Here is a 72,089-nt window from a genome sequence, read left to right as displayed (position 1 = left end):
TGAAGTATTAATACCACTCTTCAATGCCTTGGTAAGGCCACACTTGGAATACTGCATCCAGTTTTGGTCACCACGATGTAAAAAAGATGTTGAGACTCTAGAAAGAGTACAGAGAAGAGCACAAAGATGCTTAGGGGACTGGAGGCTAAAACATATAAGGACCGGTTGCTAGAATTGGGTATGTCTAGTTTAACGAAGAGAAGGACAAGGGGGGACATGATAGCAGTGTTCCAATATCTCAGGGGCTGCCACAAAGAAGAGGGAGTCAAGCTATTTTCCAAAGCGCCTGAGGGCAGGACAAGAAGCAACGTGTGGAAACTAACCAAAGAGAGAAGCAACCTAGAGCTAAGGAGAAACTTCCTGACTGTTAGAACAATTAACCAGTGGAACAACCTGCCTCCAGAAGCGGTGAAGGCTCCAACACTGGAAGTTTTTAAGAAGAGACTGGGCAGCCATTTGTCCGAAATGATATAGGGTTTCCTGCCTGAGCAGGGGGTTGGATTAGATGACCTCCAAGGTCCCTTCCAACTTTACTACTACTACTACTACTGCTGCTGCTGCTGCTGGTCCTGCTACTACTACTACTACTACTACTACTACTACTACAACTATTATTATTATTATTATTATTATTATTATTATTATGTCTTGACTTCCGAAAAATGTGCAAAGCTATGCTACTGGGATGTTGCTCAATCCTGTGGCTAAAAATTCAAATTATGAAGCCGTTGTATGGTAACATCTTTCCCTGTGCTGGTGCCCTCCAGATGCACTGAACATTCACTTCCCTAATTCCTTCTGCTAACATCACCACTGGGTATGCAGGATGGAGAACTACAGGAGATAAAGTCCAGCATCTCCGGAAGACACTAGGCTAGGGAAGGTTACAGTATGGAATACCACATACAGGCAGTCTTCACTAAATGACCATCCATTCAGTGATGATTTGAAATTACAACAGCGCGGAACAAAGGGACTTATGACCTGTATTCAAAGTTACGGCTATTGCAACACCCCTGCCATCACATGATTGTAATCTATGCACTTCACACTTACGATGGATTGTCAAGCACCCTGCAGTCATTGCCATTTTCAATCTTCCTTACCAGCTTCCCCCAGAAAGTCAACCAGGGAAGGTCACAAGGTGCTGTTGCCTGGCTGGTTCCTGGGGAATGGTTGAAAAAGGTCCGTCCTGAAGGCCTTTTTTCAGCCAGCCTGAAAGACTGAAAAAGCTGCTTGGCAGAGGGACTCCACCCTGCATGGGGCCAGAATCTATCTATCAAGCAACTTTTTTGCTTTCAAAGAGGCTGGCTGAAAGAATCCTTCTGCACAGGGAGTGGGAAAAACACCTGTGCTGGGCTGGCTGGCTGAACACAACTTGAATCCCCAAGATCCAAGCCCCATTCAATCTACCCAGAGAAGGAATTTCCTTCACACAGTGCAAGAGCTCTCTCTGCCTCTCTCTGGCAGGCAGCTCTTTCAGTCTCTCTGTCGAGCAGACCTCTTTCCCTGTCTATGGAGAGTCTCAATCATCCAGGTTGTGATTATCCCAAAGATGCTTTTCCAAAAGGCAACTGGGCTTACTTGTTTTCTTCCTTTGAAAATGTTTTGCTTCTCATCCAAGAAGCTTCTTTAGTTACAACTGAAGAAGCTTTTTCGATGATAAGCAAAATACTTTCAAAAGGGAAGAAAAAACAAGCCCAGTTGCCTTTTTTGAAAAAGCACCTTTGGATAACTCCTTCCCTCGGATCTTTCCAAGCCCTGTTCAGCCTGCCTGCAGAAATAGTTTTCTTCTGCACACAGAATGAAAGGGCTGCTTGGAGACGTCGTCTCTCGGACCCTTTGGCGTTTTTTCCTCCGGAATCCACCTCTTTCATTAGCATCCTTCTCCTCTCCAAAGGAGAAAACACCACATACTCTGACCCTCAGTGTTCTGAAGGGCTGAGTCTCAGAGCCTTTCAGAATACTAGCTTCGCTAGCATCTTCCTCTCCAAAGGAGAAAATGCTAACAATTGACATCATTCTCATGATGGTTCAGAAGCTCCTCCAAATTGCACAATTTGGAGGAGTTGTCCAAACCATTGCAATAATGGGGCCCATGTGCTTGGATGGAGCAGGGCAACAGAAACATAAGTAGACCCTGGTGTAGTGGGGCAGGAGAGGTGTCCCTGCAATGGTGGACCTAGCCAGCTGACACTGCCCAGCCATGGCAGGTTTCCATATACTGATGGTTATTGGATCTTCGTGGGCCTCCCCATCCCGAGATACCCCTGTGTAGTTGCCACCGACCTATGGGGTCACTTAGCAACTGCTACAGGGAGAGCTTAGGTTGCAGTCGTTGAGCAAAGCCATCATGTGGGCACCTCGCTTAATAATCCTAAAAACTTACAACTGAAAGTCCAGGCTTGGTTGTGATTTCAAGTCAAGGACTATTTTGAGCTTCCCAGAGAAACCATAACACAGATCTCATAAATGTAAGTAAAGATATGGTTTTTTTGTAGGTGCGCTTTGTGGCATGATGGCAATAGCAGACACAGTCAAGCCAGAGGCAGCCTTAGCAATGCACATATTGCAGAATATGGGCGTGGATGTGGTGCTTATTACAGGAGACAATAGGAAAACAGCCAAAGCAATTGCAACTCAGGTATGGTTTCTTGTCGAAAAGGTATGCAAGAGAATTATTAACCTTTGTTTGGCTCATTGAATGGGTGCTGAATTTGAAGGTAACCATGCCTTTCATATTTCTTGGAGGTGCTTACAGCATATAAAACTGATTTGCATTCTACAAAATTGATACAATGTGACATCAAAATTGGATTCTACCAATTAATAGGCTGAAACAAGTAGCGCTGGCTTCAGTAGAATAAAATTGGGAGGGTGTACAATGCAATCATTAAAATACACGATAATTCTTTATCCTACTGTTCCTCAAGACAAGTCAGGAATATAACATGACATGTTCCCTCCAATCTTTTGCCAAAAGGTTCTGTGAGACAGGGTAGAAACTGACGTGGAGTCTCATTAAGGTTTGTTACTACATGAGGATTTAAATCCAACTATCCTTATACTAGCGCATGGGTAGGCAACCTTGGCTCTTCTATCACTCGTAGACTTCAACTCCCAAAATTCCTGAGCCAGCATGGCTGGCTCAGGAATTCTGGGAGTTGAAGTCCACGAGTCATAAAAGAGTCAAGGTTGCCTACCCCTGCGCTAGCCTATCAATCTAAGCTAGGGAAATGCAACCCGATATTCTCAAGATTTTTTAGAGTTCACTTCCTATCAAGTCTAGACAGCATTGCAATACCATGTTTGTCAGGATTATATTTCAAAAAAGCTGGGAGGGCCCAGATTAATAATTCCTAGTCCAAATAATATGTTCTACTGGTTATCTTCCAAGCAACCAGACAGAGAAGCCTAAGAGCTAAGTATAAGCCAGTGGTTGCGACCCTATGGCACGCGTGCCAGAGGCGGCACTCGGAACCCTCTCTATGGGCACACGCGCCGTCGCCCCAGCCCCGCCTCCCCCCATGGCCCCCTCCTCACTAGTAGCCCCCCTGGAGGAGAGTCGCCCCCGGGCACAGCCCACACAGAGCAGCACAGCCGAGTACATAGCTGGGCAACAGGGACAAGACTCTGCCCTCACATCCTATAGTGTGCAGATGATGCTGAGGGGTGTGGGCAGAGGGCATGGTGCTGCAGGGCTGCCTGGGCGATCTGCTGCGGTGGGCCATGGATACGGTGCGTGGCCCCATGGGTGAGTGGGGCAGGGGGCGGGCAGGGGCGGAGCAGGCAGGGCAGCAGGCAGAGCAGGGGCGGGGGAGTGGGTTTTGGGCACTCGGTCTCTAAAAGGTTCACCATCACTGGTATAAGTTTTGTGTGGATGGCAGCCCTGGTATGGGTCATTTCCTCCATACTTAAGAGTTACCAGATTTCTAGGGAGAACAGAACAATACTGTACGGTATCTAAATCTGAGTACTGAATTAAAACCCTCGTTTTAAGATGCGTATGGTTCTTTGTGAAACTTTCTGTGCATGTGATAATATTTTTTTAGCAAAGTTTAAAAATCGCCTCTTACAGATTTGTACCTTTTATAATGCCTATTACTTCTGCCTTTCCTCATCCACCCAAAACCTTTAAGAAACCAATATTAAAGCCTTTCCTCTCTGGAAAAGAGGTTGAATATTTGAAAATAGTCATGCCGGCTTTATGCCAGCAGTGAGTTTAGGGATGGTATGTCAGCTCTTCCCTTCACATTTCTCTGGCTATTTTTGAAAACCGATGCCAGACCAGATGATTTAGAAGAGCTCTAAACCCGTATTCATGTATTTTTCTCCCAGGAGATTCTCTTTTTTTATTCATGGATTCAAACAAGAGGGTGTTTTTCTGTATCTAGGTTGGGATCAGAAAAGTATTTGCTGAGGTTCTCCCTTCTCACAAAGTAGCCAAAGTTCAGGAGCTCCAAACTTCTGGAAGAAAAGTTGCCATGGTTGGAGATGGGGTCAATGACTCACCAGCGCTGGCCCAGGCTGATGTTGGCATTGCTATCGGAACAGGCACAGATGTCGCCATTGAAGCAGCAGATGTTGTGCTGATTCATGTGAGCTTACAAAATGAAAAAGGGTGATGGGGAGGTAGGGGAGATTCCTAGGACTTTCTGAGAAATTGGAACAACCCCTCCCCTTTTTTTTGGTACAGAATAATTTGCTTGATGTGGTTGCAAGTATCCATCTATCCAGGAAGACAATGAAGAGAATCCGAATAAACCTAATCCTGGCCTTAATATACAACCTCATTGGCATACCCATAGCAGCAGGTAAATTATTTGTACTATGATTCTCAAGCAGATGGGCTGGTGGAAGGTAAGTAAGAGATTCGTTACTTGTTTAAGCAGTATTGCTTTTCCTGTTATTAAGAGTTGCCTTATAATGTTATGTCCATAATTAATTATTTGAAAGAAAAAAAAGGAGACGGAAAAATGTAAGAGAAGGAAACTCACATCTCAAGACCCTCCTGATTTTGTTGAGTGCTTAAGAAGGAAAATGCACTGTGGTGAAAAAGCTTTTGGCTTAATTAATAATATACTCTTCAGCAGCCTTCTAGTGTTTGATTCTGACCGGCTCAAGGTTGACTCAGCCTTCCATCCTTCTGAGGTTGGTAAAATGAAAACCCAGATTCTTGGAGGGCAATATGCTGACTCTGTAAACCGCTTAGAGAGGGTTGTAAAGCACTGTGAAGCGGTATATAAGTTTAAGTGCTATTGCTAATGCTAAGCAATTGGATTTTAATGTCAAAAATATTCTAGTTTACATAACTTTGACTCATCTTGTTTGACGATGCCAACTAGGACTTTATGAAAGTGGAAGTCCAATGCCTCTGGAAGACAATCAATTGGCTGATGTAAAGTCCCTCTGATAATTGCATGTCAGTTGTGAGCTCCAGTTGTACTGAACTGATGTTATTCTGAGCATGAAAAATAGAAAGCAAACAACAAATTTGTAGAAGAAATACACAAAACATAATTCCATTTTGCAGTAAAACTCCTCAGCTTTGAGCAGACAGGTGATAAGAAAATGATTTAAGACTAAATTCTGCATTCTTAGAGATGCCTACATATAACTTTATTTAAGCAACATTCTAAATTGTGTCTATTTTTTGTGTCAGGAGTATTTATGCCTTTAGGACTTGTGCTACAGCCATGGATGGGGTCAGCTGCAATGGCTGCATCTTCAGTATCCGTATTACTCTCTTCCCTGCAGCTAAAATGGTAAGTTGAGATGTGTTTGAATATTAGTAGCTCGGGTTGGTAGTTGGGCTGTTGGTTTGATCTTCGAGCTTGGCGATTTGGCTGCACTTCGTCTCCATTTGGGGGGGCATCTTCAGTGTGCTTTGAATTGTGCTCGTCTGTCAGAGCACTGGCCTTTAAATACCTTTTTGTGTGAGGTGGTAAGTCATCTCCCAGTCCTGAATGAATGAGTTCTGCCCAATCACCAAATAAGATTGGGGTATCCTTTTCTAAAAACTGTTAAGTTTAGGCTATTAGTAATAATCAAGGCGGATAATGCCTTTCTTCTACCTCTGTCCAGCATCATGCTGGAACTTTCTAAATAAGTTTGCTTGAAGAGGACTGACAGTTTCTAAACATGAGCCATAGTTGCAGTGGCTAGTCTGGTTCTAAGAATCAAAATACTGAGCAAATGCCTTCAACTGCAGGTACTTTTCAGCTTATAATTACAAATGGAACCAGAGTTTTGATCATGTCGAGGAATCCACTTGACTGGACTAAATTTTGCAACTGTTTTTATAGCAGTTGTTAAGTGAATCCTGCAGGCGTATGTCTATATCAGTTCTCTTGGATGGGTACTTTTTGCTACAAACTAGCAAAAAAATCCCAGGAAATGATTAAAAAAAAACCTTGTGGTCACAGGATTAAGGGACACTGCAATCAGTTTTAAATTTGAGCCAGTTGCCAAGTGCCCGAAATGTGCTCATGTGACCATGGGGTGGGAGTGGGGGGGCAACATTTTATGATAAAGAAGTGTTTTGTGAACTGCAATGCACCCTTCCAAGGCCATCTTAACTCCAAATGGTCATTAAACGACTGGCCATTAAGTTGAGAACTAACTTCACCACTGTTGACATGTTGGTGCAAGACATGATGATATTGGTGATAAGGCAGATTGTGTCTACTCCACCCGCTTGGCTTGATGTTTTTCACAAATTAGGCGCTCAGCAATCCAAAATCAAGACATGGATTAATTAACAAATCAAGAGCTCTTCTGGCTAGCCCAGGGGTAGGCAACTTTGGCTCTTTTATGACTCGTGGACTTTAACTCCCAGAATTCCTGAGCCAGCATGGCTCAGCTTGGAAACCTCTCCCTTTCCCCTCAGTATGGCTGGCTCAGGAATTCTGGGAGTTGAAGTCCATGAGTCATAAAAGAGCCAAGGTTGCCTACCCCTGGGCTAGAGAAACCTAGTCCTTATATCTTCTTCAATTCAACAGTCCCATTTCTAAATAGACTCGTGATTTGCAGATTATAGGTAGTCCTTGATATACAACTACAATTGAGCCCCAAATTTCTGTTGCTAAGTGAGACATTTGTTAAGTGAGTTTTGCCCCATTTTACAACCTTTCTTGCCACACCTTGTTAAGCGAATCACTGCAGTTGTTAGTAACATGGCGGTTAAGTGACTCTGCCTTCCCCATTGACCATGCTTGTCAGAAGGTCGCAAAAAGTGATCAAGTGACCCCTGGGACACTCCAACCGTCCTAAATATGAACCAGTTGTCAGGCATCTGATATTTTGATCACATGACCATGGGGACACTGCAACAGCTGTAAATGTGAAAAACAGTCAGAAGTCACTTTTGTCAGTGCCATTGTAACTTTCCACGGTCACGAAATGAACTGTTGTAACTGAGGACTACCTGTACTAGTATTTGCTAGGCAGCTGCCACATCCAACTCTGTGCTTCTATTGGAAATATATTTGTTTGTATTTATTCTATTTCTATAGTTACAAGAAAACTGTCCTGGAAAAATATGAAGCTGAGGCTCAAGGCTGCATGAAGCCACTGACTCCTTCCCAAATTAGTGTCCATATTGGGATGGATGACCGGAGACAAAAACCTCCCAAATTAGCCACCTGGGACAATATCAGTCAAGTGTCTCTCTGTTCCCTGACTTCAGACATGGCATCAGTTGACTTGGAGGCTGAAGCAGACAAATGGTCATTGCTCACCAACAATCAGGATGAAGACCAATATATTTAAAGGCTATAATCTGATACTGAGCAGCAGGTTTCAAGGATGGGACTAAGAGCAGCTTAAGATTCTGTTTCTGGAGCATCTACAGAGAAGTGCGTTTGGTGTGCACTGGCTGCCTGTTCTCATTTGAATGGAGGAGTGTACTTTCAACTGATCCTGGTGGCTCCTGGATTAGGTTAGGGGCTAATTATAATGTGTGATTCAAACTATAGAGCAGTGCTTGCATTTCAGTACCAAATACTGAATACCACATGTTTAGATCAATATCAGAAAAGCCATATACTCATAAAGGTCAGAATAAGATTGTTGAAATGAATGATCAGGCTGGTTATACTTGAGGGAGGGACATGGAGGAGAAGTAATCATACTCTTTAGGACAGAGGTCCCTAACCCCTGGTCCGTGGACCAACACTGGGCCGCAGCATACCGCGCAAAGAAGTGAAGCCCCATCTGCTGAATGCAGGCAGCACACGAAACCACACCCCCTCTGGTCTGTGGAAAAATCTTTCTCCACAGAACCGGTCCCTGGTGCCCAAAACGTTGGGGGCCTCTGCTTTAGGATATGCAGTATATTCATATTTGCAGTCTGTTTTTACTGCTTTCTCTTAAAGAAGACAAAATAAAAGAGAAGCACAAAACCTTCAGGCTTATTCATATCATGTGCATTTTATAATAGTGGATCAAGCAACGTATGGAAAGTTGTTCCATATATTTTGTTTCCTCTTAATGATGCTGAATCCCATGTTCTGTATCTCCCTCAAGTTCCATAAAAAGGCAAATGTTTCATGTTTCAGAAGGCAACAAAAGTAGAGTATTGTTAGGTGTGGCAGTTCCCTAAACATTCTAATAAGAATTTATATTTATCTTTTTTTAATATTGGAATTAGAGCAGTGCTCCAAATATTGGAAAATAGGCATGGAAGTTTTTTTTTAAAAAAATTATAATTAAACAAATTCTAGTAAATAAATCCATTCTTTTTCCTAAGTGAAATAAATAAACCCATCTTTATATACCTGGTTCAAAAAATAATTATTTACAATCTCTAATTTCTTCTCTAATTTCTTTTATAATTTCATCCAATTTTTCATTGCACTTCATGCGGTTCAGTTATTGTAGATATATAACTGCAGCATCTTACCTTAAAAAATAAATCCACATTTGCCATTTGTTTATGAAATCTGCACACTTTAATTCAAATTACCATCAGAAGTCAGAGAGGGAGGGGCTAAATAAATATTTGTAATGAACCTGGCACTATGGATCAGAAATTTTCATAAAAAAAAATAACTTTATTGTCATTGTATGTGTATACACAGTATACACATACAACGAAATTTACGTGACACCCAAAGACCAGGTCCCACACACATAATCCCCAAACACACTCCCACCCACCACAATTCCCCACCCCTAAAACCACCCAACATCCACCCAACAGACCAAGTAATACTATCCAACAGTTCATTGATGGTGGCCCTTTAATTCACTATTAAATGCAATTATAGCTCTGGGATAAAAACTATTCAGAAAACGTGTGGTCCGAGTTTTAAATGTTCTATATCTTCTGCCAGAAGGCAACAGTCCAAAGAGATTGTAAGCAGGATGGGAAGAGTCTCTGAGAATGTTATGCAACTTCCTCAAACAGCGAGATTCGAAGATGTTGTCCAGGGCTGGTAGCTGGAGTCCGATAATATTCTGGGGGGTGGTGGTGGTTTAATAATTCTCTGTAGAGCTTTTTTATCTGCTACAGAGCTACTCCCATACCATGCAAAAATGCCATATGTCAGGACACTCTCAATGGCGCTGTGATAGTAGGACAGAAGTAGATGCTGAGATAGATTTATCTTCCTGAGCATTCTCAGGAAATACAGCCTCTTCTGTGCCTTCTTCACAAGCATGTTAACATTCATAGTCCATGAGAGGTCCTCCGAGATATAAGTGCCCAGAAATTTAAAACTACCCACCCTCTCCACCTCCTCACCATTTATGTACAATGGTAGATGTGCATCTCTCTTCCTTCTGAAGTCAATTATAAGTTCTTTAGTTTTTGTGGTGTTAAGTGTGAGATTATTTTCATTACACCACAATGTCAGCCCTTGTAGCTTTTATATAATAGTAAATGCTGGGAGTGTTGAAACTTGGAATGTGGAAAGGGACAAGCAGCTGAAATCATTGCTTCACCATGAAAGTCTGTGCTGTATTTAGTCAGCTGGAATTTATCTCAAAATTGCAAAACAAAGTTGCCCAGTGTGTAAGAGCTGGGGATAGTGAATTGTGGAGTTTTATATTCCTGAAATGGAATATTTAAATCCAGTAATTCCATCACCAGTGGTGGTGCTCTTATAGTCTTGGGTACTCTTCTCTCCCGTGATGATTGTCTGTCAAATGGCATTAAAATAGTAATAAAAATACTTTCCTTATTCCAAACATACTCAATCTTACCATCACTATAACGCAATATTAAATGCATATTAATGTATATTAAAACACATTTATTTTAGCTAGAGTGCAAGCAATGAATGCAAACCCCAAAGGTGCTTTTTCAAAAAGCAACTGGACTTTCCTGGGTTTTTTTTTTTTCTTCAGAACTGAAGAAGCTTCTTGGATGAGAAGCAAAACATTTAAAACCAAGAAAGTCCACTTGCCTTTTGAAAAAGTCCACTTGCCTTTGGAACAACCATGACCTGGAAGACTGAGAATCTTCATAAACAAGGAATATGGAGATCGATACATCCATGGATGATTCTCTCCCAGCAGCATTGCAAAAAATAACGAGAGCCCCTTGAAATTGTGACTCTTCTTTGTACTACTGTAGTTCGCCAATTGCTTCACTTCCTCCACTGCATTGTACCTTACTGAAGAAACTTCAAAATTAGCCTGAAAATAACATTTGCATTCCTCTGTGAAATTCTCATTTAAGCTCTGTTCTGGGAATAGCTACTCAAGACAAAGGTACTTGTAGCTACTATACGGCACTTGTGCGCTGCCCAAATTCATTGCCCATGAAGATGTAATGAATCACAAGATCATTCTCAGCCCCCCTGTGTAATGACCTGGACAATCTGCAGGCGAATACTAGGGAAAGAAATGTGTTATATTTGCATCCTCCCTAAGGAGTTTCTCTTGCTTTGAAAACTGAATAAAAATTGAAGGAAGACTCTGAGAAGCATCTGATTTTCTTAGTACGAACGAGGAAACTAACAAAAATAATTGTTGGGATAATAGTTGGTTGCTAAAGCCTTGTTCAAATATGTCTCAGGATTGTAGTCTTCAAATCAAAGCAAATAGGTAATAATAAAGGAAGTGTGCTTCCCCCTGCTGTTTTTTTCTTTAAAAATGTTATAATTTAATGTTGGCTGGGACTTGTTTCCTGGAGGCAGGGATAATAACATTCATTGGTTTCTGTATTGAACAAGAAGTGAGCCAGCAGTGTGCTGCAGCTGCTAAAAAAGCCAACACAGTGCTGGGCTGCATTAACAGAGGGATAGAATCAAGATCACGTGAAGTATTAATACCACTATACAATGCCTTGGTAAGGCCACGCTTGGAATACTGCACCCAGTTTTGGCCACCGCGATGTAAAAAAGATGTTGAGACTCTAGAAAGAGTACAGAGAAGAGCAACAAAGATGATTAGGGGACTGGAGGCTAAAACATACGATGAACAATTGCAGGAATTGGGTATGTGTAGTTTAATGAAAAGAGGGACGAGGGGGGACATGATAGCAGTGTTCCAATATTTCAGGGGCTGACAGAAAGAAGAGGGAGTCAAGCTATTCTCCAAAGCGCCTGAAGGCAGGACAAGAAGCAACGGATGGAAACTGATCAAGGAGAGATACAACCTAGAACTAAGAAGAAACTTCCTGACAGAACACTCAGTGGAACAACCTGCGTCCAGAAGCAGTGAATGCTCTAATAGTGGAAGTTTTTAAGAAGAGACTGGACAGCTATTTGTCCGAAATGATATAGGGTTTCCTGCCTGAGCAAGGGGTTGGACTAGATAACCTCCAATGTCTCTTCCAACTATTATTATTATCGATCATCGCACAGTCAGCCAGATGTTCAGACTGGATTTGGCATTTTGTCTACCTATCGAGTCCTTACCCAGGACCTGGGATAGGCAGATGTGGATGTTTGATGGTATTACAGATATCGTCGTAGGATGGAAGCAGTTCCTAATAAGGCCGCCTTTTACAATTGACTAATAGTGAATTTGTCAATGCCAATTGTGTTCAAGTGGTGCTCCAGTTGTTTTGGGATTGCACCCAAGGAGCCTATGACTATTGGTACTACCCTTGCTTGCTTTTGCCACAGTCTTTCTATTTCTATTTGTAGGTCTTTGTATTTTGTTATCTTCTCCAGTTCTTTCTCTTCTATTCTGCTATCTCCAGGCACTGCCACGTCCACTATCCAGACTTTTTTGTCTTTCTTATCGACAATTGTTAAGTCTGGGGTGTTATGTTGCAGGTGCTTGTCTGTTTGAATTCTGAAGTCCCAGAGCAGTTTAATTTTATCATTTTCTATGACTTTCTCTATTTTATGATCCCACCAGTTTTTGCTTACAGGCAAATGATATTTTTTGCAGATCTTCCAATGCACCATTGTTGCTACTTTGTCATGCCGCTGCTTGTAATCAGTCTGTGCAATCTTCTTGCAACAGCTTACAAGTGGTCCACTGTTTCTTCAGCTTCTTTGCATAGGCGGCACTTACTGTCTGTTGCTGTCTTCTCAATTTTGACTTTGTATGCATTTGTCCTTAAGGCTTGGTCTTGTGCAGCCAGAATTAGTCCCTCGGTCTCTTTCTTCAATTTTCCTGCTCTTAGCCATTGCCAGGTTTTATTATTATCTGCTTTCCCAGCTATTTTTTTCATGTATTGGCCATGTAGTGCTTTGTCTTCCCATGCCTCTATTCTGTTCTTCATTTGGTCTTTCTTGTAGGCCAGTTTGGTCTCTCCAGTAGTTAGTAAGCCTTCCTGATATACTAATTTCAGTGCATCTTCATCATTGTTCTTCAGATATTCTTCCAAAGCCATTTTTTCTTCTTCAACCATCTGATGTACTTGTAGCATTCCACGCCCACCTATTTGCCTTGGTAGATAAAGTCTATCAATGTCACTGCGTGGATGAAGGGCATGATTCATTGTCATTATTTTTCTGGTCTGCCTATCCATTGCTTTTAGTTCTGCTTGAGTCCAGTCCACTATTCCAGCTGTGTACCTAATGACTGGGATTGCCCAGGTGTTGATTGCCTTTATGATATTTCCTCCATTGAGTTTGGATTTTAAGATCTTCTTCACTCTCTTGATGTATTCACCTCTAATCTTTTTCTTGACTTCAGTGTGCTTGATGTTGTCAGCTTGAAGGATACCCAAGTATTTGTAGTACTCTTCCTCATCCAGACTCTTAATGTTATTTTCGTGGGGCATCTTGATTCCTTCAGTTTTCATTATTTTTCCTTGTTTGATAGTAAGTGTGGCACATTTGTCCAAGCCAAACTCCATTACAATATCTTGGCTATATATATATATATAGATAGATAGATAGATAGATAGATAGATAGATAGATAGATAGATATAGATATAGATATATAGTCTCTTCCAACTATTATTATTATTATTATTATGGATCATCGCACAGTCAGCCAGATGTTCAGACTGGATTTGGCATTTTGTCTACCTATCGAGTCCTTACCCAGGACCTGGGATAGGCAGATGTGGATGTTTGATGGTATTACAGATATCGTCGCAGGATGGAAGCAGTTCCTAGTAAGGCCGCCTTTTGCAATTGACTAATAGCAAATTTGTCAATGCCAATGGTGTTCAAGTGGTGCTCCAGTTGTTTTGGGATTGCACCCAAGGAGCCTATGACTATTGGTACTACCCTTGCTTGCTTTTGCCACAGTCTTTGTATTTCTATTTGTAGGTCTTTGTATTTTGTTATCTTCTCCAGTTCTTTCTCTTCTATTCTGCTGTCTCCAGGCACTGCCACGTCCACTATCCAGACTTTTTTGTCTTTCTTATCGACAATTGTTAAGTCTGGGGTGTTATGTTGCAGGTGCTTGTCTGTTTGAATTCTGAAGTCCCAGAGCAGTTTAATTTTATCATTTTCTATGACTTTCTCTATTTTATGATCCCACCAGTTTTTGCTTACAGGCAAATGATATTTTTTGCAGATCTTCCAATGCACCATTGTTGCTACTTTGTCATGCCGCTGCTTGTAATCAGTCTGTGCAATCTTCTTGCAACAGCTTACCAAGTAGTCCACTGTTTCTTCAGCTTCTGTTATTATTATTATTATTATTATTATTATTATTATTATTATTATTATTATTATTATTATTATTATCGATCATCGCACAGTCAGCCAGATGCTCAGACTGGATTTGGTATTTTCTCTACCTATCGAGTCCTTACCCAGGACCTGGGATAGCTTATTATTATTATTATTTTGGATCTCGCACAGTCAGCCAGATGTTCAGACTGGATTTGGCATTTTGTCTACCTATCGAGTCCTTACCCAGGACCTGGGATAGGCAGATGTGGATGTTTGATGGTATTACAGATATCGTCGCAGGATGGAAGCAGTTCCTAGTAAGGCCGCCTTTTGCAATTGACTAATAGCGAATTTGTCAATGCCAATGGTGTTCAAGTGGTGCTCCAGTTGTTTTGGGATTGCACCCAAGGAGCCTATTACTATTGGTACTACCCTTGCTTGCTTTTGCCACAGTCTTTCTATTTCTATTTGTAGGTCTTTGTATTTTGTTATCTTCTCCAGTTCATTATTATTATTATTATTATTATTATATTATTATTATTATTATTATTATTATTCTTATTATCGATCATCAGCCAGATGTTCAGACTGGATTTGGCATTTTGTCTACCTATCGAGTCCTTACCCAGGACCTGGGATAGGCAGATGTGGATGTTTGATGGTATTACAGATATCGTCGCAGGATGGAAGCAGTTCCTAGTAAGGCCGCCTTTTGCAATTGACTAATAGCGAATTTGTCAATGCCAATGGTGTTCAAGTGGTGCTCCAGTTGTTTTGGGATTGCACCCAAGGAGCCTATTACTATTGGTACTACCCTTGCTTGCTTTTGCCACAGTCTTTCTATTTCTATTTGTAGGTCTTTGTATTTTGTTATCTTCTCCAGTTCTTTCTCTTCTATTCTGCTATCTCCAGGCACTGCCACGTCCACTATCCAGACTTTTTTGTCTTTCTTATCGACAATTGTTAAGTCTGGGGTGTTATGTTGCAGGTGCTTGTCTGTTTGAATTCTGAAGTCCCAGAGCAGTTTAATTTTATCATTTTCTATGACTTTCTCTATTTTATGATCCCACCAGTTTTTGCTTACAGGCAAATGATATTTTTTGCAGATCTTCCAATGCACCATTGTTGCTACTTTGTCATGCCGCTGCTTGTAATCAGTTTGTGCAATCTTCTTGCAACAGCTTACCAAGTGGTCCACTGTTTCTTCAGCTTCTTTGCATAGGCGGCACTTACTGTCTGTTGCTGTCTTCTCAATTTTGACTTTGTATGCATTTGTCCTTAAGGCTTGGTCTTGTGCAGCCAGAATTAGTCCCTCGGTCTCTTTCTTCAATTTTCCTGCTCTTAGCCATTGCCAGGTTTTATTATTATCTGCTTTCCCAGCTATTTTTTTCATGTATTGGCCATGTAGTGCTTTGTCTTCCCATGCCTCTATTCTGTTCTTCATTTGGTCTTTCTTGTAGGCCAGTTTGGTCTCTCCAGTAGTTAGTAAGCCTTCCTGATATACTAATTTCAGTGCATCTTCATCATTGTTCTTCAGATATTCTTCCAAAGCCATTTTTTCTTCTTCAACCATCTGATGTACTTGTAGCATTCCACGCCCACCTATTTGCCTTGGTAGATAAAGTCTATCAATGTCACTGCGTGGATGAAGGGCATGATTCATTGTCATTATTTTTCTGGTCTGCCTATCCATTGCTTTTAGTTCTGCTTGAGTCCAGTCCACTATTCCAGCTGTGTACCTAATGACTGGGATTGCCCAGGTGTTGATTGCCTTTATGGTATTTGCTCCATTGAGTTTGGACTTTAAGATCTTCTTCACTCTCTTGATGTATTCACCTCTAATCTTTTTCTTGACTTCAGTGTGCTTGATGTTGTCAGCTTGAAGGATACCCAAGTATTTGTAGTACTCTTCCTCATCCAGACTCTTAATGTTATTTTCGTGGGGCATCTTGATTCCTTCAGTTTTCACTCATTTTTCCTTGTTTGATAGTAAGTGTGGCACATTTGTCCAAGCCAAACTCCATTACAATATCTTGGCTATATATACGGACAGTGTTGAGCAGCGATTCTATTTCAGATGATGTTTTTCCATACAGCTTCAGATCATCCATGTAAAGGAGGTGGGATAGTCTAGCAGATGTTTTTGATGTTTGATAACCATGTCCTGAGTTATTCAGTATTGTTGACAGAGGAAACAGTGCAATAACAAATAGTAATGGTGATAATGAATCTCCTTGAAATATTCCTCTCTTGATATTAACCTCTCCCAGCTTCTCACCATTGATCTGCAACTGTGTCTTCCATTGTGCCATCGATCTTTGCACAAATTTTCTGATGTTTCTACTGACTCCTGTTATTTCTAGGCACTTTATTATCCAATCATGTGGCAGAGAGTCAAATGCCTTTTTGTAGTCAATCCATGCCACATTCAGGTTGGTCTTCCTTCTCTTGCAGTTTTCCAAGATCATTTTGTCTATTAGGAGTTGATCTTTTGTTCCTCTGCTATTGGGGCGGTTTCCTTTCTGCTCAGGTGGAAAGAGATTGTTTTCAACTAGATGCTGTTGTACTGCATCAGCTACCACACCAGTTAGTAATTTGAAAGTTGTTGGTAAGCAGGTAATTGGCCTGTAGTTACCTGGTGTTGCCCCTTTTGCTGGATTTTTCATTATTAGGTAGGTTTTCCCAGTTGTTAGCCACTTTTCAATTTCTCCTCCTTGTAGTATATTGTTGAACTGTTTGGCAATGAGTGGGTGTATAACAGTTAGATGTTTCAACCAAAACCCATGCAGTTCATCTTCACCTGGTGCTGACCAATTTTTGATTTTCTTTGCTCTTTTTTCTACCATTTTTGTTGTTATTACTAGTTCTTTCATTTCAACTTCTGTTTTATTTGCATCCACCTCTTTTAACCAAGCCGCATCCTTGTTGTATTTCTTTGGGTTATCCCATATCTGCTTCCAGAACTGCACTGTTTCTTCCTTGTCAGGTACTGACTGATTCCTTGCAGTTTCTCCATTGATGGATTGGTAGAAACGTTTCTGATTGGATTGAAATTGGAGGTTCTGCCTATAGTTTGCAATTCGAGCTTCATATCTACTGATTTTCCTGGCTATAGCTGTTATTTGTTGCTTTATTATTTCCAGTGCTTCCTTGATCTTCCTTGTTTCTAAGTGGTATTTCTTGATTAGGTATTCTTTGGTCTTCTTGTTCTTCAGCTTCTTTTCTTTCATCTGTTCTAGCTTGCTTGCATGTGATCTTAACTTGCTGATCTTATTTTCTAGTCTAACCTTCCATTTTTGTGGTGCACTGTTTGTTTGTTTTTCTTTTTTGTTGATTTTACATCCCAGGTATTCTGTTATAACTGCAGCTGTGCTGTACATTAATTGGTTTGTTTCTTGCAGTGAATTGGTGCTTATACTTGCTATTGCAGTATTTGCATCTTTTAATGCTTGTGCTAGCTGTTTCTTTGGAACAAGCTTCAATGCAGGCAGCCTTATTCTGTTGTTTTTGTGCTGTTCTAGATGCTCAGTTATTCTTTGTTTCAATTCTTTTATTTCTTTAGTTAGAGGGTTTTGTTCTTCCTGAGGAAGAGGTGCCTGGTTTCCAAATGAGAACAGTTGTATATCTCTGCTGGATTCCTTCACTGCCAACTCCCCCTGGTTTGCCTCTACATTCTGAATTACTTCTTGTAAGGCTTTGATTTCTTTGCCCTGGGTAAACCTTTGCAGTTCGTCCAATTCTGTTTCTGTAAATACTTTATTTCGTGTTATAAATCGGCGTTGATCTGCTAGTCTCTGTTCTGTTATTTCTGATTCTGGATGTTGTTCTTTCCAGAATTGGTGCATTCGTTTTAGATATCCTCGCCTTGTTGGACTTGATCTGTAGTAACAGATCATTATTTCTTTGTTTTCCATCACTGTGTATCTGCGACGGGTAAACACCTTTTCTTCCAGTAGTTCTGCAGCTGCTGGCCCTGGTTGCTCAGCCAACAGTCCTGAGTCCTGTAACCCATTTTTCACCAGATATCCAGGAACTCCAATATCTAGTGCGGACCTTGTTAACCCGGGCGACGTCCGAGCCGGTATGGCATTCTGAAATTTACGTCTCACCATATTTTTTATGGGAGAGACACTCTTTGTCTGACTCCTCTGATGAGACCTGTCCAGTATGGTTGAACCTCTGGCATAGCTCTCATCTTCCTCAGAGTACACAAGCCCCACAACCACGTCAAGGTAGTGCCTCACTGGGGGAGTAGTGCCTCACTGGGGGTGTATTATTATTATTATTATTATTATTATTATTATTATTATTATCTTGGAAGCAGGCAACCTGCAGCTTTCCAGACATTATCTATTAACACTCTCTAGTACAGCTCAGAGTCTGGGAGGCAAGAAGTGAAGTTCCCTATGATCTGACAACTTCTAAAGACTTTGTGGACATTATCCTTTGCAGAATTACAATCTTCTGGTATGAATACTTTGTATGACTACTTCCATAAAAATTCTACAACAATAACTATTCCACAAGAATTGGGACACACCAATGAAAACATTATTGTGGGAAAAAGAACTTATTGTTTTTACAGAACTATGAGAAAACATGCTAGCCTGTGAAGCAAATACATTGTATATATTTTAATCTCATGAGCCTAGCTTGAAGCTTGAGAATTGTATCTAGGAAGGTCTCTGCTACGGTGAAAACCAGTCCTAACCAGAATTTACTGATATGATAGCAACTTTAGAGACAGCCCCTAGGAATTAACAACCATAAAAAGTAATTTGTAAATAAGGGCTGGGGCGATAGAATTAGGGGAGTGGTAGATGTAATCAGAGGCAGAGATAATGTGTTCATTTTAGAAGCTTTGGATAGGTTGTGACGACATGATTACAATATGATTACTAAGCCAATGAAAAAGAGATGGGAGGTAAATTTGAAATGGCAATGGAGAATATAAAAAATGAATATTGAAGATTTGGGGTGTGTCCACTATGTGCTTGCATGCACAAGAAACACCCCCTTTGCAAAGGAGTACAAATATTACCATTGTTCTCTCTTGGAAGTTTTGGCTTGTGATTATTTCAACTAGACAACGAATCCCACAATTATAAAACATTATGTACAGAGCATATTAAAAAAAAACGAACCTATTTTTGTCTGCCATTGGGCCTCACGAGGCCTCCCCCACCCCAAGGCATCCTATACTCCACTTCCTATTCCTTGGGGGTCCCAGCAGGCCTCGGCCTGCTTCCCACTTAGCCATTCAAGGGAGCTAAAGCCAGGCAGCAGATGCTATCAGTGTGTGGGGGGCTATGTGAGCTTGTAGGCCGAGGCCTTCTTCGCATCCAGCTAGCCTTGCATCTGTAGGACTTCACCTGCTCCTCAGTCAGCTCCAGGGCCCAGCAGCACCCAACTGGTCTGTTTTTTGCAGAGAGGTGCTAGCTGTTGTGATGAAACGTGGTGCAAGGCTCAGAGGCTCCTCATGGCAAACTTTATGTTATTCTGCGAGGAAGCATTATTATTGCAAGCCTGTTTTGGGGGGGGGGCTTTTTTTTTTAAAGGAGGCTGGATGGGAAGACAGTGTCAGCCTACAAGTTCTAACAGCTCCCCTTCCCTCTATAAAATATATTGGCACGTTTAGTAGATAACGCTATTTGTTCCTATAGTCCACTTTTTGGAAAGAATAGTAGGTTCTTGAAATGTAGATATGTGATTATTTGTGATCTAACCTGCAACTCGTCTATTTAGATTAATTAGATCATAGCCACACATGTCTCATTAAGCAGATCAATGGGTTGGTTTTGCGAAAATCAGAAATTCTCAACAAAACTCTCATAAACATGTGACTGCAGGATGCTACAAATGGCCATAAATATGGGCCAGTTGCTTAGCTCCTGAAGTGCAATCACATGATGGGGAGGTTGCTGTCCGAATTTCAAATCTAGGTTGTAAGTAGCTTTTGAAGACTCTGTCATAATTTCAAATGGTTGCCAAGCAACTGGTCATAAATCAAAAACTACCTGTGCTTATCTGTTTCTTATAGAATGTGACATCTGGTCAAATCCTTTGACTTAAAACAATTCCTGATGCATTTCTAGTCAAATTATCTTTTAAAAAATATGGTTCACAAAATGTTTAAATTACGGTATTGGCTTTTGTTCCTAATTGTTTGTCTATGTTGATTAACAATATATTATCTTAAACAGCTAGAAAACTTGTGCTTCAAATTGCTCTTCTCTTTAATATGCCAATTTCTTCCCCTCCTTGCAAAAAAAAAAAAAATTATAATCTTGGCAGGTTGTTTGAGGAGACTGAGCAGGGACAAAAGCCTGGTGCTGAATAATATTCTTGGTCATGCCTGAAAGCCACTTTTGATTCTCTTGCTCTACGGCTTGTCAGTTACCAAAAGGTTGTTACTGCTTTCTACAAGGAAAGATAAATTGTCAGAATGACAAATGGTTTTCCTAAGATTTGAGTAAAGCACTCAGGCAGTAAAATGCTGAAGTCCCAGAACTGCAAATAGCTTCAAAAGCTTGGGCCAGCAATTGGATCTCTGGAAAAGTTATCTCTAAATTGCAAGGATTAATATGGCAAAAGAAGGAAATGTTTAAGTAAGGTTATTTGCACTTCATTAAAATTTAACATTAAAGATTAAATGTATTTGAATTTTGTCCTGAGCCTTTTTACTTTTAAAAACGCTGTGAATTGTGCACTTAAAGAAGGGTGAATACCCTTGTTCAAGATTGTGGGACGATATTTTTAGATTGTAACTGAATTTGGGTTATTTGTCAGCTTTATCTTTAATCCTCTAAAAGAAGCATGAAACTGAAATTGAATTCTTGCAATGTGCAAACTGTCCTTAACCGTCTTTTAGACACAGACCATCATACTGATAAAAATCTCGCTAATCTTATTAAACACATTGGCTGTCTTATTGTAAGATCCTTTACTAGTCCAGTAACAGGAAAAGAGGCTGCATGTGTGTTATATACTAATCTTCCTTAGCTGCAATCTTGCTTAAGGAGTTTGGGTTTTTTTGGGTGGTTCTACTCTCAGTTCATTGATTATTTTAAATTCATAGCCAGCTTATGTGTACAAATGAGTTATAATTGTGAGGGGTTATTTTAAGTGTTATCAGTCTTTGCTGTTTATCTTTTATCAGTTAAGTTTGTTGCTTTCATTCAGCTGCTTTTCAGTTGATTTCTATGGATTTGAAATATTTTTTATAGCCATTGTTGTTTGTTGTTGTTAGTTGCGGAGTCGTGTCCAACCCATCGCGACCCCACGGACAACGTTCCTCCAGACCTTCCTGTCTTCTGCCATCTTCTGGAGTCCATTTAAGCTCACTCCTACTGCTTCAGTGACTCCATCCAGCCACCTCATTCTCTGTCATCCCCTTCTTCTATTGTCCTCGATCTTTCCCAGCATTAGGCTCTTCTCCAGTGCATCCTTCCTTCTCATCAGGTGGCCAAAGTATTTGAGTTTCAACTTCAGGATGTGGCCTTCTAAGGAGCAGTCGAGGTTGATCTCTTCTAGGATTGACTGGTTTGAACGCCTTGCAGTCCAAGGGACTCACAGGAGTCTTCTCCAGCACCATAGTTCAAAGGCCTCAATTCTTTGGCGCTCAGCCTTTCTTATGGTCCAACTTTCACAGCCATACATTGCAACTGGGAAAACTATGACCATTATAGCCATTACAGCTAATCAACGAACATTTCAAGACTTTTTTAAAATGCAAGTTTCCCTACTAACTGCAGAATGAGATGTGAAACAATCTTGAAATGTTTTATATTTTAAGATTAATTAATGAACATTATTTGATCTGCTGGGTATACATGTTTCAAATGAGGAGGGTTAAATATAGCCAGTTGGCTATTCAGATAATTGTTTTTAATGTTATTTTTTCATTATTACATATGTGTAGAGATATCTTTCTAAATTTTTTTATTGTAAATTATAGTACTTTTTATTGTAAACCATACTACATATAGACTACATGTGTATAAATGTAATCTATAATATTTCTCTTCGATCTCCATGGCTGCTTTTAATTCATCATTGGCATCGTCAACCGTCCCATTTGGTATTTTCAACAAAAGAAACCCCTGGCTCTTTAGACTGACCAAGAGTGTAGTTTTATTTAAAAAAATCCATCTGGGCACAGCAGAAGCAAAGTCAGTTCTGGGATTTTCCCACAAAAACCCACATAGGTTTTCCCACAAAAACCCTCTCCCCATCTGGGGCACCCACAGTTCATAGTTCACCAATTGAGTTCAGTTCTTTTGCTTTGGGAAAAAAAATATCTGCTCTGGTCAAACATTCTTCATGACTTGGCCTTGGTAGATGATGTTTCTCCAGCAACAGAAGGTTCACTTACATTCCATAGCCTCCTCCCCCCCTTAGGAATTCTCTCTCTCTCTCTCTCTCTCTCACACACACACACACACACACACACACACACACAGTCACTGTTTGGCAAAGCTGCAAGTGAAAGCAGGTGTAGGCAACTATGGAGTTGAGTCAGGTTTCATAGACATGTTCTTTGTATAGGTGTTGGCTAACTAAAACTCCTTTGTGCTTTATAATTTTTCATGAGGATGAGGTAGTCTTATTAATATGCCAATAAGTATCTATCACCTGAGAAATCTTAAGGCTCTACTTGCAGCGATAAACTCATCATACTCACGTCACTATGAATTCATCAGTCACTCCCCAAATATGAGAAACATTGTAAGATTAAACTGACAGCACCCCTTTTCAGAGAGAGAAAGAGAAAAGGCATTTGACACCTCTTGACACTTGCCAAAATTCCATTAAAAATCAACAAGTTTAAAAAAGTATGTTGAGATTTTTACACAGAGTCTGCATGGCCATCTGTCAGGGATGGGCTTAGCAGATTCTTGAACTGGACAGTGGGGTAGGACTAGATGATCTCCACAATCTGTTCCTGCCCTCACATCCTAGTATTATAATCTATCACTTGAACTGTGCACTTTAGAAGCAGCATGGAAAGCAGTGCAACATAAATTATTCAGACTTCTGAGTGGAACAGTATCGCTTTCCTACCTCTCTGTATCAGAGGCTTCAGTGTCTTGATTTCAGTTCCACCAATGTGAGGCAGCCACTTACAGTGGCATACTCATATTCAGTTTTGTATTCAGAGTGCAGTCACAGAATACAGATGTCATACATGGATATTCTCTGTTGGAAATACATATGGCTACAATGTAAAGCAGCATTCCTTAATCTTTCCAGCTTGGCAAACTGGCAAGAGGGGATGGTTTTGTGTGAGCAGCAGGTGTGTGCCTCAGCATATGTAGTAGCTTCATTTACACAAGCGCCAGGTACAAGCATCTGCCGCTTGCACAACTGAACCGCCACATGTATTCTGAGTGGGCCGCGTTGAGTGGGGAAAAAAATGGGGACTGTGTTGTTTAGCGACCCCCGTGAAATGGTCGTTCGACCCCAAATGGGGCCCCGACCCACAGGTTGAGAACCACTGGTGTAAATGAAGTAGCAATGTCTGCTTTCTTTAGCAAAGGAAAAGCAAGGAATGTCAGGCATCAGGCTTTAAATTAGCTGAAGGTAGGACTCTCTATTAGCTTAGCTGAGAGAGATTTAAAGCAGAGTAGAAAGTAAATATTTTAATTCATATTTTTATTTTTTGAAAAATTTGCCCAGTAATGCAAAATGTGAAGTTTCACTATATTAATTTGAGAGTTACAACTGAAAATTAAAAATTACAATTATCAGCATTTTTAAAAAAATATACATCCTTCCAGAGAAGTGACAAGAATGGGACAATTCGTTTCAAAACATACTTAGTAAAGCACAATTTCAGCAGACTCCCCAGAGGAAATTTCAGAAGTGATCCAACTCACCTGGAGGGCCCTTTTAATTACTGCCAACTATAAAACCATCTGAGGTTTTTTGTTTTTTTTGTTTTTAATTGAAACTGGATTATGTACTTACTGGCTGTATCCAGGGCTAGAAAGCTTTGGTTGGCTACTCTGATGATGCAATAAGCTAAATATTCCAGTTGGTTTTGGAAGAGGAAAGACTGGACTTTGCCTAGTTTCTCTCCCCTGCCCACTCCCAAACTCATAGTACCATTTTCTAGAACATAAAGGCAAAAGAGCTGGTTGACCTGAACTTTTGTACTTCATAATGAAAGTGAAAATGAAACAAAAAACAGGAATACTCGGTTTTCCCTTTTGTCTCTTAAGAGCAGTGTTATCAATCTACTATTGCAGGCAATTGCTCACATTTGCAAAGATCCACCGCCCCAGCAGCGTATCAACACAAAACACAAATAATGTTATACACAGAAACTTCCAGATGAGTTCCAAATGGCTCAATGAAACCAGACAAGAAGAGCCTTTAAGGTTAAAAAAAAAAAAATCTGCATTTTGTGAAGTAGATCGTTTGGTGCAAAGTTCTCACCCTGAATTTGGTAGGTTACTTGAAAAAAATGCATCCAGAAATATTAGTTCTTTTGTTTAACAGTCCGTACATGACTTGCTTCATTTTCTGTTACAGAATTAAGAATCTCTTCTTCATTAATACTGTGCTGTGTCATTTTAGCACTGCATCAGGATACTACTGGTGTCATATCCCACAACTGTTCAAAAGGAGACAAAAAAAATAAGGTTATTAAACAATCCAGAATCACTGTAGATTTGGTGGGGTAAGTTACATTCTCACCTTCATAACTTTATCTGTTCCAGATGTCAGCAACCAACCCCGTGTTGCATCAAAGTGTACATGGACAACATTGTGTTTGCTGTAATGGAAAGTGGCTGTAGGAGCACGTCTAAAGAAAGCACATATCAGGACAAAGTGAAAATATAGAAATTGGAAAATCACAATGTCATAGCTAGATGCTAAAAATAAATAAAATCTTAATTGAGATCCCATGGCCTTCAACAAGTTCCTAAACTATGATTTCTCATAGTTCTAGCCATCATAAGCATAATGGATTAGCAATATAAAAATTGCTCATCTGACTCAGACCTAGAAAAAAACCTTCCAAATTGATATTTAATAATAATAATAGTAAAGTTGGAAGGGATCTTGGAGGTCATCTAGTCCAACCCCCTGCTCAGGCAGGAAACCCTATACCATTTCGGACAAATGGCTGTCCAGTCTCTTAAAAACTTCCAGTGTTGGAGCATTTACCACTTCTGGAGGCAGGTTGTTCCACTGGTTAATTGTTCTAACTGTCAGGAAGTTTCTCCTTAGTTCTAGGTTGCTTCTCTCCTTGCTTAGTTTCCACCCGTTGCTTCTTGTCCTGCCCTCATGTGCTTTGGAGAATAGCTTGACTCCCTCTTCTTTGTGGCAGCCCCTGAGATATTGGAACATTGCTATCATGTCCCCCCTCGTCCTTCTCTTCATTAAACTAGACATACCCAATTCCAGCAACCGTTCCTTTATATGATTTAGCCTCCAGTCCCCTAATTATCTTTGTTGCTCTTCTCTGTACTCTTTCTAGAGTCTCAACATCTTTTTTACATTTATTTATTTCATTTATCTCCAGAAATCAGCATAAATTGCCCCAGCAACTGGAAAGGGGATAAGTTACTTACTCCTCATCTGTTATTGTTTCATAACAAGCATCACAGATTCTCACTTCAAATTCAAATCCCATTAGAGGTATGGAAGAGCGCTTTGAACTGCATTTACCACACACTGCTTTTCCACACTTTCGGCAATGATGCTGAAATTTAAAAAGCACATTAAGATTCACCATGAAAGAACTGAAAGAATCTATCCCATCAAATCATGTCAGGGTGGGGTCCTATCAATTTCCCTCTCTGTCCCCAAAGCTCTGCTACTCCACGTTAAAAAAATTAGAAACCACATTAGATGATACTACTACTACTACTACTACTACTACTACTACTACTACTACTACTACTAACAACAACAACAACAACAACAACACAATAATAAATTGACAGGCTCATTCTTTTGCACCAGTAGTATAGTTTTAGTTCCATAAACATGCACATTCCTGAAATGCTTACTATTGGCACACAGGACTTTGTATCAAAAGGAACAGGAGACGATCTTCAATCACTCAAAAAGCAGCATGACACATACCTGTCTAAGGCCTATTTTCTTGCTATCCCACATCTGTTTGAAGTTCCAGAAGAATGGCTGGTCACATTTCTGGCAAGAGTCACTTTCCAACCATTCTGGTGTCTAAGAAAAGAAGGGGTGGGGTGGGGGTGGAAATCCTTAAACTCAGTTGTGTATAGGCCACAAATAGATACCAAGTCTATTCACTTAAGGGGATGTGCTGCTCCACTCTTCACTGGGATTGGCATAGCAAATTATTTTGAAATTCTACATTATATAAATCAACAATTTCTGTATACATTTGCTTACATTGTACACTTTAGATCTAAAGTTGATAGCCATGAGTTCCAAATAATGGATTCTCAATCCAATCTCTGAGGTTTCCCTTAAACTGCCTTCTGTTGTATATTTGGTTTGTCTTGTCTCCATGTTTGTTTTCTGAGGTTTTAATATTTAGAATCATAATGCCAGTTGACCTACTGGGGAACGGCCTACTATTTTCTCTTCAGGAAATTGACTGTAAAAATGTAAAATATCTTCCCTTGTTGCTTATGAATATATGTTCCTTGAGCCAATTTTGTTCTTCCTTCAATAAAATCTTGAGTACAAATTGCAGCAATTTCCTCTATAGAAATACAGTAAAATCTTGATCATTTAAGGGAGGAGATATCTGTTACTCTTAAATGTCTGTTAAATCTAAATATATAACATTCATGTCAATTTACAGCATTTATATTAGCATGTAATCATGAAAATATGCCTAACTTTGTAAACTGCTTCATTTGCATACTTACAAATGTACACAACTGAGGTAAATAGACAAAAATAAAAACTAAGTGAATTATCCAGATGACTTTGAGTACAGTGGAATTAGTCTATTATTATTTTGAGGGGATACACAAACATGAATTTTGTATGTTGTGTTTGACGTTTGGCAAATGAGGCTTGTTAAATTACTGTACGGTATGGATTTTCTCAAATACTAAACTAGCTGCCTGCATTAAAAACCTTAGACTAGCTTCTAAGAGAAACAAACATGTGTATCCAGCACCATATTGAATTATATTCAGTATACGTACACAGTTCCAATGATATGTGTACTTTTGTGTGAGACAGAAAGCACTGGATATATGTCACTCCTAAAAGCAATGGCCCTACAAAGCATCAAAGGCTGGAATGCACAATCCTTCATTCATGGGATACATGGGTTCCCAAACATTCCACCTGTAACTTTCACAAATCGGAGATTGTGTCACCAACATTTGCTGCTAGAACTGCCAAATACAGGAGATGTTAAGAGCAGGAATCTTTTCCACTATTATCCTTAAACTTCCCAGCCTTGCAAAACAGCCCCCAAACAGTTTGGAAACTAATTTTGGCTGCATTTAATAAAGTTTTGCAAATAGGAATGAAATAGGAGGTCTTCCAGCAACATTTTTAGTTTGATCTTCCAAATTAAGCCCTTGGACTAGATCACGGGTAGGCAACCTTGGCTCTTTTATGACTCGTGGACGTCAACTCCCAGAATTCCTGAGCCAGCATAGCTGAAGTCCACGAGTCATAAAAGAGCCAAGGTTGCCTACCCCTGATCTAGTCCAAGGCAACTGAAGAGCATCAGGCTGAGAGGAGACACAGACAAGCTCCCAACAGGAAAACACAATGTTATTATACTGAGTTTTCAGGCAGTCACCTTTGGCTTAAATGGCTTTTTGATGCATCTTTTGAAGATTACGTAAGTGATAACTTCCCTGATCAGAGAAAGAGGAAGAACTGACTGGATACCTCTTGCCTCTCAACATCCATATTCCAGACAACGATCCTGCCATCCGCCCCACAAGAGATGAGTTGCCGAGTGTGATGGGAATAAGAGAGGGACTGAACTTTATCACTACAGAGCACGTAGAGTAAAATAAAAACAACATTAGGAACCATTTATAAATAGGATCAGTAACTGGAACCTGCCAACTTTCCTCCATCTCTCTTGTCTGTCACACATACAAAATTTGATTTCTCCCTCCACATCCTGCCTTAATCCATAGCAAAATTGAGAGCAATATCATATGTTGTGGCATTTATTTGGGAGAGTGTTACAATCTCAGCATACTGCTCCATAACCTGCTCATTTCTCTAACAAATAATGATCGCTATGTTTCTTTGAGACAGGAAAGACAGATGTCAAGATTTTGTGTGTGTGTTTTAACAGAACCCCAAGATTCAACAATTAGAACCAGGTGCAAAGTCACAACACTTTGAGAGAAATTCCAATTTTGAAATTTAGACCTTAAAAATTAAATTAGTCAAACAATTTTGACTGCTCCACTCCAGACATCTGTATGTAGATGCCAATCTTTCTTCTGCCTCAACCTTTTCCCACGTTAGTACGCTCATAGACATATATTTCAGTTTATACTTTAATACTTTAATAATCTTAAATAACTGAACGAATCAGTTGTTATACATTCATTTTAAAAATCAGCCATAATCTGAAGATAGTATGACTACAAGTGATGTCTATTTCCACTAATAAAAGATAATGGAATTATGTCAGTGAAATGCCCGGCTTAACTTTCAAAAATAAATGCATGTGTCATATTTGCATGTCAGCTTTCCTCCAATTCTCTGAAAATATTATATTTTCATGCTCAACATTTTTTTTCAGGTAACGGGCCCTATCGAGGGACTTCATTCAGTGTTTTTGGATGTCAACAATAATTAATGTCCAAAATGTAATGAAATCTCTCATAGAAATCTGAAATTTTGTGGCACCTCAGGCACTGTAGCACTCAGAATTTAAACAAACCCAAGTGGCATTTGGTTTACTTTGGTGCTAACGTGAAATAAGATTATTTCATTTTCACTTGCTAGAAATGTTATTTGGGCATATTGTTTCAAGAGGTATTCTGAATTTCATTCATTCTGGAAAAATTCAGTTTAACCACAGTTCCGAATGAGATACTTCTCTCTAAGCGTATGTGAACAAAACAAATATATTTTAGGACCGGGATAATAACAGCAAGACTACAGAAAGAAGCGTCTGGTGCCCAGTTTGTACCTGTGTCCTTGGAGTTCAATAGCTGTTCCTTTTCTTCCTCCAATGTCCCACATAATGATAGAATGATCAGAACTGCCTGAAAATAGGACACGTTGAACAGGGTCCCAACACAGGGCACTGATTCCACCTGAAAAGAAGACAGGGGGGAAAAAAGAAGGGAAGGATGGAGATTTGTATTAGCCACATATGAAGACATTATTATTGAGTAACTAAAGATCTACCATTTTCTATAAGACATTAGAACCTGGGCAGACAATACAGACAACCACACTAGTAGAGAGTTGGACCAAGGCAGGAAAAGCCCAAGGAAACTGATTCAATAACTTGAGCTGGTATTCCTTGCAGCTCAGCCTACCTTCCTCTCATTAGTCCCACTAATCAACTGATTTTAAAAAAATGCCGTGGGTTTCAGTTTCCATTCTGGGCAGTTACCATTAGCATGAGGAAAAATATTCAGAGCTCTGGCTGCTGGATGTGGATATTTGCATTCCCTAGCCTGCTAAGGAATACCTGAAGAGACGCATGCCTTCTGTCAAACAGAATGGCCCAGCCACTGCTACACTCCTATGCTTTCCCCTGAAATTTCAATTTCTTGCAGAGAGGTCAAAAACAGAAATTTTCCACTGAGTAGCTACTGCCTTTGAGACCATGCACTCCAGGTAGCATCTGTTCACCTAATATGGGCTAGAGAGGGTGTGCTGGGAGGTCCCATTGGCTAGCAGGTGGGTGGAAGGAGAGTCCAGAAATGAGCCTTTTCTCTAATGGACCCTTCTGGGGTAATAGGTGATGTTGTTCATTGTCCTTTTTTCCTTTGACACTCTATTTCTGTCCCATAAAAGGAAGATGAGTCCTGGAGAGATAAATAGCTTTTAGGAGTCTGACTCAATCAATTCCAGAGATCATTGGAAATTTGGTTCTATGGCTGCAGATTAACCCCTTCTGCATTAAGCCTCAACCATTGTCTTTCCCAGCCTCTGCTTCTTCTTTCCCACAACAGATGCCTACAGGCATTCAGCTTCTTCCAGTCTTCCCAAAATTTGTTCCTTATTCAGAATATCTGGTTGTGAGGCAAAGTCTGAAGAAAGCCCTCCAGCACTATGAGAAAAACCATATCAACTAATGCAACAAAAGATATTTCTGGGGCCGAAAATGATAAGATATTCGAAGTAGCCACAACATGTAGGCCACTCAAGTTAAAACTTGAAAGATTTTTCATAGAACTTTGAACCTCAGGTTTAATCCATCCATCCATTCACCTACCCAGCCGCCTGCCCATCCATGTCTGTCTGTCTGTCTGTCTGCCTGTCTGTCTGTCTGTCTGTCTGTCTGTCTATCTATCTATCTATCTATCTATCTATCTATCTATCTATCTATCTATCTATCTATCTATCATCTACCTATCTCTCTCATCAATTATCTACCTATCTAATTTAGGTACTGCCCATCTCACTCTCAGAATGATTCTTTCTTGTAGAGTGTTTTACATCCATTTATGTTGATCACAGAAAAGCCAGAGTGATTCAAAATCATACCTGTATGTCCTCTGAAAGTTGTTATGAGGCTGCTATTTTCTTGTTCTAGTTTAAGGATGGTCACTTGCCCAGAATGATCACCAATAAAAACATTCCGAGTCTCCACATCAAATCTGGAACGAAGGGGTTCAGGAAGCTGACAATACTAGAAGTGTCTCTCCCCACTTTTCAATGCTTGCATGGGCTGAACCTTTATCCCCCACAGTCATCCCCAAACAAACCACCATTTACTTTCAGGGCTGCTAGCAAGAGGCAGCACCTCAACTGGAAAACACCCAGTATCTTCCCTCTCAGTATAGTAGAAGATAACAACACAAATGTTGCTTTTATCCTGTTATCTCTGCAAGCTAAGAACTGCTCCTCAAGGGGACAGAAAAGGTCTCTCAGTTCAGAGGAGAAGAACTGTGCTCTGGATTTACCTTTTTCTGATATTAGGTTGACTAAAGTCCATTTTTCATTTACAACTGTTGCAGCATCAATATGGTCAAAATTGGGACACTAGACACTGATGGTTGCAGTGTTTCAGGGGCCATGTGATCACTTTTAGCGACCTTCTGACCAGCAAAGTTGATGGGGGAGCCAGATTCACTTAACAACCGTGTTATTCTTAACGACTGCAGTGATTCACTTAACAACCGTGACAAGAAAGGTTGTAAAATGAGGCAAAACTCACTTAACAACTGTCTTACTTAGCAACAGAAATTTTGCGCATAGCCGTGATTGTAAATTGAGGACTACCTGTACTTTCATTGCCCGCAAACCCATTTGTTAAGCAAGTCAGACTCAAATCCATTTCCTTGTGAAATCCAAGAGCAACAATGATTCTTCTCACTGTCCTCAGCAAACAGTTCTTTGACATGGCTGGTGCTCCCTCTGCAGAGGTTAGTTTGGTAGAACTTCATCTGCTATAGAGATGGGAGTTATGCTCTCACTTTCCTCTCTTTCAGGATGAATAATGGGAAAAGCCACCTTGATACAGTATAGTATAGATAAAATCCAACCACACCTTCCAAGGCATGACCCAAATACACTAGTACAGTGGTTCTCAACCTTTTTAAATGCTGCGACCCCCAACCGGTCGTAAGTTGAAGACTACTCAACCGGTCGTAGTCGAGGACTACTCAACTAGTGCAGCTTCGTTTGCAGAATGGGACTTTTGGTGGGCTCAGCAGGGCAGAGACAGCCTGGACAATTCCTATTGGCTTTTGAAAGCCAATAGAATTAGACTCTATTCAAGAGAGTCTATTCTATTGGCTTTCAAAAGCCAATAGAATAAAAGGGAGTAGCACAGCTAAGGAAAAGGGGAAAAAAATGGCGGACTGCGTTGTTTGGCGACCCCCGTGAAATGGTCGTTCGATCCCAAATGGGGTCCCGACCCACAGGCTGAGAACCACTGCACTAGTACATCAAGCTGGGAAATATTTAGGTTTTGTTTCACTTATTCAAACCCACCCTTGCCGTGCTCTGCAAACAGAGGATACATTTTCAATCAGAAACTGTTGCATTTCTAGTTCCTAAAATATTCAGTATTTCAAAATACCGCAGAGGAACCAATGCAAGATATTTATGGGCTGTTAAGTCAGCATTATTAAACAGCTACAGTGCATCAGAAAGATAAAATCAGCTTATAATTTCCATGCATAAAAGCATATTTACACATTCTATGCTTGCTTTGTTATGAAATGGCAGGCTCGAAACTCCTTAAAATTATACATAATGCCACTATTCTTGGAAAGGATACTGTAACCCACAAGCGCCTGCACTAATCCGGTAACTGCCAAGTCGTTGACCACTTTCAGAGCAATGCCAAGTAAAGTATTTATCCTGCCCAATACTTAGGAGCCACTCCATTTCCAAAACAAAAAGGACCATCAGCACTTTGCTCTGGTGAGCTGGAAGAGGAAGAATACGATGGTTAATGTGGTACATGAGAGCTTTTCTATCCCAAAAATATATTACTTTCAAATTACATTTGTGTTAGTTAAAGTTTATTGTGGTTCCATTTCTGCTATTGTTACATATTTCTTCAAGTTGCCCAAATGACCTCAAAGGAATGCAAATATTATGGAGTTGCAGCCCAAATGACCTCAAAGGAATGCAAATATTATGGAGTTGTGTTATATGCCTAGAACAGCAGGAAAGAAGTGATGTGAATGGAGGAATGGTGTCGAAAAGCAACATGATGGGCCTTGAAAACAAACCACCACTAAATGGAGCTGCTCCGACAACAGGAAACAGAGATTTAATTTAAAGAGCAGTGAGGGACAACATGAGTTAATCTTGGTCTCAGTTCTAATAGTGGAACTTTCATTCTGTATATTAGCTTGCTTCAAAATGTATTGAGATATAACTTCCCAATTCCTTACCAGCACAGCAAAAAGATTAACCTAAATTTCTAGGAATTTTAAGCACCTAACACCTCTGGTTAACAGTGATCTACACTAATGATAGCACGGATGCATCTGCTGTCATTCCTAAATGTTTTAATTTTTTGTTCTTCTGTTCAATCATGTCTAATTCTTGGGGACTGTCTGAACAAGTCCCTGCAGTTTTCTTGGCAAGATTTTTCTAAAGTGGTTTGCCATTGCTTTCTTCCTAGCGCTGAGAGAAACTGACTAGCTAAAGGCCAGTCAACTGGCCTTGTGCCTAAGGTGGAACTAGAACTCACCCTCTCCCAGTGTCTAGCCTGATGCCTTAACCATTACAATTAATTGGCTCTCATGTCTTTAATAAAGAACTCCAAGTTTCTTGATATAAGCGCTCAGGCGCCTAAACCGCAACATGGGTGGTAAATAAATTTGATAGATCAGATAGATAGATAGATAGATAGATAGATAGATAGATAGATAGATAGATAGATAGATAGAAATAAGTAACTTTCAATGTGGAAACATGTCATTTTATTCTGGCTTAATCACATGGAGATAAATTCTCATTTATACTTTTCCAAAGCTGAGAAGCAAGTGTACAGTTTTAATTTAAACTTATTTGTTTGTTTGCTTATAAAACTTATAGGCCACCCATCTTACCTCAAGGTAAATCTGGGCGGCTTTCATTTTGTTAACTGATTATTACAAGTGGCATCCAATTAATGAATCCAAACAATGAATTACCCTTGTGTCTCATCGCCTCTGCATAATAAGCAAATATTGGGTTTTATATGAATTGCTCTCTCTCTCCCTTTGTCCCATTATTTCCAGGCACAAAAAACAGTTTTGAGACAAGGAAACTTAGAAAGTGTTGTATTCTGGAATTGGTGTAAGTAATATAAGTGACAACACTTGGAACCAAGCACAGTATATTAAATTGATTTCTTCTAATAGCAATTCATTCATGTTATTGACTGAGACTAAAGGCTGAAATGTATATGATGTTGAGATGTGAAAAAACACCCAATCATCCAAACGTGTTGAGCTGCGAAGAAAGAATGCAGACTCTCCCCTTCATTTGACTGCAAGTTGTTTTAAAGTCATATAGAGGTTTTACTTGCCATTCCAGATAAATGCAAAAAGTTGAAGATCTGGTAGTGCTATGTTGAATTTAACATAGATTCTTGAATTTTTTTTTGAAAAGGTGGTATGTTTTAAACTTTTATCACAACAGTAACAAACGTATGTCATAATTCAGAGCCTCGGAACTTAATAATGGAGATGAACGGAATGCAATTATGTTTGCAGGTAGCAGCTTTGAGAAAAAAATTAAAAACCACCCTAAAATATGCATTATGCCAGAAAACAGCCAGAACTATTTAAAAAGCCAGTCTACAATATTGATTGCTTTTGTAGGCTGTAGAATAAGGACAAATAAATCTGGAGGGTTTTTTTTCCTCTTAAAATACCAACTGCATCTCTTACCCTGGTAACTTTTAACTGCTGTCATCTTGTTGTAATCTTCTGATAAAATAAATTCCTGGAAAATAACAGAGTAGCCACTTTAGAATGTATTAAACATCTAGTTTGCAATGTAACATTTCTTGTTAAAATCCAAGAATTTATCATTTTGTGTCAATCGTTTTGGATCGTATCCTTTTAGATTCTGGTGAAAAAGGCTTGTTCTTCACCTCTGATTCATTGGCTGTCTGAGAACCCTGAAGGCATCTCGGCTCAGAATGCAACAATATGATCCTTTCAACCATAACCTCCCCACCCCCACCAATTCAGGTAAATACAGTTTGGAAATTCTGGTTTTCTTACATAGTATCTACATGGCAAAGTTCTTCTTCTTAAAAAGCAAGCAAAATCTAGAGATATTTTTAAGAGGTGTGTGGTAAACATAAGGGGGTTTGGCCTAGATTCTCCAAATGTGTTGGAACTACCATTCCCAGAATGCTGATAGCAAATGCTAGGACGTCAAATATGTCCAGAGAGCACCAAATTTGAGGTGACTTACTCATAGAGGGGCTTCACATTTATTTATTTATATTCCACTTTTAATATTTAGCCCCAATTTTGGTGGGACTAGAATTCACAAGTCTCCTGGTGCCTAGCTTTAGCCACTAGACCAAATGAGCATTAGGATGGAATGTGATTTGCTATATTTGCCTTAGTATGTTATGGAAACCCACCCACTTGTGATTTATTTGATAAGCTATATTTAAAAGAAACTGATGCTTACTGCAGCCTCAAGGAAATGATACAGCTTTCTGTCTAATATATCTTACACAAGAGGACTGGCAGATGGTAGAGATATCTTATACCCAATTATCTCTACTAGTGGTGGATAATCAGCCGTTGTTAATCTATTATCTTATCCATTCAGACTGGAGAAGCCTTTCCTGTGACATACTGATAAAAGTATTTCATAGGCACAATTGATGATGATTCATTTAAATCAGATTCTCCATAGTTACTCAGTAATAGGACTTTTGCTAAAAAAAGGAGATGGAAAGTTGTATGATGGGAAGTTGAAACTAGTCGAGGTAAATATTTTTTTAAAAAGCTTAGAGGAAAAAACAAAGAACTAGTAGGCAACGACAGGATAGTGATTAAGCTGCTACCATTGCTAGAAATCACTCCAATTTTTTAGAAGTACAGAAATACCTCGGTATTTGATTGCTTCAAAACTGGTTGAATGTGGTACTTGATGCATTTTGATGTGAAAATGTTGTCCCGGTACTTTCAGTGGCTGTAAAAGGAAGAGGGGACCAGCTGCAGAGGTCAGACAGGAAGAGAGCCCTGCTGGGAAGGTCACTGACATACAGAAAAAGGGCAAGAAACTTTTTCCGGCCAAAACAAAGGGTAATGTGGTTTGTTTGGCACTTGTAGTTTTTAGTACCCATTGTGCCTCCCAGAACCAATTAAGGTAAAGTACCAAGGGACCACTGTAAACAAAGAAAGGGGTGGTGTTTACAGTTATGTAAACTTTATTCATCATCACAGAGTGACCAGAAAGAAGATAAATATAAAGGAAGATAGCGTGCAGCAATAGAAGAAATTTAGCAAAATTAAAAACCCATGGCTTTTACTTAAGAGAATGTTAATGATGCAATATAATACAAGCTCAGAGAGCACCAAAGACCCTGCCACAAATGCAATAACAGAAATCAATTGTTGAAAAAATTCTGAGGATGCATAAAAGGTTCCCTGAAAAATAAGTTGGAGCAAGCTCGGTGAGGAGAAAAATGGACTCTGAAAATGTCCCTGTTGCTTCCCACACTGCCAAACCATCTACAAATATGAGCATATTTGATCAACAGGAAACAGAAAAGAAACTCTCGCAGCACATTTGCAAATGGAAAGCAGGCAGCCTTCCACAGATTTGCTTAATAAAATGGGGAATAAGGAAGAAAAAGAATATTGCACAATGTTCTTGTCACAGAATTTAAGTTTATGCAAGAGCCTGGAAAAAAACAGCACCGACATGAAATGAACTCAGCTGTTGCCTCAGGATCCAGTCAACATTCCTTTGTAGTCTTATGTGCTGCCATTTCTCCACATGGGCAAATAACTACTGATATCCAGCCCATTTGATCTTCTTTCTATTTGGAGAAATTACTACGTATACACACACACACACACACACACACACACACAAATTTTCATCAAAGTTTAGTCATCAAGGCTTCTTTAAAAATAGAACTACCTCTTGTCTTCTTTCTTTCTCCTAGCTTCTTTAATCTTTTACTTTTATTTATAGGATGAATAGTTATTTTAGAATAATTTCTTCTAATTATTATTCAACTTTTTCTATTTTGATCTGTTGTATTGAGATCCTGTAATATTGTTTTCTCCTGATTCAGTCTGCCCATTACCTTATCAAAAGTATTTGGTTACTGTGAGCATGGCTTACAAGTAGTCATCGACTTACCACCATTTGTTTAGCGACCGTTCGAACCTACAATGGCACTAAAAAAGTGACTGTATTTGTACTTACAACAGTGGCTGCATCCCCGGGTCATGTGATCAAAATTTGGGCTCTTGGCAAGCAGCATGCATCAACAATAGTTGCAGTGTCCTGGGGTCATGTGATCACCATTTGTGACTTTCCCAGGCAGCAAAGTCAATGGGGGAATCCAGATTCAATTAACAACTGCATGATTCACTTAACAACGGTGGCAACAAAAGTTGTAAAATCGGGTATAACAATCATCTTGCTTAGCAATGGAAATTCTGGCCCCCAATTGTGTTCGTAAATTGAAGATTATCTATATACTCTCCATATGCTATTTGGGTTATGATGTTAATAATAGTTTTGTTTACTTCTAATTGCTTAGTCATCAACTGTGTAATACTAATTGCCCGGGTCTTTAGTCATTTTCCTAAAACAAAAAGCTTCTCAGCCATTGTCCAGCTTTCTGGCACTTCATCTGTTTTCTGTCCAAGTTGTACATAAAAGCCTCAAAGCAGCTGACTCAACTGCAACGCCCAACAAGCCACGGCCAAAGTGAGGGATCTGAAGAGTTATACTTGGCGTCTAATTTCCCCATCCTAATTCACTAGCCAACTAGTCCACTCCAAGAAAGGAGCAAATAAAATGAAGCGAGAACATGGCCTTGTTTCAATTTAGCTGAAGAACGAGTTGACTTTTGGGCTTGTCTTTTCTTATACTATTTACATTGCAATGAAAAAGCATAAGAACTTGTAACTTTAAAAAAGATAATAATCTGACAGTTGATTTTGCTTGGTTTTTTCCTCCTCACCCTCAGAGCTATGTTTTGTAACCTGATAATTTTTTCTTTAAAAAAACACACCTGTATCATAGCAATCAGCCTGAAATTCTTCACATAATTGTATAAATCTAATTTGCTGTAAAGAGGTTTACTTCTGACATACATAGGATTGCACCTTTAATACAATTTTACCACAATGAGTTAAGGGAAGAATGTTTCAGAAGCATGAATTGAAAGGATCAGGCATAGAGATGTTTGGCTGCCAACTGAGTGGAACATATGAAAGTTATTTTTTTTGTATTATTTTTAACTTTCTTTTTAAAGGATGCTGCTTTTACATTTTGCAGCAGTTTTGTCTCCAATTTAATGGCCCCGTTAACAGCATTGCTACCCATTCATTTTTAATTATGCATGGTTCTGTCTGATTGCTCTAAAGTTTCAATGCATGAAAAGGAGAAGCAGAAACCCTATTAATAATTTAATTAATTTAATTCACGTTTGGCTAATGGCTTCATTCCTTCCCCAATGATAGCTGTATCTCACCAAGACCTTACATTTAAATCACCAATATTAACATTACACAAGTATCGGGTAACATTCCAGAGTCTGAGAACATGATCATAACTGCCAAAGATGCAGAATACACAGCAGGGCCAAATCCAAGCACCCTTGTTTGTCTTTTCTCAAAAAAAATGTATTCAGGTAGTAATCTATGTAGCAATCTATTCAACATATGTCTGCCTCACCTCAGTACTACTTACATTTAAGAGAGAGGAATTATGGCCTTCTTGATCCACTACAATTCCCAGTATCCCTTACCATCATCTGGCTCAGCTGGGAGTTGAAGTCCAGCAGTTCTCAAAACTTGAAAGCCTTTTACAGGCTTATTTGTCTATAACAAAACAGTAAACCAGAAACCTTTGCATGCAACTCATGTGGTCTAGTGTGGAGCTATAATCCTTACTCAAAACCATATTTCAATTGAGTTTTGCAACTCCAGGAATTCAATTCTTAACCAGAAGTCTTGATTATATGTACTTACTGAGACTGTACCATTGTCAAGACCAACAGATACTCTTCTTGTTTCCGGGTTAACACACATGCAGGAACAAGGGGCTATAAAAAAAAAAAAGTAATACGTTATGACACTGAACTCCCTTATTTCATTGCTTAAGAATAGATAGTCCCTCTTGCTCATTTAGTGGGCGGTAGGGAAGAAACAGGCAAACAATCTATTATGGGCTACCTGTTACTTTTAAGTAGATTTAAAACATTCACCAACAACGATTTTATATGCAGGGTCTTTATTCATCCCTGAGATCCATACCAAAAAACTAAACATCTGGGACAGGAATAAGCTGTGTGAGACGAGCAATATTTGGGTTCTGTGGACTGGCTGAAAAGGAGTGTTTTGTTCATAAAATGCATTAATCTAATTACCTGACCATCATATGATTCCTGAAGGACTTGATAGGTGGACAAAATGCCAAATCCTGTTTAAAATCTGGCTGACTGTAAAAATCTGGCTGACAATGTGAGCAACCGTCATGATTTATTAAACTGTAAGCCACCTGACTCTCAGAGACTCTAGGCCAGGGGTCCCCAACCCCCGGTCTGTGGACCGGTACAGGGCTGCAGCATGCCAGCAACCGGTCTGCACAAACAAGCAAAGTCCCATCTGTGGGATGTAGGCAGCACACAAAACCATGCACTCTCTGGTCCATGGAAAAACCTTTCTCCATGCAACCGGTCCCTGGTGCCCAAAAGGTTGGGGATCTCTGCTTTAGGAAGCTCACAATAGAAGAAAATGCAATCTAATCAATAAAACATAAAATGCAATAATGATTGGCCAACCTTTTTAGTGCTGTTGCTAGGAAACTTTCCATGTAGTCTCCAGAAGTCAGGTTTGACTCAAAGGAAACTTCTGAATGTTTTAAATTCTAATTAAATGTTGACATTTTATCCTACACAAAAAGGCCCTAAAGGGAGCAGGATAATCAATACTTTACAGAATACGCTGAGCCCACCCCAAACACAGATATGCCAGGGAATATTTGGGGAGAGGGTTCAGAGCTTAAAAGGATAAAATGAGTTTCATATGCCAGGTTTAGGTTACTTGTTTTGTCCCCAAAAGGAAAAAAAAAAAGATTTTCAAATCGCCTCCCCCCACCATACACACTCACTCTGAGACAGGATATAGAGATAGTCCTCACTTAACAACCACAAATGGAGCAGCAATTCTGTTGCTAAGCAATGCAGTCATTAAGCAAAACATTACGTGACCATGTCTGACTTCTTCCGCAACTCCCCAACTCCCGTTGTAGTCATTAAGGTCACTTTATGGGATCACAATTTGCAATTTTACTGCCAGCTTCTCCACTGACTGCTTGTTAGAAGTTGGCAGTAAAGCACACAAATGGTAATCTCACAACTGCAGGACATTTTCCTGGCTGGAAATACCCGCCAACTGTGAAGTGCCTGAATTTCAATTACTGGACCACAAGTGCAACAACCAGTGATACAGTTACTTTTTAGCACCACTGTAATTCCAGATGGTCATTAAGCAGACAATCGTTAAGTAAGGACTATCTGAATTGGTAGGCTGCACTTTCCATACTAATGCTTAGATATGCTTCATGCCATACAAGCAGGAAATTTCCATTTCACATTTGCATTATTATACCGGTACAATAAACCCTATAATTGCAAGAACCTACCAGCTTATCCAGCAAGACTCAGTACAGTGCTGTCAAAGGGGTTGTGTTGTATGGCAAACAACATAAAAAATAATCTGGTACAGAAAATGCCATAATACTCTCATTATTTCATTTTCTGTCTAAGGGAGGTTTGTAAAATATTAGCCACCATATGAAAAAATTAGAATCAGTAAACAATAAAAAAAGAAATACACCATTTTCTCCCTGTGGATTCTTATAGAACTAAAACTGTGTTCTTAATTCTTGGAAATGTCTAAATTGAGCAGTCCATCATCTCCAGATTTATCTTAATGCTCCTACACAATTTAATGACAGAAAATTGCTTAGAAATAGAAGACAGCTGTTTTGTGTTAACATCCAAGAAAAAATCACCCACACATTGTAAGACACGACAATTGACCCCCTCTGAGGATGAATGCAGGAAATCTACAGTAAGTTATATTATATTCAAAGTTAATTTATCTTTAAAGTATATGTGAGCTGGAACTGATTTTTGTTGTTCTAGTTAAATGAATCTGTTTCTTGATGAGTTTTCCCACATTACACTGTACAATTGTTGTAAACTATGGTTAGAAATTATGCAAAATATCAGGCTTGAGCAACAAGCCAGTAGGATAATTTATTTTGCAACCAATGGATTAATACTCCAAAAAAGTGGACCTTGCACTAGTGGGAAACATTAGGAAGAAAAAATTGACCAGAAATTATGCATTGACAAAAACTTCTATTTCTAAGCAATTTTCTATCATTAAATTATGTAGGAGTATTAAGATAAATGATGGACTGGCACTGCTCAATTTAGACATTTCCCAGAATGAGGAACAGAGTTATTTAAATCATACATGCTGTATCATCAAATAGTTTTATAGCTATTGTTCACAAAGTTCTAATAAAAAAAACAAATGCACATGTATACTATTTTGGTTTTATTCCTTCAAAATATTTCCTACCAACATTTCAATGTTATGATATTCCTACAGTGGTGTACACTACAATAGCAAAACATTTCAATAACAAATCCAACAATGAATTATAAATTACGTTTTAAAATGTAAATATCAGCCTTTGGCATCTAGAGTTAATCATTTCAGAAGCCATCTATCGTTGCCCCCTCAAAGCGATTATTTTATTCCATTTGAAATCCTAATGTTCAGTCCTGTTCCAATAGTCATTAGACGGAAAGATGAATAGGATCTAGAATACATGAGTGAAGCTATCTACAACTAACGGCAACGGCAATTGAGACTGGAATTTCTGTTGTCAAGGGATGCAGATACAAAGCACAACTGCACTGCTTAGTAAAGGCAATTCCTGCAGTCCCAGTTGCCAGAATTAACCAAATCCCATGGTCATTAGTAAAGAGTGCAAAAGAGGTGTGATGAGGGCTGAGGAGAGTGCATAAGGGTTCAAGGAGAGTGTGTGGGAGGGGAGTACGGATTGAGGAAACTGTGCCAGGATATTTGAATGCCTAGGGCAGGGGTAGGCAATCTTGGCTCTTTTATGACTCGTGGACTTCAACTCCCAGAATTCCTGAGCCAGCATAGCTCAGCTTGGAAACCTCTCTCTTTCCCTTCAGCGTGGCTGGCTCAGGAATTCTGGGAGTTGAAGTCCACAAGTCATTAAAGAGCCAAGGTTGCCTACCCCTGACCTAGGGCGATGCAAATGCAGAGGAACTGGGGACAGCTTCTCTGCTGGGGACAGAAGCTGGGGACAGCTTCTCTGCTGGCTTCCCCAATGACTTTCTGGGAAAGCTGGCAAATAAGATTGCAAACAGTGATCACATGATCATGGGGCGCTACAACTGGTTGTAAATGTGAACCAGCTGCCAAGTGCCCAGATCTCGACTGTGTGACTGCGGAGATCCGGGATGGCCAGAACTCCGAAGACCAGTTGTAACCACCATTTTTTTCAGTGCCATCATAACTTTGAACAGTTGATGAACAGATACAGAACTGTATCTATTATTTGCAGATGGAGTTGTTGGCTATGTGTGTACTATATCTTCATTTCTGGCAGGGAAAGGATTATCTTCATATAAAACTGCAAAGCAGGACGGGATACAGACCACAAACAAGCTAAGTCTGAACATGTGGGCTGAAAAAAACTAATTTTGGGGCAGAACAAGGAATAATGCTCCATTCTGAAGGATCATCAGAACCCAATCTGACCCAATTACAGCTGCTGATTGGCAAATAAATATATCTGGCTCTATACATCCCTGATTAGCCAGTCAGAATGTACCAGTGATGTCATACATTTTGGAATAAGCTTTCAAAAAGCTGAAAATCCTCATTGCAGGTGCCAGTCCATTTAATCTTTAAAGTGATGTTACAGCAGACATCTCCTTCTTAACCAGTGCTTATAATTAAAAACACTATTAATCTGCAGTGAGAAACTGAAGGCAGCTTAATTTAAGTTCTAAAAAAACCCCATAACTTTAGAAATAAAGATTGTCTCAAAACTGAGCCCCATCCACAGGGTAATATAGACCTCTCCACCTTGAAATATGTTTAGTAGCCCTTGGTTACCAAAGTGTTGTCCACCCTGGGATTTGAGTAATAAAGTCTGGATGAAAAGAGAAAATATAGCAGATGTTATGGTTCATAAAAAGTTTAGGAAGAATTTTCATTTTGTATAAACAACACTTTTGACTAACCTATTATCTTGCTGCTGGCTTAGCATTCATGGAAATTGTTTACCCCCATGTTAGCTTAGCAGCATCAAAATGTTTTATGCATCCTGAGTTGCCAAATAGCTGACAAGGGTAAAGAAGTGTGTAATACTTTAACTAAGGTGACCAACTTTTTTACAATGAAAAGGACACAAATAAATTGAAGAAAAAAATATCGTAAATAAAAGAAACATTTTATTCGTTGCAACAATATAGAATACACTATAATATGATAAATGCATAATAAAAAACATTTGTAACAATAACATTTTATATTAATTATGCTTACATGCCTATTAATTATTATTTAAATGAGTACTTTTCCATTGAATTAATATTTTTGTCAATTATCATCTTCTAACAATATATTGGAAATATCTGAACAAGAAATATCCTTCATACTGAATTTTATGGCAAGTGCTGCAGCTAGAGTATCAACATTCAGTCTTGATTTCTCACTTTTCCAAACATCATTAACAATTGAAAAAACCCTTTCAACTGCTGCATTAGTTCCAGGACAGCACAACGTAAATTGAACAAGAATAAATAAATTTTCAGATGGAATATGTTCATTTTTGAAATGGCTGAATACTTCCACCCATCTTTTATCAATTTCAACGTGTTTATTTTCCCATTGTATTAATTTTTCAGAATTTAAAAATACATTCAGTCTTGTAATTTCTTCAAAGAGACAATTGTCGTCTATTTTAATGTCCGGCATTTCTTTAGATAAAAACTCAACACAAGATTCAATATCTGTCCAATATACTTGTGATGAAGTCAAAAAACACCATTGAAACTGTTATTTCCTGTGATGTTTGTTTCAGACCATTCTTCGATATATTGAAAATATGTTTGGTAAAAATTCTGCTCTTTGATAAACTTTTCCGATATGCCTGGATTTGATTCCTCTAAGTCTGACAATTTTCTTTTTATAACTAAAGGAAGAAATTTTTCTTCAAATCAAGTTTTATATTGAAGGATAAAGTCATTCAAAATAAGACTAACTTCTGTAGCTGAAATGTGTTCACTTTCAATCTTTTGAATCATTTTGTGAAAAATAGATGTTTGATTATGTACAAAATACATTAATATCTCAGATATTTCATTATTGAAAAACGATTCCAGGATTTTAGGACATTTGTCTAAACTTAAAAAATATGAATGGAGAGGATCAAATAATTGTAAAACACGCTCTATAGCAGGTGTTAGAGTAAGCCATCTAACGTTTGAATATCCTAAAAGTTTTTTGTATTGAACATTCACTTCTTCACAAAATTGTTTTAAAGTAGCCACACAAACGGTAAAACAACTAAAATACAAATAAATTGTAGTTATTATTACTTCTACATCAATTGGCATGGCACATGACGCCGTGTTGACTGCATTTGATAAAATATGTGCATTACAACCTATTCCTAGTATTTTCTTTTGGAGTAAATCTTGTAATTTTACATACACATTATTCACCCCTTTGTGTCTTCACCCACCAGAATTTGTGTTTGTATTATCAGCTGTTAGTGCAACAACTTTGGATTTCAAATTATTTTCATTTATTACTCTGTATAGATGGTTTGACAAAATTTCAGCAGTTTCGTCCTCAATGGATTCTAAATTTAAAATTTTTATTTGAATGCCCTTGGTAACATTAAAATATCTTATTAGTATTGGATACAATTTAGTTTCATTATGATTGGATGCATCAGATAAAACCGTTACAAATGCTGCAGTTTCCAAGTCTTCTGTAAGTATTTTGTCACAGTAATTTTTAAATACTGATTTAATAATAGCCTCGCATTTTGTCTTGGCGCATGAACATTTTTCAATAATTTAGTTGTACAATCCATACTACGAAAACTTTGATTGTGAATTATGGTATGGTATGGAATGCAAATGTTCCCTCCATTGCAGCTAACTATTTTTTCATCTTTAGAATACTTTGAAGTTTTAAAAAAACTTGTTATTTTACAACTGGAAGCAGATGCATCTGATGATTGCTTATCTTTCTTGGTGGTCAAGTGTTTCGTAATAGCTGCTCTGCCCCCAACTGCAATACAAAATTCTCTGCTGCAAATATTGCAGAAAACAATGTTATCCTTCTTTGATGTGATGAATGGAAATTCCTTATTCTATTTATTGTTGAAATGGCATTTCCTCTTTTTTGATTTTTCCATCCCTAAATGGAAGTTAGTCTCTTCCAGGTATCTTCGGGACTAACTAGGACAGTAATTCTCAACCTTTTTAATGCCGTGACCCCAACCGGTCGTAAGTTGAGGACTACCCAACTGGCCGTAAGTCGAGGACTACCCAACCGATCGTAAGTCGAGGACTTTCCCTGCCCGGGAGCGCCACGCATGTGTGGTGCCGCCCCTTTGCCAGCCGAGGCGTAGCTGGCAAGCGACGGCGCAGGGCGACCACCGGCTGGGCCACCAGCTGGCCCAGCCCAAGGGAGGTAAGGCACCCGCCGGGCCCCAAGCACGCCAGCAACCCTCCCTGCGCCCACCGGCCTCCTACCTCTGGCCCTCTTTTACTTACATTTTTAGTAGTTGCTCAGCAGGGAGGGGTGGAAGCTTTCAGACAGCTCGCCTTCGCTGCAGACAACTTGTAGCACCATTTGCAGACTGGGGCTTTTGGCGGGCTCAGCAGGGCAGAGATAGCCTGGACAATTCCTATTGGCTTTTGAAAGCCAATAGAATTAGACTCTATTCAAGAGAGTCTATTCTATTGGCTTTCAAAAGCCAATAGAATAAAAGGGAGTAGCACAGCTAAGGAAAAGGGGAAAAAAATGGCGGACTGCATTGTTTGGTGACCCCCGTGAAATGGTCGTTCGACCCCAAATGGGGTCGCCACCCACAGGTTGAGAACCGCTGAACTAGGAGATGGTGTAGTTGGGTAGCAGGGAGGTGTGCAAAGTTCCTGCCAATTCGCCTTCGCTGTAGACAACTTGCATGTGCAAAGTTTGCCAGCCGGGTGTTTTGGCGCGCTCACCAGCAATTCCTATTGGCTTTCGAAAGCCAATAGGGGGAGCAGCACAGCTGATGCAAAAGTTGAAAAAAAAAACATCAAAAAAAGATGCCAGAACGCCGTTCTGAGTGTTCTATGAGAAAAAAAAAGCCCTGCAGATTAGTCTTCAAATATCAAAAAGGAGGACATGTAGGAGGACAGAACTTAAAAAAGGAGGACTGTCCTCCCTAAAGGAGGACGGTTGGTCACCTTACTTTAACTGATCAAACAATATTTCTGTCATAATTTTTGGAGTCATAAAAACTTGTAAATAAATTACCACAAACTATGAATAGATTATATGTATGTAGGCAAAATAAAAAAAAGTAGTGAAGTTAGTGGAAAACAAAAAATGGAATTTAATCACCAGTCTTCGCATTACCAACATAATGTGGTAAAGAGCTGGTTTCTCTTTCCCACACAAAACCAAATCTGTTTTCTTCCATATGATGGAAACATTTTTACTTTAAAAACTGGAATTTATATTTTTTTTAAAAGAGAGAATTAACCCACCTTTTTTCCCTTTCTTCTTCCAAACAAATACAGGTAGTTCTTGACTTACAACAATTCATTTAATGACTGTTCAAAGTTACAACAGCACTGAAAAGAAGTAACTTATGACCTTTTTTCACACTTACGACCACTGCAGCATCTCCAAAAGTCATGTCATCAAAATTCAGACACTTGGCAAAACCGGCTCATATTTACGACGGTTGCAGTGTCCCGGGGTCATGTGATCCCCTTTTGTGACCTTCTGACAAGCAAAGTCAATGGGGAAGCCAGATTCACTTAACAACCGGGTTACTAACTTAACAATTACCATTACTCACTTTAACAAATGTTGCAAGAAAGGTCATAAAATGGGACAAAATTCACCTAACAAATGTCTCACTTAACAATGGAAATTTTGGGCTCAATCGTGGTCATAAGTCAAGGACTACCTGTCCTAAATGGGAAAAGAACTAGTACAATCTAACTCTGCTTAGGAACTAAATACGACGAGACGTTACGTCTTCAAGCTCTCTACTCTTCTATGTAGCAGTGCAATTTCGGAAGGCGGAGTCGGAGATGAGCCACATTTTTTCTTTCTCCTTCCATTTTATTCCTTCCAACATAAGGAAATGTTGGAAAGAAACTCTGTAAAGAAGGCCAGGAATCTGACTGCCTGTCTGTCAGCAAAATAACTTTCCAGAAACCGAACAGCGTGGGACCAAATTTGCTGTGGGAGGAGGAGCTGGCAAATGAAAATTGAGAAAAATATCCAGAAATAATCCTCCCCCTGCTTCAGCATCTAAAAGGATGCTCCATGCTGTGCTCTCTTCCTGGTCACCTGACCCAGAACACAGGATACGCAGCCTGCCCTATGCTTCCCAAGGCACACAAAAATAAACAACACAACCTAAGAGGAGAGTTGAAGCACACACCTGCAGAAGACAATTCCCACGCCTCCTTGAGCTCCACCTGATGAAGAGTCTGGAAAGACTGTCTGAACCCACCACGCCTTTTACTTTTCTCTGCTGATATGTTCTTGAAACTCAAGGGTTTGTAATATTTTGGAAATTTTTACATTCATCTAATAAAGATCTTGCCTTTATGAATGTTGATTTGTTTTCCTTCCTCGAGTCCAATATGCCTAGTCTTTTTGTTGACAATGTTTCAAGAAAAACCCACATTTTTTTCCAACAAAAGCAAAGTCAGCTACAATAGTTGGGTTATTTACCATCAAATATTTTGCTGGATAGGGCAGGTGGGTGGTTTAAATGTTTAAGACATTAAACAGACAGTTTCCAAAACAAATATACACAGTGATGTGAGAATGTCAGATTCTCCAGAGGCTCCTAGCACAACAGTGTAAAAAAGTGAGAGATGCAAATATAGAGAACAAAGATTAGATTGTAGAAGAACATGTGCCATGTCGTCAGCTTTTCAGAATTAAATCTATAACTGTCCATCAGCTATAGTCCTGGTCAGAAACTATGGCTTCACGAAACAGACATGAGAGTTGTATATGTTTCATTATTGTTAATAGGTTTTAAAAGAAGCATACATAATTTAGGCTGCCTTATTACAATTATATTTTTAGCAGTGTCAAAAACATCTTATATTTTATGCAGGATGGCACCCACCTGTCTTTGTTACAAATCCTGTCAGTTTTCTAACAGGCAAATATGGATTGGGATGACACCTCCAGACAAGATTCCCAGACCAAGAAAGCAAATCTCAATTGAGGGTCTCCTCCCCACCCACCCCCCAAAAATTATATTAACCTACAGTGAGAAACAGTCTGGTATAATGGTTAAACCTGGGTTAGTTTAACCCAGGGGTAGGCAACCTTGGCTCTTTTATGACTTGTGGACTTCAACTTCCAGAATTCCTGAGCCAGCCATGCTGGCTCAGGAATTCTGGGAGTTGAAGTCCACAAGTCATAAAAGAGCCAAGGTTGCCTACCCTTGGGTTAAACTAAAGCACCAAGCTAGAAACTGGGAGATTATGAGTTGTAGTCCCACATTAGGCACAAAGCCAGCTCAGTGAAATTTCTCTTAGCCCTAGGAAGAAGAGAATGACAAGCGATTCTGAAAAACCTTGCAGAGATGTGGAATGAAATGCACAGTCTACCTTTAGCTGGACAAAAAGGATATTGGATAAAATTCAGAAAGAGCTTGTAGATCAGAAGCGAGAGCAAGAGGGAAGGAATGTTGTGGCTTCCAAAACGCCACCTACTTACACCACAAGAACATGCAGGGACTGATCACGAACCTGGTATATTTTAACTCTTAGGCCTGAAAGTTGTCAACCACAAGTGCGACAGAAAACAAAACTTTTCAGATTCTTGAATCCAAATCAAAACAGCCCGAGGGGAAACAAAACAGACCTCAAAGCATAACAGAAGAACAAGAGGTGTAGAACTAACCACACAAAGCCAGGAGAGGAAACAAGGCATCCAGAAAATCAGAGCACCAAACTCAGAGCTAGAAGTGATTCCTAGAGTTATTTGTGACTACTAGACTCTATGACAGGGTTACCTGAAGGTGGCACAGTTATCATTTCATAATGAAAGATTAGATCAGGGTCAAGCAAATTAATAAGCTCATGTTTGCCAACACGTGAATTGTTTCTAAGGCCAGGAGTTCTCACAATCTGTTCTAATGCTTTGCATCTTTTTCTGACAGCTGCTGAGATGCAGTACAAACCTAGACGTGAATACAGGCAAGATATAAATCCAATGAACATTTCGGGGTAATTTCTTAGCTACAAGTCACAGCTATGAATGTTTTAGATCAAGTTGATCTGTTTTTTGTCTCGAGAAATTAAAATTATCAAAGATATCAAGCAATACATACATATTAACTAAGGTGGCCAACCGTCCTCCTTTAGGGGGGATAGTCCTCCTTTTGTAAGTTCTGTCCTCCCTCAAAAAGTGTCCTCCTTCATGTCCTCCTTTTCGATATTTGAAGACTAATCTGCAGGGCTTTTTTTCCCCCTCATAGAACGCTCAGAACGGTGTTCCGGCACCTTTTTTTGATGGTTTTTTTTTTCAACTTTTACATGAGCTGTGCTACTCCCACTATTGGCTTTTGAAAGCCAATAGGAATTGCTGCTCAGCGTGCCAAAACACCCGGCTGGCAAACTTTGCAGATGCAAGTAGTCTGTATTATTGTTGCAATAAATGTTTCTTTTATTTACGATATTTTTTCTTCAATTTATTTGTGTCCTCCTTTTCATTGTAAAAAAGTTGGTCACCTTAATATTAACATACTTTTTAGCTATGCACTGTTTGATTATTTCCATGTCAGATTAATTAAACTGATAGCCATCTCCAAATCAGAAATATTTCACCCTTGTTACAACTTTTTGGATTTCTAATATTTTCAAGGTATTGGATGTCTATTTAGACTGTCCGTATTTCCAGTTTTAAACAAGAAAAAGAACAGGAATCAATTTTTCAGCTAAATCTAAATATACTCAGAGCTATTTATGCAACTTTCCCCACATGCTATATTCCTCATTTATACAAATCAATATTGCCTATAAAGCCACATGACTGAATTTATAAACTGTTTTCATTCAGTCTGTTGGCTTCATGCCTTACTTACCTATACAAATCAACCATGCTCCTTTCCCAGAAAGCTCTAATAAGAAATGTCTCTTTTTGTTACAAGTTTAAACTGGTTCCATCTTTTGCAGAAGCCTGTTAGCATCTACATCTGCACCACTATGTTTGAGAGCCACGTTTCATGTTTTTGAGGTACCATTAAGGCCAGCTAGTCTGTCGTACAATTTAACAGAACCACCACTTATTAGTTTATTCTCCTATTAATATTTTCTTTAGAATATTTTTAGAATGTCAGAAAAGAACAAATTGAAAATCTTGTGTTACTGAAAATCCAAATGTTAAGCCCTGTTTAACCATGAATTCCTAACATTTAAGTGCAAAACAAGGCAGAGAGAAAAAATAAAGAGGAAAATAATATTTTACATCACAAAATACTTACATGGCATTGTATGGTAGATGCTTGGCCAGTATTGACCATTATCTCTCTTCATCCAGACCCGAACCGTTCTGCAAAGGAAAAGGATAGGACATTTTCAAATATTTCTCAATAATGAAAAATGTCTCAGAAAGTAAATTGAAAAGTTCTAACTATGAGAAGTTAATTATCAAGATTTCTGAAGGAATGAAATGAGAATTGGTCACCTTGTACCTTCTACAGATAGCCCTCGACTTACCACTACAATTGAGCCTACAATTTATGTTGCTAAGTGAGAAATTTGTTAAGTGAGTTTTGCTCCATTTTGTGACTTTTCTTGCCACATTTGTTAAGTGAATCACTGCAGTTGTTAACTTAGTAACATGGTTGTTAAATGAATCTAGTTTCCCCATTGACTTTGCTTGTCAGAAGGTTGCAAAAGGTGATCACATGACCCCGGGACACTGCAACCATCATAAATGTGAGTCAGTTGTCAAGCATTTGAATATAAATCACATGACCATGGGGATGCTGCAACGGTCATAAGTGTGAAAAATAGTTGTTAAGTCACTTTTTTTGATGTGGCTATAACTTCAAACAGTCACTAGGCGAACTTTTGTAAGTGAAGGATTACCTGTACTAAAGCAGAAACTGCAGCCATGACTTAGACCAGTGATGGCGAACCTTTTAGAGACCCTGGCCCTGGCCCTGCCCCACCCCCTGCCCCACCCCCGCTCCACTCCCTGCCCCGCCCCCGCTCCGCCCCACTCTGCCTGCCCGCAGGGCTATTCACAGCCCCGAGGGCCCGCCGCAGATCGCCCAGGCAGCCCAGCAGCACCATAGTAGCCATGCCCTCTGCCCGTGCCCCGCAGCATCAACTGTGCATGTTGGGGCATGAGGGCAGAGTCTTGTCTACGCTGCCTGGCTTCCATGTCCTTGGCTGCGCTGCTCCGCAAAGGCCACGCTCGGGGGTGACTCTCCTCCAGGGGAGCTGCTGGTGAGGAGGGGGTCATGGGCAGAGGCAAGTCTGGGGCAACGGCACGTGTGCCCACAGAGAGGACTCCGAGTGCTGCCTCTAGAACCCATGCCATAGGTTCGTCACCACTGACTTAGATCTAGCACTCAGTTGAAGTAGAGAATAATATTGATCCTGCATTCCTTCCCTCATTTTATTTTTTGAACTAATGAAGTTTTTCCAGTTTATCATACATTCAGTTATTTTTAGTCAGCCAATAAAAACAAACACACCCTAATTTTAATGCTGCATAAATGCAGAAGGCTTTTATTCCTATAAGCGATAAGAGTTGAAAGAAAAGATTTTATCAGAATATGAAGAACAGAGGAAGCATTAAAAAAAAGTCACTTGGCAAGCACAGGGAATACGTCTGCTCATAATACTACTGATAATGCTATTTGTGTCAATATTATGTACTTTCAAGCTAAAGCTTGTGCATTGTCAATCTTCAAAATGTTGTAAAATAACCTATTTTACAAAGGTCTCATTTGCCCACCCCACATACACATGCAGACCTGACCCTGACATCACAAAAGCCCATAAATAATGTTTTCCAGATCCCAATAACTGGATTTCAGAAAGCACACGTGGCTTACTTGGTTTTGGCTTGGTATAACTAAATGTATCACAATTGAAATGAAATTGTAACGTTCATTCCTGTAGCATTTATGATTACATTTCCCCTCTAGAGACCTGTGGCATCTTTTAGAATCATGCAAAAGTAATTTTGAGGTCAGGCACTTCAGAGACGGTTGTATGGTACAATGAAGGCATAATAAACCACTACTGGTGAAATGGCCTAAATAAACCATCACAGGAAGCAGTGTTATTAATTTTTGGATCCTAGCAACCTAGGGGCTGCTATCTGGATATTTGCGTAATTATTAAATCAATTTTCTTTGCCTTTTCAGAGGCAAAGATCTAATATTTCATTAAAATTTAGCAAACACTAATAATAAAGAACCCTTAATGCATACAAAATTCTTTCAAAGCAATTTACATGAATAACTTTGGGCTACCAATATCTGGCCATCTCTAGAATAGTCAGTATTAGTAGCCATTTCTTGTGTCATGGGTGGCCATATAAATTTGATAGATTGGGTGGGGTGGGGAATAGAATGGAAAAAAAAGTTACAATAGTGATAAACTGTTGTTTGACTACCACTTTCCAAAATCTGTCTCTGCAGGCCTTTTATTCTTATCCTCCTTGTTTTCCTCCACCGTTACCTTTCTTCTTTTGCATATCTACCAACTGCAAGCCATTGGGGAAAAATATACTTTAAGAATTATATTTAATGTTCAGAATTAGCTTCTTTCCTCTATCTATGGTTGAATAAAACAAACAAGCAGCTACTGGCTTCAGGGGGAGAAAAACAAATCAGGGGACTACAAACCAGAAAAACCAGCTTGGGGAAAATGCATATTATTCTCAGGGAGAACCTTTACTTAATGCCTGAGTACACAAATCTCCAAAAACACATCTACTGTATGTAAAATTGTTCTGAAGGAATGAGCTAGAGTAAAAAAAAATGATGCAGAAAGACAACAGCCTATGTATGTTTCTTATCTACATACTGACTTTTGAATGTTAATCAGCACATTTTCCAGTAATTGCCATCTTTAATTTATTGGGTCTATTGCAGTTTTCTCCAAATTTATGCCCATAGCTGTATGGGAAAGTAACTCCCAAATTCCCAGCCTGCTGAAAGTAATAGGTCAGTGGTCTCCACCCTTTGCGGCTTGGCGGCCTGGCTGGGGGGGAGGGGAGAGGGGAACTGGGCTGTGAGTAGCAAGCCAGCGCATGCGCATACAGCTTGACTTGTGTGAGTGGCAGGCTGGTGCACGCACATATGTAGTTTGACTTGCATGAGTTGAGCTGTGTGCATGGCCCAGTTCTGAATAGGCCACAATCCGAGAGTGGGCCATGGCTCAGGGGTTGGGGACCCATGCAATAGGTTGTCCCTAGCATTATCATATGCCAGAGTCTTTTAATTTTATTTATGTACGTATTACAGTTATTTATGTATTACTTTCAGGATTACATATCTATTAAGCAATATCACTGAGCATTAATAACATTTCAATAAATAATATTTGAAAAAACAAAACAACATCTGGAATCCTTTAGCTAGGAAAGCCAGCAGCTGTATGGAGCAAAAAATGGTCCAAGAACTGTAGATTATTGTTAGTTTTATGTACTCTTCAGCCCAGAATTTACTTGGAGATACATGATAATCCCCCAGCTGAAATTATAAACCAGAAATTTAATAAATTAAAAAAGTAACCTTTGTAGCATTAGCCCTCAGATGTGAGTTAATTAAATGTACTGAGTACAACAAATACGGGATATTAGTTCTTTTCAAGTCAGCACATCTTTTCTTTTCCACTCTCATTGCCCCATTTTCCTATTTCAGTAAATGCTCCAACTTTTCACTATCAGATTAAGCCTTCACTTCAGGAAAACGGTAAATTTGTCTTCTATCTGATCTTTTGGTCTCATGTTTGCGTTTCCTTTTCAAAATACCCTGTTGTTGCTTTATTAGTTTACTGGACTGGTATGTCTTTTTAACCCCATGATTTTTGCATTCTTTCAAAAACTATGCGTTCTTTCAAAAACAGTGTTGAAAGCACTGTAATAAAATACAAAATTAAAAGTCTGCAATTAGTACTTAATTTAAACTTAATCAACATATAATAATTCAATTTTGTTAAGTTGGTGGTTCACAAGTTAATATAAAGCCATAGTGCAAACACCCAAAAATTGGGAAACTGATAATAGTGAAGCTGCATCAACAATTTCAAACAACAATCTAAGTAAGGATAGGTAGGGAAAAACTTTCTGGGGTTTTTCCATTCAAAAAGAATGGCCAGGTTGTTAATTGATGAACTAACTAACAAGCAATTGTGGCATTTTTTTCTAGCAAATTACTGGTGTATAAAATTCTTTGTTAAAAGTTTTGTATTTTATTGCTCTGCTTATTTATTTATTTGCCAAGGGCTATGTCAGTGGATACATACCTTCTTCTACAATTAAGCAATTTGTACCTCACTGCAATTGTGGGTAGGCCCCTTCCCTTTTCACATATCTGCTCAAGTGTAGGATGGGAAGAGTACATGAATACTGACAAGCTGGAACAAACAGGAAATGAGCAAATGGGGGCATTGCCCCTTCTTGAAAGGAAACAAGGAACTGACACAGAAAAAACGAATCAACGAACACCTAGAGACAAACAAAGTCTCTACTAAAAGCCAACATGGGTTTGTCAAAAACAGATCATGCCAGACAAATCTTATTGCATTCTTTGACCAAGTGACAAAATTAGTGGATCAGAGGAATGCTGTGGACATAATTTACTTGGACTTCAGTAAGGCATTTGATAAAGTAGATCACAACCTACTACTTGACAAGATAGACAAATGTGGGGTAGACAGAACCACCACCAGATGGATCCGTAGCTGGCTGACCGGCCGTACTCAGCGAGTGGTCCTCAATGGAACTGCATCTATATGGAGGGAAGTGTGTAGTGGGGTGCCCCAGGGCTCTGTTCTGGGCCCAGTACTCTTCAACATCTTCATCACCGATTTGGATGAAGGGATAGATGGGGAACTCATCAAATTTGCAGATGACACCAAGCTGGCAGGAATAGCCAACACTCCAGAAGACAGGCTTAAGATACAGAAGGATCTGGACAGACTTGAACACTGGGCACTAACTAACAAAATGAAATTCAATGGTGAAAAAAGCAAGGTTCTACATTTAGGCAAGAAAAACCAAATGCACAAGTACAGCATAGGTGGCACAATGCTCAATAGTAGTAACTGTGAGAGGGACCTCGGAGTCCTAGTAGACAATCACTTAAATATGAGCCAGCAGTGTGCTGCAGCTGCCAAAAAGGCCAACACAGTGCGAGGCTGCATTAACAGAGGGATAGAATCAAGATCATGTGAAGTATTAATACCACTCTTCAATGCCTTGGTAAGGCCACACTTGGAATACTGCATCCAGTTTTGGTCACCACGATGTAAAAAAGATGTTGAGACTCTAGCAAGAGTACAGAGAAGAGCAACAAAGATGATTAGGGGACTGGAGGCTAAAACATATAAGGAACGGTTGCGAGAATTGGGTATGTCTAGTTTAACGAAGAGAAGGACAAGGGGGGACATGATAGCAGTATTCCAATATCTCAGGGGCTGCCATAAAGAAGAGGGAATTAAGCTATTTTCCAAAGCACCTGAAGGCAGGACAAGAAGCAACGGGTGGAAACTAATCAAGGAGATAAGCAACCTAGAACTAAGGAGAAACTTCCTGACAGTGAGAACAATTAATCAGTGGAACAGCTTGCCTCCAGAAGCAGTAAATGCTCCAACACTGGAATTTTTTAAGAAGAGACTGGACAGCCATTTGTCCGAAATGGTGTAGGGTTTCCTGCCCGAGCAGGGGGTTGGACTAGATGACCTCCAAGGTCCCTTCCAACTTTACTACTATTACTATTACTAAATCTAATTGCCTGACAGATACCCCTTTTTCAATGGAAAGATGTTGCCATTGTCAGAAAAAGCTTTGGTTATTATTCTTTTATATGGTATTTGAGGAGACACTTTTTTTCCATTTCTATATTTGCTTCCACTGCAGGCATCTCAAATGATAAAGACGAAGCAGTACAACTTTTTAAAACTCTAAGTTGGTAGCCATTAACATGCTTCATACTCCTTTTCCCTATGTTTCCAGATCTATATAGCAACTTTTCAGAGAAGAAAGACAGAACATCAATTCCTTAATGAAGCAGCCACAATGAAGCTCTCACAGGACACAATACAACATTCTTTCTTTGACACTCCCATCGCCTGATTCTCAGAACTAGTAGACTGAAAAGGTTGTAAAGATTGAAAGTAGGTGATAATGCTCCATGGAGAGCAGGTTTTTGGAATATTGCACTTTATGTATTTCCCCAAGAACTGTATGATACAAAGGAATTGGCAACTTCTAGAGAGGCCTGAAAGATGAACTTATGGATGAAAAATGTCTGATGTATTGACACTGTCCAAAATCAAACATTTCAAAAGTCTAGCAACTCTAGATGTTAGAGAATTTGAGGGGAATTTCCTGGCCTTAGATTTCATAGGATGAAATCATTAGTAAATCTCCAGAAGAGATGGGGAGATCCTAGGGAACAGCCAATAAATGTTTTCTTTTTATCCAGAATTTATGCATTTATTGATTTCTCGGATATATATCCCATGTTTTCCTCAGGAGCTCAAGATAAATTACATAGTGCTTCCTCTTCTTTTTTTTAATCACACAGCAACGCTGTGAAATAGGTTAAACTGAGAAGGTGGTTGATCCAGTCATTCAGTAAGTTTCCATGAGGATGGGCTATAATATACTTCTCTTCTTAAGAAGAAGTACACATACCACAGAATCATGAACCACTTAACTTTTCCTCTATCACAACCTCCAAACTTCTCAATTAAAACTACTTTAAGTAACTTAGCAAAAGAGAAATCAAAGAGATCAATATGTTTTATTTCTGCAGCCCAACCTAGGGACAGTTGCAGAAGTAAATTATCTTCTTTAAGATCAGGCCTAATGGATCCCTGAGAAACACAGATCAAGCCGCTTATTTCAACTTTATTTACAACAGACAGCATTTCAACCATGCCATTTAGAACCTCCCACCCTTGACTATTGTATAATGAGTATCCAAGCAGCAACAGGACTTAGCAAGCCCAAACTTGCATAAATCCAGAGGTAGACAAGGAAAGAATGAACAGTGAAAGATATAATCAAAGGACAGGTCGTAGCATAGGAACACATTCAAATTTAGCAGGCTAAGAACAACACAATAAGTGCCAATAAGTATGCAGCCTGTGCCTTTTTTTCAAAAGTACCCTATAAGAATACAATTCGTTTTACCAGAAAAGCAATCTGTCCCTCCCCTGCTAGTTGGGAGTGTGAGAAGGAGGCAGTGCAGAAGAGGCCATTCTACCACCTTGTGGCCCCAAACATGTATCCTGCTTCCTTCAGCCTTACCCATCAATAGGTCTCCAAAGGATTGTGCCTGAAGAAATGCAGCCATTGAGAAACGGAGATTCCTGTTTTTATGGCTGAAAGCTACAAAGACTATGCAGGTAGTCCTCACTTAATGATCCTAACTAGGATTGCCATCATTAGTTGAGGATTATGCCATTGTAAGATGGGTCTTCAAGCTTCTCCTGCTCTGCTCCACCTCCCTGGCTGGGCCTGGCAAGCTCCCTTCTCCAGACGAAGCTCTGCTGCCTTGTCGTGCTTGCCTTCACTTTAACTCATTTCACCTGCCTATTTCCCCATCATCTCCGACCTTTTGGCCACCCTGCTCTTCACCCACAAATCCTAGCAATGCTGCCCCCAATTGACCTTTGCCATTTTCTTCTGCCACTGCTGGCCAGGAGGAATCCAGACATGAGCAAGGGGGCAGCCCTGGGACATGTGAGGTGAGCATGGCAAGGGGGCAGGAACTTGTTGGGCCCAGCTGAGGAGAAGACAGAGGATGGAGCCAGCAGTTCATATAAAGTGGGGGAATCATGTGATCCTTGCCTAAAGACCACTTTTGATTAGGGATGGAAATTAATCCCTATTAGCATAATTAAGCACTGCTGGCCACCACTTCCATCCAAGGAGATGCCACCCGCACCACTACTGTGTCCTGTGGACTTTCCCCTCACCTGATCCTGGCCAGCAGCAGGAGGAAGAAGAGGGTAAAGGCCAGATGGGGATGGGGGGGCTGCAGGCAGCAGTGGCAGAGTGCAAGGCAGCCAAAAAAGCAGAGCCGGGCGGAGGGGAGGAGACGGATAGGTGGCAGGAATTGAAGCTCCTGCTATGGCTGTAAATATGGGCAGCTTGCTAAGCACCCAAATTTTGATCATGTGCCTGAGGGGGCACTGCAATGGTTATAACTTTGAGGACCGGGCATAACTACCATTTCTTCAGTACTGTCGTATCTTCAAACAGTTACTACACAAACAATTAGCGAGGTACAGGTAAGCAAGGACTATCTATAAATATTATTGCAACTCTCTTTTGAAGCAAAACGTATTGCTACCATCAATGAAGAAAGTAACCCTGTAAAAATTATAGCTAAACCATGCCAAATAATTTCCTTGATAATATTTTGCATCAGCAAAGTGTCAGCTTTTGATTTAAGCTTCAGCTAACTATCTTTAGGGATTACATTCCTTAAATTGTGGATTCCACAACAATATTTTGAATATTCATACGGAAGAGAACGCAGGTATGGATTTTCTCTTATTTATGCCCTGCTTCTCTCAATTGGATCAATAAAGAGGCTGTAAAAGCCGAAATAAGTCTCATGAACACAATTCTCTCCCAGAGAATAATAGTCTGATATCCTGGCTAGACAGACTGATTATTAAAAAAAAAAAAAAAAAAAAGCAATGTAAGGGGCTAAATCGATTTTCATGGCTTCTCAATGCTACCTTCCAACAGAGGGTTGAACCTTTTGTCCATACCCAGAATTCTATCCAAGCTAAGGACTTTAGCGTTAAAATGGTCTGGCCTGTGAATATGCAGTTTCTTGATGTAAAAGAAATGTGCTTTATATTTCTGTCTGCAGATAACCCACACCGAGGGGGGGGGAACACTACACCACCTCTGAAAGTAACATTCAGCGAACAAAGGAAATGTGTCCATGACATAAGCATTTCTCAAGCTAATACATTTGTACTTTTCTAGTTTTACAATGCAGTTTTGTATTGAATGAAAACTGAACAAAAATGAACAGAAGCCCTTCTATTTGGAAAAAAAAATCGTAGGCAGAAAATGCAAATGTTAGGAGAAACACAAACACAAATGTAGGCACCGAAAGAGGAAGGAAGGAATCAGTTAGGACAGAGGTCCCCAACCTTTGGGGCACTAGAGACTGTTTCTGTGGAAAGAGGTTTTTCCACGGACTGGAGGGTGCATGGTTTTGCGTGCTGCCTGCATCTTAGGAGAAACAAGAAACCTAGATACCAAATTTGACCAATTTGCTCTGCTAGATAACAATCTTCGTTTTTTTACATTATCAGCAAAGTCTGCAGCTTTACATATGATACACAGCTATCCAACATAGCCAGGTTTCAATCTTCCAAATGGAATTGTAAGGTCAAAGAAGCAACATTAAATCCTGCAACTGTCATTTCTATCTGGCTGCCCAGGATATAATAAAAGCCTTCTTCTGTAACCACTGACTACTAATGAGGGGGATCTCTCTGTTATATTGAATAAGAAAAATCAGCTTCATTTCATGCAGTCAGTTGGAAGTAACAAAGAATTTGTACAGTATGCTATTTCCAAACTTGGCAAAGAGACCAACCCTTCCCAGAGACCAAGGTCAGTCATGAGCCTTTGTCTGCCTCACCTGGACAACAATGCTTCATACAGTCACAATGCTCTCATTCTGAGGAGGAGAAAAAGGTTACAGCAACTTCATGGCTCTAACAGCAATTGGCATCATGCACGATTTAGAGCAGGGAGGGCAAATCTCTGACATTCGTATCAAAGGTGATACACAATGATTTGGTTGACACGCTTGCACTCGCCAACATCCAACATCAACTATTCTCGAAAGCATGCCCTGGCCCTATTCTCACACAATTTTCCGGAGAGAGCTAGGCCATGAGGCAAACCCACCGTTCCCCAAGGCTCGTGCCCCTTGGGGAACAGCGAGAGGCAGCCTTTCTGAATGGCAGCAATGGTACAAGAACTGAAGTGAAGGACTAGGACTCCATTTCAGGCCCAGGCTCAGTGCCGCCACAAAATGTCACAGTTCAAGGTGGCCTAGATGTGGGGAGAGATAGAGAATTGTTTGTCTTTTGTTCGTGGGTGGGTGTGTAGGTGTGTGTGCGCGCGTGCATGTGGGTGTGTGTGTGTGAGAGAGGGGGGAGGGAGTAGTGGCCAGCAGTGCTTAATTATGCTAATAGGGATTAATTCCCATCTCTAATCAAAAGTGGTCTTTAGGCAAGGACCACATGATTCCCCCACCTTATATGAACTGCTGGCTCCATCTTCTGTCTTTACCATTCTGTCATTATGGTAACTTCTTTCTTTTTTAGATGACAGATTTCTGTGGACATCATTTCTAGCATTGTTCTGATGACCAACAAACCCTTCAAAACTTGCCAATGTCAATAATCTTCTCCTAAAAGACACATCATTCGTTACTATTTGCAATCCGACGCATTCAGGAAACAAACGTGGAAATCGTCCATGTGGCTCAGCCGCAAATATTCAAAAGGGAGAAAATTATGATTTTGTTGCTGTCTTTCTAATGATGCGTTCTCTTAAGAATTTGGCCTGATGGGCCCACCTCTATGTCTCTCCTATACATGCAGACAGATTTCAGAAGATTTAATTACCAGAGAGAGTAAAATATATTTGACACCTTAGAGCAGTGGTTCCCAAACTTGACAATTTTAAGGCATGTGGACTTCAACTCCCAGAATTCCACAGCCAGCAACGCTGGCTGTGGAATTCTGGGAGTTGAAGTCCACATGCCTTAAAATTGTCAAGTTTGGGAAACACTGCCTTAGAGCAGGGGTCCCCAATCTGGGCTGTGGCATGTCAGAAACTGGGCCATGCAAACAAGCGAAGCCTCATCTGTGGGATGCAGGAAGCACACGAAACCCCGCCCCCTCCAGTCCACGGAAAAACCTCTCTCCACAGAAACGGTCCCCGGTGCTCAAAAGGTTGGGGGCCGCTGCGTTAGAACTTTTGTGAATGGCTAGATTACCAATAAGAAATATTTCTCCTGTGAAGCTATTGAGTATGAAAAATGAGGGATGGTATATTAACAGGTCAGAAACGAGCGAACAGATCTTTGATCAAGAACAAAACTCCTGGAGTTCAGTGACTTTGTCTCATCTTAAAATGCAGAATTTTCCTAATAATCAGAGAATTAGCAAAGGCACCTTATTTATAAGCCTTTCCATAGAAGTCGCAACAGAAGGGCATGTATTATCTCTGCTATCTAAATTACTTGGGAAAGTCAAAGTGTTAGTAGTCAATCTGACAGTATACCTTTTTTTTTTTTTTTTTTCAGCGTTGGAGAAAAAAGTTAACAATACAAATTACAATTCAAACATGCTTTATATTTTGACATTAAGCTTCTCTCTGAAAGCCAAGCAACATCAACCCAGGGAAGGTTAAATCAAGCAATGGTTTCCAAATGACTGAATAAGAAAAAAGGAGGATTTAATGGAATTTCATAAAAGGTTTTGAGGACAGAAACAACTTTTCATTAATAATATGCCCCAATTTTTAAATCAAGGACCACATTTAGCTTTTGAGAGAATGCCAGGCTCCTGATTTCAAAATAAGGTAAAAATATGGGAAGGACTGTTTCAAGAATTAGATATTAAATTAATTTAATTCTTTCCGATTTAATTCTTTCTCAGATAAGTAAACAGAATGAATATGATTGCTTCCTCATTTTTCCTATAAAAATTGCAATTTGATTAACTGCAAGTACAGGTAGTTTTCATTTACCAACCATAACTGGAACCAGCAACCCCACTGCTAAGCAATCCAGTCGTAAAATGAAAAATCACCTTACCGCATCGGATTTACAATGGCATTCATCAGTTCCATCTGCAATCATTAAATGAATCACCAGGGTCATTAAGTGCCCGGTCATGTGATTTGTGACTTCCTGCAGCTTCCCCATTGACGTTGCTCATCACGTGACCACAAAAAGCTGCAACCATTGTAAATGCACATCCATTGCCAAGTGCCTAAATCGCAATGACAGGACTATAGGGATGCTGGGATGGGCGCAACCTGGAGAGCCGGTCATAAGTCTCATTATTTAGCACTATCGTAACTTCAAATAGTTGCTGAATGAGAGCCAGAAGTAATGACTACCTATACTGGCACTTTCTGCTTGGTGTTAAAGAAGCGTGGAGAATGGCTGTGGTGCCCAGCTTCTATTCCAGTGGTTCTCGACCTTTTTATACGGCGACCCTGGTCATAAGGATGCGCCGCGCATGCGCGGCGCGCATGCGCAGCACCCCCTGCATGACGCGCATGCGCAACGGTGCCCCCATGCGCAACGCGGCGCCCCCTGCGTGACGTGCATGCGCGGCACCCCCCCATGCACGGCGCGCATGCACGGCACCACCCCTTGAGGGAAAAAATGGCGGATCGCGTTGTTTGGCAACCCCCGTAAAATGGTCGTTCGACCCCAAATGGGGTCGCAACCCACAGGTTGAGAACCGCTGTTCTATTCTGTACAAACAACTTCATCCTAGGACCCCTTCCCACAATATTCAATACGCAAACCCCTCTCCCAAGAACTGATTCAAGTAATACAAACAAACTGTAGCATTTACTTTAGCCTTGACCAAGTGGACGTAGAAAACTTACTTGAACGCTAATGTAACAGATATGTTTGGACAAACCGAGATATGGTATGTAACCTATTTTGGCACTTTGAGATAATTCATTTGATGGTTGGCTAGTTTGAGAGTCTTATCTTGCCAGTAATTTACCTGAATATAATGATATGTGAGACCAGTCAAACAGAATTATCATCAGCCTGTCAGAAGATCAGGATAATTATGGTGTGAGCAAGAGAAAAAAGTTTCTGACAGTGACACAGATTCATTTAGTCACTTTGCATGATGCAAGATTGGGGAAGGAACAGGTTTCACTAACTTTAAACATGACAAGGTCAAAAGGGACAAAAGAAAAACTTCATGTGCAGTTCTAAAATTAATTTTACTAGAAATATGCACTCACATTGTTATTCTATGGCTCCTACCCAATTATTAAGAATAGAATTCAGACACTGTTCTTAGCAAAGATAATCCTTCAGAAAAATAAGCAGCAAGGTCCTGGTCACTTCAAAAAATCCTGTATAACCTGAAATAATTTTAAAACAAATGTAGCCTAAACTCAGGATGCACACCAAAGTATCGGGGGTGGGTGGGTGGGGAGGGAGAGCAGTGAAGCCTATTCTTGTCCAGGAACAAGAAAAAAAATGCATCCCAGAGCTGCGAAGAAAGAAAGAATTAGGCGCAGGAAGGGAAATGTTTAGCTCAATTACTCTCATTTTATTTAACCTTCTCAAAGATGTTGTTTTTTAGCTTTCTGCTCCCTTAGTCCAATAAAGAGACTTTTAGCAACTGAAGGAATGTTTTTATATCGTTTATTTTTAGTTCTGCGGTGTGTTTCAAAATAGCGGTTCCTTCCCTAATCTATACCGGTAGTTCTCAACTTACAACAGCAATTGCCGCTAGAATTTTTATTACTAAGTGATGTAATCATAAAGCACAACTGCAATGTTTAGTGATGGCAATCCATGAAGTCCTGGTTGCTGTTGTTAACTGAATCCAATCACAGTTGTTAGGTGAGACAACTTGTTGCTGACTTCCCACGGCCAAAGTCAATGGGGTAATCATCAGAAAGTCCCATGCCAGCAGGCAGGTAAGTGGGAGGGGGGGAAGGAGCAAGAGGGTGAGTGAACGTGTGAGAGGGAGGGTTGGGGAGGGAGCAGGGGATGTACCAAGAGGTGTCATGGAGATTGGGGAGGGTCCACAAAGGGGTACAAAGGGGTTTTGCAAAAGGTGCTGCACAGGCTGGGGAAGATGCATGATGGTGGGTTGGAGAGGGGGGTGAAAGTATACAGGAGGCATGGTGAAGGTCAGGGAAGGTGTATAAGGGTACAATGGGTTGTGTGACAAATACTGCTTGGGCTGGGGAACCTTCCCCAGGGGTGTGGGAGTGGCTAGTGAGAGCATAGAGGGACTGGGCAAGGGTGCACTGGTAAGGGAGATAACAATTTTCAACCTTCTCTGCCTGCTTCCCCCCTGCTTTCTAATGAAGCTGCAGAGAAAGTTGCAAATGGTGATCATGCGATCTGATCAGGGTACTTGGTAATCAGTCATAAATGCAAAGGGGCTGTCATATACCCAGATCATCATCATGTGACTGAACTGAAGGGACACTGAGATGGTCAGAACTCCAAGGACATCATTCATAACGTCAAATGTTTTCCTGAATGAATGGCCATCAGTCAAGGGCTACTTGCAGTCTGGGGATGATAAACACAATCCAATATATATAATACCTAGAAGACATCCATCAAGGGAAGGTTGCTGTAGGGCAGAATTACTATTAATAAAATCAAAATTATGGATACAAACTGAAATCAAAGTGATTCTCATTCTACATATTATTGGGGGAGGGTGTGTGTGTGTTTCAATGTAGCTACTCTGAGTGATCCAAGACCTGTCCAAGGGAGAATAATTGGCTGGGAGAAAAATGGCCATTTGCAACAGCTCATTCATAGAAATGCACTCAAGAACATTCACTGCAGCATCAAACTCCAGACAACTGAGCATTCTGTTTAAATTTCAGCTCAGATTCATGCCTACACCTATTCACTGGTTACATGAAAGAAAAAATAAATGAGACTCATAACATAGCGAAGACAAAGCATGCCATCTCATCCATCTGTACTGTGAATCCAGGGGGCAGAAAAAAACATAACAGAAGATGTTATATCTGGAGATTAAGCTCAAGGCATAATTTGACTGTCTTTTACATTATTGAAAGAAATGAAGGTATAATCGTGGTTGATGCCTGGTTCAATAAGCAATACACATTATATTATTTGTATTCTACTTCAAGATAATTACTTGGGAAGTGCTATAAATGGAATTAAATACATAACTAATGTTAATTGCACTCTGTTCCCAGTCACCAAAGCCTGCTCATACACAATATCCTCCTGATCCTCCCCGAAAGATGGAAGACCTAGAACCCTTCCTGCATTGCCTGTACTTTTTAAAATTCTATTTTAGACTCAAAATTGACCTTTAGGTGTTCGCTAAGCACAAAAACATCAAGCATTGTATAATGTGTAACTCGGGAGAAAACGTGAGAACAATCAACTCTGTTATTGAAAATACCAAATATTTTATGCATTTATTTTGACTCATAATAGCAATATTGCCAGCACATGCATTCTCCGCTCAAAATACGTTCAGAATAGGAGAAGCAGCCTCTAAGAATATGTCTGATCTCGATTGTTCCAGAAAGTAGAGGAAACAATTAAGAAGCAGATTTTGACTAAACAGAGGAAGAAAATTCCCAACTCTAGGGGTGTTCAGAATATTCTATTGTCAGACTTGGTGGCAACACCACTGTCTGCAATAAAATGGCAACACCACCATCTGCAATAAAATGACAACACTACTGTCTGCAATAAAAGAGTTGGCAGGGGAGAGGGGAGAGGAACCTCAACAAATATAAATTTTATATATATATATATATATATATATATATATATTCTGAGGTTTTCGCGGGTGTTTGTATGTAGGTCTTTGGTTATTCGGGTTTTCTCCCGCATCAAATTGGAAGTGTCTTGGCGACATTTCGACGAAGTCTCATTCGTCATCTTCAGGCTGGTGTTTTTGGCTTCGTGCTTCTAGGAGCAACCTCCTAGAAGCACGAAGCCGAAAACACCAGCCTGAAGATGACGAATGAGACTTCGTGAGTGCTGTTATTTCACTGCAATGACGGCTTTCTTTCTGTCAGGTTGATTTGGGACCCGCTTGCCCAACAGCTGAGTCACAGGTGCATTTGACTAAACTATACCTAACTTTTTTTCTTTAAAGAAAATTAAATCTATATGCATTTCTCAACCAAAATGACTTCACTGTGTAAGGGAAGAAAACACAAGTATGCATGCTTCACACCAGGGCTCATCCTGAATAATTAACTTTTAATGTTATCAATTTAATTAAAAGTTTTAAAAAGAAGTTAAAACTAATACAGAGCAAAGAAAGAAAGGAAAGGGGAAAAAGGAGAAAAAGACAAAACTGCAAAAAGAAAAACTAGAAGAAGCTTCTGATATACTTTGCAGTAAATACAAGTATGATTGCAAAATTATACATTTACAAAATATCCACTTTTTTCTGTTATCTAATGTTTTCTAATTATCAAAACACCAAACTAAAGCATTTTTTTCTGTTTCATGCAAAAAATCTATAAGGGACTTCCTATCAGCAATGAGCATAGATGTTGTCTTTTCTCTAATCAAACAAGTCAGTTTAGCCATCTCTGAAAATTCCACCATCTTCACCAACCATTCTTCCATTGTGGTAGTGCCAAACCTTCCCCCTTTTAAGCTTATAATAATATTGCTGCAGTTGTCAAATATAAAAACAAGGATCCTTGACTTTTTTTCCAACTGTCTATCCATTAGTCACAAAAGAGAAGCCTCTGGTTTCAATTGTATATTGGTCTTTAAAATCTTCTAAATAGTACATGTGCATCCACAATTTTCTGGCTTTATTATACAGCCACCAAACATGACAAAATGTCCTTTCTTGTTGTTCACATTTCCACCATAAATTCATAAGTACCTTTATTCATTTTAGACCTCATAATTATTTTCTTAACGCAGTGGTTCTCAACCTGTGGGTCGGGACCCCATTTGGGGTCGAATGACCATTTCACAGGGGTCACCAAACCATGCTGTCCGCCATTTTTTTCCCTTTTCCCTAGCTGTCCTACTCCCTCTTATTGGTGGCCACACCCACTTGGGGGTCACCACAACATGGGGAACTGTATTATGGGGTCACGGCATTAGAAAGGTTGAGAACCACTGTCTTAACGGTTCAGAACCTCATGTCAAACAGAAAACAAAGACCTCAGCTAAGAACAAGCAAAGGGGTTAAAGCAACTTCTCATTTACATCCTGCACTTTCAAGCTCTAATTAGCTGAGCAAGAAATATTTTTCCAAGGAAGAGGCTTCAAAATCATATGACTCTTACATGGTCTTACATGTTCCATCCCTTGGTTATTAAACAAATAGGCACACCCAATGGCAAATTCAGACTTGACTTTCACAGGATAAAAGGAGGAGACCTCAGGAGTTGGCACCACGTTGTTAACAGAGAACAAGGCTTTGGATTAACTGGATGAACATGGTGGCAAAAGATCGACAGGAGACAGCATATTCTCCATGATGGGATTTCCTGCATCCACAAACATTCTGGCTAGAAAATGAAGCCTGTAGGGTCCTGAGCCTACAGGCATCTGTTTTCTTGCAGATGTTTTCATTAGTGCACTGATGATGTTACCTAGTTTGGTAATGAAATGTCTGCTAAAAAACAACCATGCTCAGAGACCACCAAGAATGCCACAGAATACAATCTGAACTACAAATTTTCTCTTCTAAAATGAATCCTGGAAACTATTGCAACAGCTGAACACATGAGGAGGAGCTTCAGGAAGAAAAAGAGAGGCCACAGCTGGTTACACAAACAGAATTCAAAGACTTTAACTTTCAGGCCCTAGCAGTGATCAAGTATTATGTGTAACCCTAAACAATACAATAGTTCTGAGGGGAGTCACATTCTTTATTGTGGTTGTTAATTTCTTTTTACATTAATTGAGTTGTTTTGTTGTTTCCTGGGTTTAAGAAGGACAGCCATAAAATTGTTTAAATAAACGAATAAACTCACCTATTACAAAACCTGCACTGACTATAGGCAACAGGAAAGAATACAGATAGTCCTTGATTTACAACCATTCATTTAGTGACCATCTGAAGTTACAATAGCACTGAAAAGTGACTTATGACCATTTTTCACATTTACAACCACTGCAGCATCCCCATGGTCACACGATTAAAATTCAGATGCTTGGCAGCTGGTTCAAGTATAGGACAACTGAAGTGTCCCAAGGTTGTGTGACTTCCTTCTGAGACCACCTTAGAAGCAAAGTCAATGAGGAAGACAGATTCACTTAACAATTATGTTACTAACTTAGCTGCAGTGATTCCCTTAACAACTGTCTCACTTAGTAACAGAATTTTTGGGCTCAGTTGTGGTAGTAAGTGAAGTACTACCTGTAAGTATATATTTTTAAAATATAAATACCAAGCTAGAACTGATTGACTGTCATTAAATGTAACCTTTGATATTACACATATACTATACATATTAAAATCAATAAATAGTCGATCACCAAGAGAATAAAAATATAAAAGTATAAAAGATTTTATTTACTGAACCTAGCTTTCGTTAAGAGCTCTTGACATCATCAGGATGTAAACGGTAGTCGTTGGGAAAGCTTATATGCAACCGCTAATCATTTGCACTCGGCTCCTGGACCGTGTACATATATAGTAATATTACAATATATATAGATTGTAATATATAGAGAGATATATGATACTTAGAGAAAAAATTAGAAGGTTGAGATAACAGTCAGCAGGCCCTTTATGGTAGGTCCCTCCCCCCCCCCCAAAAAAATAAAAAAAATAAAAATCTGGCATTCTACATTTTCTGATGGGGCTGGGAAATCTGTGACCCTGTTACTAAGCACAGCACCAAGATCCCTCATCTTTGGCCATATGGACTAGAGCAGCCAAGAGTTTTACTCAGCAGCATCTGTAAAGCCCCTCCTTAACTTGCCCACACACACATTCTGACCTCACATGGAAAAAAGACAGTGGGGTAAAACAATGACAAGCAAATCATACTGCATACAGCACCAAGGTTCCCTTACTCTTTTCTGCCACTGCTCTTTAAAAGAGTCACATCGTGTAGAAGAATCTGCCAATTATGCACTGCAGCATTGCTAGCTGGCATCCCTAAAGAGGCAATGCAGGTGAACCCAAGAAAGCCTCAGAGCAATTCTCAGCTGTAAAGTAACTGGAGGCAACAAGTCTCCCAACAACTCTTTGAGGAAGATGAGTGTTCAAAAATGTGATAGGTAGGTAGGTAGGTAGATAGACAGACAGATAGATTAGATTAGATTAGATTAGATAGGTAGACTTATTGAGAAAGAGCTTGAGAAAACAAGATAGCTGCGAGGGTAAAACAAGAGGACCACTTGGCTTAGAGTTACGGCATAGTACCTCCAACTCCCCCCCCCCCCCAAGCTTTGCTTTGGGATCAGAAGACCTAGGAAAGAAAGGAATCCCTCGGTTCGTTTGGGATCTTACCAGCCCTTGATACCCCAATCTACTGCTCACTCCATTCCCACCAAGACAATCCCCTTCTCAGCCTTTCTTTTAAAAGCAGAGCTACCAGACTCGGACAGAGGGCTCGATGGGGTTGGCTGCGCCTGTTCAGTCCGGAGACAGTCACTGCAGCAAGCGACGGCGATGCACCTAGCACAGCTGCCTTTCCCGCAGAGCTCCGGAGCCCCCTCGCCCGCACTGCCTGATGAGGAGCGCGGTTTCGTCCAGAAGCCGCGCCAAGCTCGGACTCGGTCCTCCTCTGCTCAGAGACCGGCGCTCCAGGTAACCGAGGCGGACGGCTTTCTCCCGATTAAGCGCCAACCTTGCAGCAGCTTGCAGCAGCTGGTCGAGCCGCAACGTCGGAATGGCACAGCCGTCCCGGGCAGGAGCTCGGCTAAGCCGACCCTGATTGCCCGGACAGTGTGGCGCGCCAAGACTCGTCCCGCCCGACCCTCCTCACCTGTCCTCCGAGACGCTGATGAGCCCCTCTTCCTTGGGCACGATGGCCGCCATGGTCACCGCGTCTTGCGAGCCCTCCACCTGGCCGAGCAACAGGGGCCGCCGAGTGAGCGGCACGGAAGGCGAAGGCTGAGCAGCCATGAAGGGCGCTCGAGCGGTGCCAGCTTCCAACCCGCCGCCGTCGCCGCCGCAACCAAAAGCTCCGCACTCCCGGCCTGCCCTACCCTTTCGGGCCGCGCTTGCGCATTGGGAGGAGAGTGGCAAACCCCAAAAGGCTACGGTCGCAACGGCTTTCGCCGAAGACTTCCGGATCTCGAGTGTAGCCTCTTCGCTCATCTGTGCGTCCGGTCGATAAAGGGGGACTGAGAATGGGATGAGACTCCACCAGGAAGGAAAAGCCGGCTTAGCTACAAGCTAACTTTCCTTGCAGTTATTAGAATTATCATCATCATGGCTAGACCCACCGCCCTTCCACCGCAAGTACAAAGAATGCTGAAGCAGGAAGACCCTCTTTTCTTCTCGCAGATTTTCTCTTGCGTGTTCGACAAGCAGACATGCGACAGGTAGAGAGAGAGATCGAGGATGAGAGAGATTTCTCCAGATAATATATCTACCTGTTTTGTAAAGCTTAGGAAAATTAAAGAATGGCAAGCTCTTTTTTGATGCAGCGGCCTAAAACACATAATGCCCTCTCCTCCTCTCCTCCAAATCAAAGCAAACATCGTTAAAACTCCAAAGACTGTCTATTGTGGCGTTTATGATTAAGCCAAATGGAAGGATCTTATAAAAGAACCGCCGGGATTCCAGGACTTCTGCAAGGGGAGAAGTCGGGAGGGGAAGGCACCGCTAGTGTACGTGTGCATCCGCCATATAATTCCCACATTCCCGATTTGCTTCGGATTTTATGAGGTATGCAAAATAGTCGTTGGACACCCAAAGCTCTCTCCAGTTCCTCCAATGGAAAGACAGAAAGGCTGATATTTTGTTGGATATAAAGGTTCTGAAAAGTTCGGTAAATTTTCTCCTTCATCAAATTGACTTACAAAACTTGGAATGACGCCGCAAAGTTAAGGTCCGATTCTTAAGACTTGAATGGAAATCCTTTCGAATTTGCTGTGCACCTAAATTGCTTCCTTGGCGTTTTTGATCTAACTCTTAAAGAGCTCTTTTAATCTAACGCCTTGATAAATCGCATTAAAAAGGGTTACTAGACTGGAGCACAGGAAGAAACAGACTGTTCTGTAAACATCAGTATTTTTAAAGCGTCATGAGAGAGAGAGAGAGAGCGCATTATGTTTTTTACAAGAAAAAAAATACAGAAAATAAGGCTATTCCGCATTATCTTGACATTCATTATAATATAGGTAGTCCTCAATTTATGACTGTAAACGATTCCAGAGTTGCAGCCTTATGACATTTGTTAAGTAGGTCACCTGCCCTGCCCTATTTTACGAATGTGCAAAATGGCTTACAAGTCTGAAGAAATTGCTTGGACCCAGTTTATTCATTCATTCGTCCATTCATTCACTTTGTTTAGCATGTGGTTTCTCTGCATCATGATTAAAAGGTCACTGATTGAAATTTGGGAGACAGCGCTGTACTCCTCCATTTGAACAGATTGAATCAATGTGCCACTTGAAAAGTCATGGAAAGCAATATAGAGCTTCCTTTCTTAGTTGAGGTGCACTTATAAGTGTTTCTGTTGAGTTGTATTTGCATATACTGTAGCTTACATATAAACTGGAACAGGCATTTATTTACGCTCTTCATGCAAGGTTTTGTTAAAAAAGGAATCTAGTCACCTTCAAGATCAACACAGTCTACAATAGATCCCCTTGGGTTTATTGGAATTGCATTGCAAGCAGCACTCCTGAGGTTCTTAAGACAATCACTAGTTTTCCCTAAGATTAAAACTCTCCTTGCAGCTGCTGTT

General features: G+C 40.0%; 2 protein-coding genes across 3 annotated transcripts in view; one reads left to right on the top strand and one right to left on the bottom strand.

Annotated features, from left to right (window-relative positions):
- The window catches only part of LOC120298254 (copper-transporting ATPase 2-like), a 10,297-nt gene extending 1,523 nt beyond the window's left edge, over nucleotides 1-8,774 (top strand). The window contains exons 3-7 of the mRNA XM_039321770.1: nucleotides 2,502-2,644; nucleotides 4,395-4,598; nucleotides 4,697-4,814; nucleotides 5,663-5,765; nucleotides 7,515-8,774. Of these exons, the coding sequence (XP_039177704.1) occupies nucleotides 2,502-2,644; nucleotides 4,395-4,598; nucleotides 4,697-4,814; nucleotides 5,663-5,765; nucleotides 7,515-7,770 (824 nt within the window). The 3' untranslated portion in view covers nucleotides 7,771-8,774. The remainder of the gene's footprint in view (nucleotides 1-2,501; nucleotides 2,645-4,394; nucleotides 4,599-4,696; nucleotides 4,815-5,662; nucleotides 5,766-7,514) is intronic.
- Nucleotides 8,775-23,674: 14,900 nt separating this feature from the next.
- Nucleotides 23,675-71,537, bottom strand: WDFY2 (WD repeat and FYVE domain containing 2). Of its 2 annotated transcripts, XM_039321763.1 has the most exons (12): nucleotides 70,158-70,412; nucleotides 50,692-50,759; nucleotides 38,850-38,923; nucleotides 34,554-34,608; nucleotides 32,441-32,591; nucleotides 30,700-30,812; nucleotides 29,168-29,294; nucleotides 27,898-28,003; nucleotides 26,137-26,238; nucleotides 25,620-25,750; nucleotides 24,739-24,847; nucleotides 23,675-24,655 (listed from the first exon to the last, which is right to left on the bottom strand). In XM_039321763.1, exons 1-12 carry the CDS (start codon nucleotides 70,295-70,297, stop codon nucleotides 24,626-24,628), a joined length of 1,206 nt encoding a protein of 401 aa, XP_039177697.1. In that variant the 5' UTR covers nucleotides 70,298-70,412; the 3' UTR covers nucleotides 23,675-24,625. The 2 variants fall into 2 exon arrangements, 1 of the variants encoding a protein (XP_039177697.1); XR_005554017.1 differs by lacking the exons at nucleotides 23,675-24,655; nucleotides 24,739-24,847 and having other exon boundaries at nucleotides 25,715-25,750; nucleotides 27,806-28,003; nucleotides 70,158-71,537.
- Between the last annotated feature and the right edge of the window lie 552 nt (nucleotides 71,538-72,089).

Source organism: Crotalus tigris, unplaced genomic scaffold (genome assembly GCF_016545835.1).
Source record: "Crotalus tigris isolate CLP2741 ecotype Arizona unplaced genomic scaffold, ASM1654583v1 scf7180000023827.205595, whole genome shotgun sequence".
Taxonomy (NCBI): domain Eukaryota; kingdom Metazoa; phylum Chordata; class Lepidosauria; order Squamata; family Viperidae; genus Crotalus; species Crotalus tigris.
The sequence above is the reverse complement of the archived record's forward strand: the minus strand, read 5'-3'. Positions and strand labels throughout refer to the sequence as shown.

Bases quoted from the DNA above. Each gene is read 5' to 3' on its own strand.
- WDFY2 (XM_039321763.1), bottom strand. From the start codon at position 70,297: ATGGCTGCTCAGCCTTCGCCTTCCGTGCCGCTCACTCGGCGGCCCCTG. The intron at 38,924-50,691 runs GTAAGTATTTTG...TTTTTTTTATAG, and splicing joins CATCTACCATACAATGCCAT to CCCCTTGTTCCTGCATGTGT. The intron at 34,609-38,849 runs GTAAGTACATAT...GTTATTTTCCAG, and splicing joins TTGACAATGGTACAGTCTCA to GAATTTATTTTATCAGAAGA.